A 72089-nucleotide genomic window follows, 5' to 3' on the forward strand; every position below is an offset into this window, starting at 1 on the left:
TTTGGTGTTTTTAAAGTTAGGAAGTTGGGATTTCTTTTGAGTATTAAGAATGCATCATATGAATAATTTTGGAGAATATAATGTACATTATATTCTGCAAGGGTATATCCGTCTGTCCGTCTGTCCGTCCGTCCGTTTCTACGCAAACTAGTCCAAACTAGTCAACTTCGGCTCCGCCCGAAGTTAGCTTTCCTTTCTTGTTTTTTTTATACCCTTGCAGAGGGTATTATAATTTCAGTCAAAAGTTTGCAACGCAGTGAAGGAGACATTTCCGACCCTATAAAGTATATATATTCTTGATCAGCATCACCAGAAGAGTCGATCTAGCCATGTTCGTCTGTCCGTCTGTCCGTCCGTCTGTCCGTCCGTCTGTCCGTCCGTCTGTCCGTCCGTCTGTCCGTCCGTCTGTCCGTCTGTCCGTCCGTCCGTTTCTACGCAAACTAGTCCCTCAGTTTTAAAGCTATCTGCTTGAAACTTTCCCTAAAGTTGTCTTTCTATTGCAGGTAGTATATAAGTCGGAACGAGCCGGATCGGGCCACTATATCATATAGCTGCCATATAACTGAACGATCGGCAATGCCATAACTTTGATGTTTTTAAAGTTAGGAAGTTGGGATTTTTTATGAGTATTAAGAATGCATCATATGAATAACCGATCCGATTTTGGAGAATATAATTTACAAAATATTCTGCAAGGGTATATCAACTTCGGCTCCGCCCGAAGTTAGCTTTCTTTCTTGTTTTTAATACATTCCCTGTATATATTTGAAGTCCAATTCACAAATGTAAATATTTTTCGATACCATAATAATCATTTATAAAATTTGTTGGTATATTTAATAGAAATGTATTTGCCCTCAAATGGTATCCGTTCTTTTCACCAGACAGACGTGACCGGAGCTGCAACTCACTAACAGGCCCGACACTCTTGCGCGGGGCAAAACTGGGCCAAGCCGCAACTTTTTGTTCCGAAAAACAAACAGTATGGCATCCAGATGACGATATGGTGCTAATGATCCCATGGACAAAAGAAACAAGGGCTAAAAATGGGCTACATTAACTTGAACCTCTTTGGATACGTAATAAATATTTGGTATGGATTCATAATTCAACAGCTAGAAACTCTATCCCAATTTGTATACTCTGTAGATGAGTGTATATTTTAATTAATTAAACAAAAGAAAAAAAAAAAGAAACCTTACTTTAAACCATTTAGAGTAGACTGAATACACAATTGACAAATTACAATCCGAATTTCCCGCTCATATATCTAAAATATGGACGGGATTTCACATACAGCCTTTTTCGATTATTTCATTAAGTAGGTATCATTTTAAGTAGGAAAATAGAATGATACCCATAAAAGTTATAATATATATGTATGTATTTAAATTTAACTAATCACGATTCTATAAGTTTCAAGAATATTGAATTGAATTTATCTACTATCAAATTGTATCTAGTGCCTTATTGTGACAAAATAGTTTTGGAAATAATAAAATCATCCCTTCACACACGCAAAAAGCCCAATACAGAATTTGACAGTAGTTAAATATTCTTCAACTCAGTTGTGAGGTAGAATTTTAAAAGTAACCAATGTACTTATTTATTCTTTGTAAGTCTTTGTTCGCCTTTATCGTTTTTGTAACGCAAGTTTGGAACTATAGCTTGCTTACGATAGCTTAGGGGTATCAAAAAAACTGCGAGAGGGGTTCGAACCCGGGGAAGTGATACTATAATCGAACAGAAGCCATAGTTTAGCCGATTGGAGCAATGAGCGTACGCCCTTGATAAGAAATGGTGGTGCCAGTAGCCGACTGACGCCAGATGTAAATCCAATGGGAGTGGGTTGTAATTTTCAATTTGAATTACGCTGCAGATAAGTCTTTCCGACTTAAGGAGGGATTTCCGCCCAGATTCCACAAAAATACCACTTAAAAGACAAAAGTTTTATAAAAACCTATTTGTTTTAAATGTTTTTTTTCGGGGTTTATTTATTTACATTTATGATCATTTTTAGAACGTAAAAAAAGATCAGTAAAGTGCTTACGGAAAACTAAATTTTATATTGAATTTATTTATTTTGTGAGAGGTTTGTATAGCTTTAGTGCCTGCGATACCAAACAAACAAGAAAGGAAAGCTAACTTCGGGCGGAATACTCTGTAAATTGCAGAATACTCTGTAAATTATATTCTCCAAAATTATTCATATAATGCATTCTTAAAACTCATAAAAAATCCCAACTTCCTAACTTTAAAAACACCAAAGTTATGGAATTTCCAATCGTTCAGTTATATGGCAGCTATAGGATATAGTCGGCCGATCCTTATGAAACTTGATAGGTCGGATTGATTGGCTAAAAATAAAACCCATCGAAAATCCCAACTTCCTAACTTAACAAACACCAAAGTTATGGCATTTCCGATCAATCAGTTATATGGCGGCTATAGGATATAGTCGGCCGATCCTTATGAAATTTGGTAGGTCGGATTGATTGGCCAAATATAAAACCGATAGAAAATACCAACTTCCTAACTTTACAAACACCAAAGTTATGGTATTTCCGATCAATCAGTTATATGGCAGCAATAGGATATAGTCGGCCGATCCCGGCCGTTCTGACATATATACTGCGTGCAAAGGAAAGAAGGGTGTGTGCAAAGTTTCAATTCGATAGCTTTAAAACTGAGAGACTAGTTTGCGTAGAAACAGACAGACGGACAGACAGACGGACATGGCTATATCAACTCAGGAGGTGATCCTGATCAAGAATATATATACTTTATATGTCTCCTTCACTGCGTTGCACACTTTGGACCAAAATTATAATACCCTCTGCCAGGGTAAAAAAATTGGAAAAAGTCAACTTTATGTTATCGAACATTTTCGAAAACACTAATGGTGGACAAAAAAAAATAATTTGTGGGCAAAAGTGTGCTTTTCAAATTTAAAAAAATCGATTTTGGTAGACACAAATTCTTTGATCTCCATAGCAAATGTGCGGCAGTGTGCGCGTCACCTAAGTTGGCCACGCAGATAACAAAATGCACTTTAACTGATGGCAAAGCGACTTGTTGGCTTGAAATAAATAAATTTACCGATAAGGAGACAAAGAAAGCTAAATGTCGTACAAACTGAATCAATAAAACCAGACAGAAATAAATTAAACTGTGAAAAGTAAGCACGATTCTCAGTGGGCGGTGGATAAGTGGTATTAACCATTACGTAAGCGCTTTTCTCCATTATTAGCGGACATTTCTTATTGGGAAAACTAAAAAGTGCCGTTAGCCGGTGCGTAACGTTGCCACCTGTCTCAGAAACAAGAAGAATGCTGGCAAAAGAGTGGCTAGTCTGTGCTCTTTTTTTATTTTTGTAGTTTGTTTTTTGTAGCTCCAACGCTTTGTTTCAATTGCAAATTGCGACAAAAACAATGAGCTTTTGCGCCTTAATGAACGATTTCAATTGATATATGCAGATGGAAAATTGTTGCACGTTAAGTGGAGCATGGCGTAAACGAGCGCTGCGCACAAAACAAAACTCAAACATAAACGCAGAGGCGATGGGAGTTGGGTATTTGTTTCAAATGTTTTTAATTTTAGAGGGGACGTTATTATGTAGGACGTTGACATTTTTGATGATAGTTTGATGGAGTTGATTCAAACCTCCCGTCTGAGGAGTTTTTATACCCTTGCAGAGGGTAATATAATTTTGGTCAAAAGTGTGCACTGCAGTGAAGGAGACATCTCCGACCCTATAAAGTTTATATATTCTTGATCAGGATCACCTCCTGAGTTGATATAGCCATGTCCGTCTGTCCGTCTGTCTGTTTCTACGCAAACTAGTCTCTCAGTTTTAAAGCTATCGAGTTGAAACTTTGCACACAGCCTTCTTTCCTTTGCACGCAGTATATAGGTCGGGATCGGCCGACTATATCCTATAGCTGCCATATAACTGATTGATCGGAAATGCCATAACTTTGGTGTTTGTAAAGTTAGGAAGTTGGAATTTTCTATGGGTTTTATATTTGGCCAATCAATCCGACTTACCAAATTTCATAAGGATCGGCCGACTATATCTTATAGCTGCCATATAACTGATTAATCGGAAATGCCATAACTTTGGTGTTTGTTAAGTTAGGAAGTTGGGATTTTCTATGGGTTTTATTTTTGGCCAATCAATCCGACCTACCAAAGTTCATAAGGATCGGCCGACTATATCTTATAGCTGCCATATAACTGAACGATTGGAAATGCCATAACTTTGGTGTTTGTAAACTTAGGAAGTTGGAATTTTCTATGGGTTTTATATTTGGCCAATCAATCCGACTTACCAAATTTCATAAGGATCGGCCGACTATATCTTATAGCTGCCATATAACTGATTGATCGGAAATGCCATAACTTTGGTGTTTGTTAAGTTAGGAAGTTGGGATTTTCTATGGGTTTTATTTTTGGCCAATCAATCCGACCTACCAAAGTTCATAAGGATCGGCCGACTATATCTTATAGCTGCCATATAACTGAACGATTGGAAATCCTATAACTTTGGTGTTTTTAAAGTTAGGAAGTTGGGATTTTTTATGAGTATTAAGAATGCATCATATGAATAATTTTGGAGAATATAATTTACAGAGTATTCTGCAAGGGTATATCTACTTCGGCTCCGCCCGAAGTTGGCTTTCCTTTCTTGTTTTTTTATGAATTCAACACCATAGAATTTAGTTGTGTAAAGTTATCGCTTCCTGGTAGCTCTATATACATAACTAGCTCATATATTCCGCCGTTGTCTTAACTTCCTGATTATTTAAATCACCTTTCCGTTATTAAGTCTGTTGCAAATAAGCTTTCCGATAGGGATCAGTTGGTAGTTCTAGGTGATTTTAATATACCTGGAGTTACTTGGTCCACTGAGGATGGATCGAATGCCTAACTACCTATAGCACAGCATGATTTTATTGACGGCCTGTTTGACATATCTTTATCTCAAGTAAACTATGTTCGAAATTCTTTAGGTCGCATACTTGATTTGTGTTTTGTATCAAATCCTGAAGGTGTGTTTCTGTCCAGAGTAGCACCACTCACGCAACCTGAAGATCCATATCACCCTACAATCGAACTTTCATTTGATACGGGTAGAGTTATAGAAGAAAAATCAGAAAAGTCATCCAAACGAATACATTGCTTTCGCGAGGCAGACTTTCTGAGGCTAAATAATTTTATTTCTGGCTTTAATTGGTCTGATCTTTACTTATGCAATTATATGTCCGATGCAGTTAATGTTTTTTACACTGCAATAAACTCATTATACCCGTTACTCGTAGAGTAAAAGGGTATATTGTATTCGTGCAAAAGTATGTAACAGGTAGAAGGAAGCGTTTCCGACCCTATAAAGTATATATATTCTTGTTTAGGATTACTAGCCGAGTCGAACTAGCCATGTCCGTCTGTCCGTCTGTCTGTCCGTCTGTCTGTCCGTATGAACGCTGAGATCTCGGAAACTATAAAAGCTAGAAGATTGTCATTTTGCATGTAGATTTAAGGGATTTCCTACGCAGCGCAAGTTTGTTTCAAAATGGTGCCACGCCCCCTCTGACGCCCATAAGCCACAAGCTGTGGCCACAGTTTTGATGATATTATGAAAATTTTAATTGATATGTATTTGTTTCGTCAATAAATATCGATTGGCCTAATAAAAGTTTGCCACGCCCACTCTAACGCCCAAAAACCCATTAAACGCTTTACCCTGGCTAGCGCCTACATTTCCGCCTTTTATGGCGCCATCTAACGGATGACTTTGGAACAGCTGACCAAGGAGCTCAAAAGAGTCAACGCTAATTTCATTTGTTTTCATTTGTCAATACCGAACTATATCCCAAGAACTATGCAAATCAAATCAAGTTAGCCAAATTGGCGGTCTGAGTCAAACAATGGCGTATGTGTGTATTTATGTAAGCATATACATATGTATGTATTTACATTGTACACAGTTGCAATTGCCCGGCAAAGATAACTCCTTTTAAAAAAGCTATTCGCTATACCCGTTACTCGTGTTGTGCAAACATTTAGACTTTAATATACATAATACTATTTAAGAATGTATGTGTTTAGCCAATATAAGTATGTATGTTTAATATTTCTAGTCAATTTATTACAAGAAGGCATATTTATATTAAGTTGTTTAGCTGAGTAACGGGTATCTAATAGTCGAGGCACTCGACTATAGCGTTCTCTCTTGTTTTTTAATTCCTGTGTTCCGTGGTACTATCCGTCAATTTCAAATAAATCACCTTGGTTTAGCAAAGCGTTGACACACTTAAAAAATGTAAAGTCCAGACTTTTTAGGAAATATAAAAATACCGGTTCTCAATCTGTTTTTACTAGATATTTAAGAGCTCGGTCAAGATTTACCGTGCTTAACGCTCAGTGTTATAATAGTTACTTAAACCGTTGTAAGGTCCAGTTCTCTCAGGACCCGAAACAGTTTCATAATTTACACCAAGCGTAAATCTAATTCTTTTCCTTCCTCGCTGTCGTTCGAAAACATGACGGCAACCACAGATCAGGCAATAGCCGATTTATTTGCCCTATTTTTTCAAACGACTTACTCTACTTTAGATTATTCATCACAGCCTTATTCTTACACCATGTCCAAGTCAAACCTCATATTCTGTCCCACTTTAACAGAAAGCTCTCTTCTTTTGGATCTTCTTCGTATTAAGCCTTTTTATTCGCCAGGGCCCGATGGTATTCCTGGGTGCGTGCTTAGGTATTGCGCTAAGGCCCTGTGCAAACCTCTTCACAAGTTGTTTACCTTATCTCTAGAAACCTCCCAATTCCCAAATATTTGGAAAGAATCATTTGTTATTCCTCTTTTTAAAAAAGGTAACAAGTTAGAAGCCAGTAACTACAGAGGTATTTCTAAGTTGTCAGCTATTCCTAAGCTTTTTGAAAAAATTATTACTCCTCATTTGCAGCACCTTTGCAGATAAATCATTTCTCCGTGTCAACACGGATTTATTAAACGTAGATCCACAATCACAAACCTTCTAGAGCTCACTACATTTGTGATAAAAGGCTTCAATAGTAGTTTTCAAACAGACGTCATTTACACTGACTTTAGTAAAGCATTTGACTCTGTAAATCACTTACTTCTTATTCAAAAACTTGACCTGTTAGGTTTTCCAGTTGATCTGCTTAAATGGATTTCAAGTTATCTGAATGGCAGGTCACAAAGAGTCCTTTTTAAAAATTCAATTTCTGAAATTCTCCGTGTTACCTCCGGTGTCCCACAAGGGAGCCATCTGGGTCCGTTACTTTTTACATTATTTATTAACGATCTTCCCTCAATTATAAGTCATTCTCGCGTACTTATGTACGCAGCTGATGTTAAGTTGTGCCTGCAGTATAAGGACATTTCCTGCCATTTAAACTTGCAATCCGATCTAGATAATTTTCAAAACTGGTGCCGAGATAATTTACTAAATTTAAACGGTTCCAAGTGCAAGCTGATGACTTTTTATCGGGTCAATCCAAAATACGCGACTTACTCGTTAAGTGGCAGCTCTTTGGATAGAATAACTCTTGTAAACGATCTTGGCGTTCTCTTGGACCCTAAACTAAAATTTTCAAACCACATTTCGTCCATGGTTAATAAAGCCAGAGGAGTGCTTGGATTTATTAAAAGGTGGTCGAAAGAATTCGATGATCCTTATTTAACTAAAACTTTATTTATTTCGTTAGTCCGTCCGATTCTGGAGTAGGGGTCTCCCGTCTGGAGTCCACAATACGGAATACATATTGGTCGTATTGAATCAGTACAAAAAAACTTTCTTCTTTTTGCTTTACGGCGCCTAAACTGGGATGCAAATCTTAACTTACCTTCTTATTCAAGTAGACTTCTGTTGATTTATTTACCCTCCCTAGCCAACCGTAATACTAGCATCATTGGCACAAAATTGATCTTTCTATTACTTTTTTCCTCGGACTTTTGCCTATATTTCCTTATCTCGCGAATCGTGCCGTACGATACACGGCTGCGCCCCTCGGTCGGTTGGGCGGGTAAGTGGGCCGTGGGCCGTGGGAATCCGCGCAAACACAAAAAAAAAAAAAAATTTACAGCCAACACACACACACACATATACACGCACACCAAATGTGGTTAAGACAGTGAAAGAAAAGAGATAATGTTTGGTTTACTCGGATTCACTTTGTTTCACTTACAATCGGCCAAAGTGCTGGGGATGGCCATGTGAAATATGGCTAAAAGGATAGCAATTTGCGCGCACTCACTACCGACACTTTTCGCCATTGATTAACCGTGATTGTAATTTCAGCCACCGTTGTGAAAAATTAAATACTAGCTAGGAGCGGTCAAACATCGATGCTCGAACATCGATCGAGGTTATCGATTTTCTAAGCATCGGTAATATCGATGTTTTCCAAACATCGGTTAGGCATCAACGATGTTATTATGTTATATGTTACGTTATGTTATGTCAGTCAGCTGGGTTTGTCGACAAGCAGTTAAAATTCAAATATCGTATTTGCGGAAATGAGCCTTTAAAAGATATTATCAAATAGACTTAAGTCCTATAGAGCACCTTTGTGGGATAATAAAGAAGAGGATTGGTGGGTTTAAGTTCAAAACAAGAGAGAACGCTATAGTCGGGTGCCCCGACTATCAGATACCCGTTACTCAGGTAAAGGGAGTGCGAGGGAGATGGAGATAGAAACTTTGATCACGCATAACTTTTTAACGAATGGTCCGATTTGAAAAATTTCTTCTACATTTCGATAGGTATTGATAAACACAATAAAACTGCATTTTTACTTTTCCGAAATATTTAAATTTTTAAAATCGTATTTAAGCGATTGTGGGCGTTAAAGGGGGCGTGGCACCTTTTTGAAACAAACTTGCGCTGGGTAGGAACTCCTAGAATCTGCATGCAAAATGCCAATCTTCTAGCTTTTATAGTTTCCGAGATCTCAGCGTTCATACGGACAGACAGACAGACAGACAGACGGACAGACAGACGGACAGACGGACAGACGGACATGGCTATATCGACTCGGCTAGTGATCCTGATCAAGAATATATATACTTTATAGGGTCGGAAACACTTCCTTCTAGCTGTTACATACTTTTGCACGAATACAATATACCCTTTTACTCTACGAGTAACGGGTATAACTAGGGAAGATTTGTGGATGAAAGTGAATTCCGAGTGGTACTCCATTGAACCATCAATTTGTGCTAATTTGGTGGATTCAATGGGACACCTGTGAACCAAAGTCATTAAAAATTGCGGTGGCACAACTATATATTAAAGTTACCATCTATACTAATAGGCTTTGAAGCTACAAAACTGTTTCCATAGAATGAACTCAGTCGTTTCTATTATTTTTTCCAGGCCTAAAAATTTAAAAAATTATTTTTTAGTTCATAACGTTTTTTTAAAATTATTATTTTGGTATATTTTGACACATAATTAATTATTAAACTTAAAAAAAAAACGTGGACGGGAGCTAACTTCGGCAAGCCGAAGTTTTAATACCCTTGCAGACTTTACCGAAATTGCCAAAAATGAAAAAGTAGCGAAAGAATAAGGTATTCATAAATAAACTAGATTTGCATCGTTTGATTTCAATTGCTTTTATACTGCAAAAATGTCATATAAAAATAGAAAAAAAGGGATACTTTCGCAGCCTTCAACAATTTTTCCTACAGAAGCTATAAGATATAGACGTCTGAACGGTAAGCGCTTTTACCTTAATCAAGATATGCGTAAATAAATAAGACTTGGAAAAATTTATGTCAGTAGCTTACACACTGCGCGAAAAATTCTGAAAATCATCAAATTTCGACCGATTTCACCCTATTGTTCCTATGGGAGCTATAGGATATAGACGTCCGATCGTCACGCGGTTAAACCCTAATCAAGGTACGCATAAAGAAATACGATTTGGAAAGATTCATGTCAATAGCTTATATACTGCGCGAAGAATCCTAAAAATCATTAAATTTTAACCGATTTTACCCTATTCTTCCTATGGGAGCTATAGGATATAGACGTCCGATCTTCACGCGCTTTTACCCTGATCAAGGTATGCATAAAAAAATAAGATTTGAAAAGATTTATGTTAATAGCTTTTACACTGCGCGAAATATCTTCCATTCAAGTTATATCCGATTGTTCCTATGGGAGCTATAGGATATAGACATCCGATCGGGGCGGTTTTCAAACTTGATCTGCGTACACATGTTTTAGGACGACTGTGAAAGTTTCAGATCGCTAGCTTTTAAACTGAGCTCGCAAACGGTATTGAAACAGACGGACAGACGGACGGACAGACGGATCATGAATATATATACTTTATGGGGTCGAAAACGTCTCCTTCACTGCGTTAAAAATTATAATACCCTCTGCAAGGGTATAAAAAATTGACTGAAAAAAAGTTTGAAAAATACGAAAAAAAAATTTTCGTTTCTATTATTTTTTCCATGACTGTATCTGAATTGTAAAAATCAAATTGCATAAGTTAAAGGGCAAGATTCCTCAGGTAACGCTGTCGAGTTTTTTTTCGATTTTTTAAGGCACTTGAAAGTCAAAAACACCGATTTTCGCCCAAAACGTCGAGTTATTTTTTGATCTACCTGAGGAATCTGGTAGAGAAATACTGTGCAAAATCTCAAAACGATCCGTCCGAAAGTTATGGCATTTCCGATCAATCAGATATATGACGGCTATAGGATATAGTCGGCCGATCCTTATAAAAGTTGGTAGGTCGAAATGATTGGCCAAAAATAAAACCCATAGAATCACAACTTCCTAACTTTACAAACACCAAGTTTATGTGTAACGGAAATCTATAAACAAAAGATCCAGGCTGGGTGTTACGGACGGGTCAAAGCGCACGCAAATCGGCTTTGGCTCGTCGGCTAGTGGGGTGGATCTTTGCTTTAACCCGTCATTGCCTATTTTATTATTACCAGAACTCAGATTGCGTGCAAGGACAAACCAAACTAAGGCCGGGGAGAGAAAACACTACTACTACTCGGGCTATTGTTGGGCGTAAGGCCCCTTACGTCTGCGATCGAGCCTACCGCTTTTCCACCTCAGCTGTTAAAGAGGCGGCAATCAGCCCACCCTTCCATTGGCCGTTCCCTAACCATTTTCTTTTACCTAGAACGGCCCCTTAACAAATTAAAAGCCTAAACAAATCAATATTGCTGAAAACCCTAACCGAGACTAACATGAAGTATAATGAATAATATAAAAATAATATATAGGTATAAATATCATAAGAAAAAAACAAATGGCGATAATATATAATAAATAGCATAAATATAATAAATATAATAGGTAATTCTTATAAATAGGGATAGGTGCAATAAATAGATTTCAAAAATATATATGTTAAAGACGGCATGCCAATTAGGTTTGCATTTACTTTAAATTTAAAAGAAGGACAAATATAAATGACTTTTCATGGTGTGGTTTTTCAACTTTTAATTACGTTACGTTACGTTGACATGTTACCGTTCCCACTTGCATACTAAATCAAAACGTGAGCGCAAACGCAAAGCGAATTACGATATTGGTGTTGAGTGGGTTTTTGCTGTTCAAATCTACGGTATTGGCACCCAATTTCGCGATTGTCTTTGCCCTCTTATTCTTGGGCCATTACGTAATGCCTGTTATACTTATGGGAAAATTTAAATTCGGGAAATTACTCTCACCACATAATAAAATTTAGAAAAAGAACTTGAAATTGCCGCCCATCACCCAAAATTATATTTTTTTTTATATTTTTAAACGCTTACCAATTTTTTCAGAGGCGTCCTGGAAGAAAGCGCTTTTTTCCAAGTCGGCTGAAAATGCTGCGAAAGGAGAAAAGGGTATTTTTTTTTTGGGGACACATGGGGCTTTCACTCTTTCATTTTCAAATTTCCTTTTTCAATTTTTTTCCAGGGGGTAAGTGGCCATACAATTTTTCCCTTTAAACTTTGATTTTTTTCTCTATGAAAGAGGGAACACAATGCCGGAGTTTTGGCAGCACACCGAGTCTCGAACACTTTAACCAATTCACAAAAAATACACTTTAAAATAACATATGAAACAAATTTGCTTAGGATTAATAATTTAAAAAAACTATTCTATACTGACATCTTTTTTTCAATTACTCTTATTTCTTCGTTCTTTTTTTTTTCTTTCTTCTTTACGGCAAAGGAAATTTGAGGTTAAATGGCGTTTTCGGCTGGTTTTTCGCGATGGGTTTTACTTCCCTTTCGGCCACATTTTAAAGGGTTTTTTTCTTCATACTTCTTTCACACTTTTAACGGGGTCGGGGACTGGGTAAATTTAGACCCTCACGCAAGACGTTTCAGCACTTTTAAGCCCTTTTCCTCCGCGATTCTTTCGTGGTTCCGCATCGATCGTAAGTCTCGCAGCAACTGGTCGCCCTCTCCGAAATAGAACTTCAACGAGAACTTCTGCCTCAGCTGCTTGCAGTTTCAAGTGTTCCCGCCGGTATTGAATATCGTAGATTCTGGTCTTTGATCGCCGAGCCCCCAATAATAGGACTCGGCCGAAATAATTAAATTTGGTTGCCTTATACCTTTGAAAATCTTCCCTATTTAGGCTCGCTCAGCTCAAGACATTTGGCACTGTTGGCACACTGACTTTGACGATTCACTTCTTGATCGGTGGAAGGTTCAAATAGAAAATAACGCTGATGCCGCTTGCCGCTGGCGGCAAGCCCCTTAACAGCCAAAATGGCAAACGCTCTCAGCAGAAATCAACTGAAATTTCGCCCTGTTGACCTATTACGCTTTCTCTTACCTCTAACCCTAGTTCGGCAACCACACCACAGATGACGCCAGCTACGATCCGTTCCCACTTGACTACCAGCGCTACATATGGTATTCCGATCGTTCAGTTATATGGCGGCTATAGTGTATAGTCGGCCGATCCCGGCCGTTCCGATATCTTTAAAACTGAGAGACTAGTTCGCGTATAAACAGACAGACTGAGAGACAGGCGGACAGACAGACGGACAGACGGACATGCTTATATCAACTCAGGACGCGATCCTGATTAAGAAAATATATACCTTATAGGGTCGGAAATGTCTCCTTCACAGCGTTGCACACTTTTGACCAAAATTATAATACCCTCTGCAAGGGTATAACAACAAAGTTATAATTTTTAGTGTGCAACGCAGTGTATATACGACCTACCAAATTTCATAAGGATCGGCCGACTATATCCTATAGCTGCCATATAACTGAACGATTGGAAATGCCATAACTTTGATGTTTTTAAAGTTAGGAAGTTGGGATTTTTTATGAGTATTAAGAATGCATCATTTGAATAATTTTGGAGAATTTACAGAATATTCTGCAAGGGTATATCAACTTCGACAGATTTTAATTACTTCTTCTAGTCTTGAATTTCGAGCTTTTTTTTTAACAATGAATAAAAAAAATCAATAGATTTTTTTACTACCCGTTTTTTATCATTTGTTTATTAAACTTAAAGGAGTACCTAAAATAAATTTCCAAAAAAAAAAAATTGTTTTCATTAAGTTATTCGTACTTGAAGAAGAGGGGAAAAAAGAGGCCGTGTCCTCGTCGCCATGATATCTATGCTTGTCGTTATTTGAAAAATAAAACAACGATAGATTCTTAATGAGTACGAATGTCGCTATGGCATAAGGCACCAAAAAAAAAAAATCATAAAAGTGCGGCTACTTAAAGAAAGAAGTCGATTTTTTCACTAATTTTTCCATTTTGTCGAATTTTTAAAAATCTTATAAACTTATCATTTTTATTTTTTGTTGGTTCCGGCGATAGAGATATATTTAAAGAAGTAAAATATTTCAAGTAAATCGACTGATTAGATCTTGAGATATAGTGGCGACCGCATCAAAAAAAGTAGTTTCGAGAAAAACGCGTTTAAAGTTTTACGTTAAGTTTCGGGCAGCGTAACTGATAGAATATTACGTATAAATTACATTCCCTTATCCCAGCTCCATACAATGATCTTCAAACGATTAGTGTAGTATACTGAAAATAATGATATTGTTATAGAAAGAAGGAGGGAAAGTTATTCATACTAAGGTAGCCCGGGGTTCCAGCCATTTATTGTTCCAGTCGTTCGCTCAATCGGTCTAGTGGCCACGTCAATAAAACGGCTATAACTTTGAAAATAATTTGAGTTTTAAAAAATCCTTTTAGGGAGATATTTTTGAATATCAAAACTATCGAATTATTATTTTTCGATTTTCTCAAATTTCTTTCACTCGTAGAGTGAAAGGGTATATTGTATTCGTGCAAAAGTATGTAACAGCTAGAAGGAAGCGTTTCCGACCCTATAAAGTATATATATTCTTGATCAGGGTCACTAGCCGAGTCGATATAGCCATGTCCGTCTGTCCGTCTGTCCGTCCGTATGAACGCTGAGATCTCGGAAACTATAAAAGCTAGAAGATTGGCATTTTGCATGCAGATTCTAGGAGTTCCTACCCAGCGCAAGTTTGTTTCAAAAAGGTGCCACGCCCCCTTTAACGCCCACAATCGCTTAAATACGATTTTAAAAATTTAAATATTTCGGAAAAGTAAAAATGCAGTTTTATTGTGTTTATCAATACCTATCGAAATGTAGAAGAAATTTTTCAAATCGGACCATTCGTTAAAAAGTTATGCGTGATCAAAGTTTCTATCTCCATCTCCCTCGTACTCCCTTTACCTGAGTAACGGGTATCTGATAGTCGGGGCACCCGACTATAGTGTTCTCTCTTGTTTATAGTGGAGTGTTTTGGCCAAAAACAATTTGGTAATTCCGTTTAATGGGATATATTCGTATTAAAAAAAACTGCACTTATTAAAGGGGGCTCACTGTACTTAAACGCACATTCTATAAGTCAAAGTACTGACTTTTAATAAAATCATTGTATATGTTTTAAAATTTATCACTTGTTTACTTCGTCAAAAAACAGCCGCGCTGCGACCTAAATAAATATGATTCGCCCTTTCACTATCCACTCAAGTTACGTTTGTTGTTTTTTCTAGACACATCAGTAGTTTTGCGTATATGAGTCCGAAATGACACGATCTAAATCGTCGCCATGGTCTATCCACTTACTATTGTCCCTAATGAACGCAGTCGTGTGTCCTTCGCTTTGCCAGAATTATTGTGACCCGGCGCTCTGTCCGAATGGCCGACATGTGGCCTGTCAGAGCAGCGGAGTAAGTTTTAGATCAAGAAAAAATGTATATATTTATACAAGAGAGAGATTTTTTCTTGATTTTTTTTCCGGTATAATAAATAATAAACCCTACAAGAGTGATTCACCCCGAGCGGTTGTAAAACACCCAGCAAAAATACTGACACTTGTCGATATTTCTTCAGTTTTAGAAGAGCCGTAAGACCAGATTCAATGAAAACCTCCTGAGGGGTACCACTCACTTGTCGGTATACAATGTGCATAATAAAATATGTATTTATATTTAAAAAAGTTTAAAGTATGAATCGACGGCAGAGAAACTTATTGTTCAATTTCCAACCTACCAAATTAGCGCTTTGTCAGCGGCTGCAGCGGACAGTTTGTGCAAGTGGACCCACACATCCAGCAGATCCTGCAACTCCACAACGAACGGCGCAACCTGATCGCAGGCGGTGGGGTCAGCGGGTTCCCCAGTGCCGTGCACATGGCCACCATGAGCTGGGATACGACCCTGGCCCAACTGGCTGCCTACAACGCACTCCAGTGCCGAATGGCGCATGATGAGTGTCGGAATACCAATACGTACCGGTATGCTGGACAGAACCTGAGCATCCTCTTCACCAGGAACATTGAAGTGGGGGAGTTTCTGCGCCAGCGTATTGCGGCTTGGTTTGATGAGAACCGCGACGCGACGGCCGCCGACATGGAGAACTACCAGATGCGTGGTGGACCGTTCGTATCTTGCACTCGGAAGCTTGTGGTAACCGATGATTCAGATCTCTTTTGCAGGGCTATCGGTCACTTTACGACCATGGTGAACGAGCGCAATAACAGAGTGGGATGTGCCATCGCCCGATTTACGGACGCAAATAACGTACAGGCGACCCTGCTGGCTTGCAACTACGCGGTCACGAATGTACTAAACAACCCTGTCTATCGAGCGGGATCTGCGGCCACAGAATGTGCAACAGGTCGCATGCCCAACTATCCTAACCTATGCTCCTCCAATGAGGTCTACAACTACAACCAGTGGTCGGGATGACTGAAAGGACTATCAGGGCATGATTAGATGTCTGGTGTTAAGGATATACAATTGTGGATATTAAATGTGCTTGGGCTGAGAAAAGTTTATTGTTGTTAACTGAAACATTTATATTTGTACCTTAGAAAATAAAAACCTTTGAAAACATTTTTATTACAAGTGAATCCCAATTTTGGTAAAAATTTAATTTTTTGAGAAACTTTATGAAATAAATGTTGTTCTTATCAATGTACACACACTAAGCAAATTTATGCCAAAATCTTGAAAAAATAACTGAGGGACTAGTTTGCGTAGAAACGGACGGACGGACAGACGGACATAGCTAAATCGACTTTCCTTGTGATACTGATCAAGAATATATGTATACACTTTATAGGATCGGAAATGTCTCCTTCTCTGCGTTGCAAACTTTTGACTAAAATTACAATACCCTCTGCAAGGGTACAGATTTTTAAAATTTGCGCTCTTATTAACCGCCAAGTCTAAACAAAGTCACCATTACTGATTTACACCGAATCGCCACTTTTAAGTTAATGCATACCCAGCGGAGTCATCACTGTATTTCAATAATATGGTTTTCTTTGTAATAGAAAATCCCTTTTTCACTAAATTTTACTCGTACAAAGGGGCTGATCTGCTCAACTGCCAAGATGGAAAGAAACGTGAAGTTGCCCCGGATCAGGCGGGAACCCTCTGCAAAGACTAAAGGCCACTTCGGTCGTAAGCACTTTCAGCAGAATTCAGCCCAATTCCACACCGATCCCCAGATGTAGAGACCGCTAGCATACAGCTCAAAACTACGGCTACCCACCCATATGTGGCGCCAGCAGTGCATCTTCTACTGAGTGCTGCATAAAGCGCTACACGACCTGCTTTATACTTTAGTGGTTGCAGTTAAAGCAGGCTATAATCTTACAATTCCTTTGGAGTTTAAAATTCGCGGTCGTCATTTAACGGATAGTTTCTCATCCTATCCAAAATCAAAGCAGGCAGTACAATCGATAGTGTATCGCACATATCGATACATCGATTGCCGGCAGCTGCTACAATATACTAACCACTAACTATGACAGGCGCTTAATACCAAAAAAAATATATTATTCGACATCAAAAACGGATGAATTTGGTGGCTTTATGCTATCACCACGACCTGACCCTTGGGTACACATCTGCGGCGGAGATTATGACCGTCCCACATACACAGACACAATTTGCATCTCATAATGTATTAAAAGGTAAACAAATATAAATAACACAATAAACAGTTTAAAGATAATCAATTCTGTTTTTCTTTTGGGTATCTTGACAAGGCAGCAACCTACTTCTAATTCTACTGTAGCTCCAAAAAGCACAATTTAGGGACGAGCATACATATATAAATACAATTATTATTAAATTTGCTCAAATCACCCTCTTTCCTTATTTCAGAGTTTGGCTGCGAGGATTCACAAAGGCAAATGAAGGTATGAAAACATGATACTTATTTATTTTCAGGTATTTGCCAGACGCAGCAACGAGCAATGGCCATGGTAAAATCGCAAAATTCAGCGAGGATACGGGATGAAAGGGATTTGGTCCAGCCCAATGGTTTGGAAAATGATGACGGCGGGCCAGAAAAATTAATTGAGACCAGGTCCACCCATGCTGCAGTCAAACAATGTTGGACGCAGTGCCGCGCAATGGCCTATGATTCTCTACGTTCCCGGAACGGACTCATCAAGGAAACTAATTCGGCCCCAAACTGATGCTGGTCTTGGCAATCCTTGGGCCGTGTTTCATCCCCGGATCTGGGTGGGCTGCATCACCTGGTTGAGGCCGTGGGTTTGCCGATCTTCGTCAGCGGGGATTATCTCCAATGGTCGGAAGGTGGTGTTTAGGTGAGTGTAGCATCGCAAAACGCGAGTATAAATATCCCGGGGCCCCATATCAGAATGGGGTCTCCGCGACCGTAATGAAACCAAATCCTCTTTAGTTCTAAACACCACGAAGAATGTGTACACCCTAATACTTATTAAGGCACAATTTTTTCAGCGTGTTTTCGACTATTCTAACCCTGACCTAGACAAAGGCATATGTCAGGAGTTTACTTGTGCTCAGGTGCCTCTTGTCAGAGCATGAATGTACGAAAAAACACAATAAAAAACTTGGAAAAATCGCCTGTTAGATCTAAGTGCAGCTATAAACTTTAAATTAGCAATTAATTATCAGTAAATTAAAAAAAAAAAACAACTGTTAAATTTAAATTGTATTGTTTTTTAATTTATTTGTACAACGGCAGACTTGTCTTGCCTAGGTATTTGATAATATCTTTTAAAGGCTCTTTCCCGCAAATACGATTTTTGAATTTTAACTGCTTGTCAACAAACCCAGCTGATTGGCAGTACGACCGTAGCACGCTTAAATCTGATGAACTCTCGAAATTTTGGTCACACTGGAAAGATTAAAGTTTTTACGCTAGCATACTCGTTTGTCGATCTGAGTACTAGGCTTAAGCAATAAATATGCTAGAAAGTGATGGGAACTCACTATTGCGATTAGTGTGCCCTGAAAGTCTGTTGGTATTTGTATAGTATTTATATGATTTTTACTTAGCACTTGTGGGAGTTTTTCGGAATTTTGGGCCATGGCATAAACACTCCATATTTAGGCCTCGCCCGGTAAATAAAAATATTGGCATTTGAGAAATCGCAAAAGTTCGAGGTAAAAGCCTAGTACTCAGATCGAAAAACGAGTTCGCTAGCGGAAAAACTTTAATCTTTCCTGTGTGACTGTATTTTCGAGAGTTCATCAGAATTAAGCGTGCAACGGTTGTACTGTCAATCAGCTAGGTTTGTTGACAAGTTAAAATTTAAAAATCGTAATTGCGGGAAGGAGCCTTTAAAAGATATTATCAACTACCTTGGCAAAACTAGTTTGCCGCTGAACTAAGAAATTACAATTTAAATTTAACAGTTTTTTTTTTTATTTACTAATAATTATTTGCTTATTTAAAGTTCATAGTTAGTTCTATCAGGCGATTTTTCTAAGTTTTTTATTGACCTAAGAAACACTTTGCTCTGACAAGAGGCACCCCAAAAGATTAACACCCGTTGGCTTCTCCAGTGGGACTCACCCAGCACTTCCACTCTTCGGTCGCTTGCATTTCAGGTGGTATTTATAGCTGTCCCGCAGCGACATCCACGCCAGCTTGCAATTATTATTTAAGCCTAGAATTCAGATCGACGAAAACCGTACGCCAGTCATGAGAGAGAGTGAGAGGCAAACAGCTGGCGTTCACTTTTCGTCGGGCCTTTTTTCACGTCGGTCCCCTGATCGACGAAAAAAATACCAGAAAATTCCATAGCGTTGCCAGTCTGCGGAAATAAACTTTGGGTTAACCCTAGCGAAAAGATTAAATAATTTAATCTTTTGGCGTGCGCTTCTCACTGAACATTATAAGAAATGGAGGGAAAAACTCAAAAAACTCACAAAAGTCGATTGCAGGTGTTTACATGTGAGGACAAAACAACATTAATACTATCTGGGGTGCCTCTTGTCAGAGCAAAATGTTTTTTAGGTCCAGAATGTACGAAAAAATACAATAAAAGTGCAGCTATGAACTTTAAATTAGCAAATAATTATCAAGAAACTAACAAAAACAACTGTTAAATTTAAATTGTATTGTTTTTCAATTTCTTTGTACAGCGGCAGACTTGTCTTGCCAAGGTATTTGATAATATCTTTTAAAGGCTCTTTCCCGCAAATACGATATTTGAATTTTAACTGCTTGTCAACAAACCCAGCTGATTGACAGTACGACAGTAGCACGCTTAAATCTGATAAACTCTCAAAATTTTGGTCACACTCGAAATATTAAAGTTTTTACGCTAGCGTAATCGTTTGTCGATCTGGATACTAGGCTTAAAGATGGAATAACATCGTTGATGCCTCACCAAACATCGATATTACCGATGTTTGGAAAACATCGATATTACCGATGTTTAGAATATCGATGACCTCGATGTTAGCATCGATGTTTGTCCGCCCCTAGCTAGTATTTAATTTTTCACAACGGTGGCTGAAATTACAATCACGGTTAAACAATGGCGAAAAGTGTCGGTAGTGAGTGCGCGCAAATTGCTATCCTTTTAGCCATATTTCATATGGCCATCCCCAGCACTTTGGCCGATTGTAAGTGAAACCAAGTGAATCCGAGTAAACCAAACATTATCTCTTTCCTTTCACTGCTTAACCACATTTGGTGTGCGTGAATCTGTGTGTGTGTGTGTGTGTTGGCTGTAAATCTGGTTGTTATTTTCTTGTACGCAGTTCCGAAAATTCGAATAAGACGACGGAGAATGACCTGAAAACATATTTGCAAGAAAGGTGTATTTATGGCCTTTTGTTTGTACACAAAGTCCACAAAAGTCACTTCATAATGGTTTCACGGGAGGTGAGGCGGATTAAAAAGGGGACCAGTTAGTACTTTTTCATATGGGGAAATTTACTGCTGCCATGTTGTTTTTTTTTTTTTTTTTGTCGTGTGTTGGCACATCAAAAGCGTTAATTGACAACAACGAAAAGCCAAATGTTTGTGTATGTGTATGTGAGCAGACGACTGTGAAAATAGGCAACGTCCTACATAATAACGTCCCCTCTAAAATTAAAAACATTTGAAACAAATACCCAACTCCCATCGCCTCTGCGTTTATGTTTAAGTTTTGTTTTGTGCGAAGCGCTCGTTTACGCCATGCTCCACTTAACGTGCAACAATTTTCCATCTGCGACGTCGCCACCAGGCGAACAACCTGCATATATCAATTTAAATCGCTGATTAAGGCGCAAAAGCTCATTGTTTTTGTCGCAATTTGCAATTGAAACAAAGCGTTGGAGCTACAAAAAACAAACTACAAAAATAAAAAAGAGCACAGACTAGCCACTCTTTTGCCAGCATTCTTCTTGTTTCTGAGACAGGTGGCAACGTTACGCACCGGCTAACGGCACTTTTTAGTTTTCCCAATAAGAAATTTCCGCTAATAATGGAGAAAAGCGCTTACGTAATTTTTAATACCACCCATCCACCGCCCACTGAGAATCGTGCTTACTTTTCACAGTTTAATTTATTTCTGTCTGGTTTTATTGATTCAGTTTGTACGACATTTAGCTTTCTTTGTCTCCTTATCGGTAAATTTATTTATTTCAAGCCAACAAGTCGCTTTGCCATCAGTTAAAGTGCATTTTGTTATCTGCGTGGCCAACTTAGGTGACGCGCACACTGCCGCACATTTGCTATGGAGATCAAAGAATTTGTGTCTACCAAAATCGATTTTTTTAAATTTGAAAAGCACACTTTTGCCCACAAATTATTTTTTTTTTGTCCACCATTAGTGTTTTCGAAAATGTTCGATATCATAAAAGTTGACTTTTTCCAATTTTTATACCCTGGCAGAGGGTATTATAATTTTGGTCCAAAGTGTGCAACGCAGTGAAGGAGACATATAAAGTATATATATTCTTGATCAGGATCACCTCCTGAGTTGATATAGCCATGTCCGTCTGTCTGTTTCTACGCAAACTAGTCTCTCAGTTTTAAAGCTATCGAATTGAAACTTTGCACACACCCTTCTTTCCTTTGCACGCAGTATATATGTCAGAACGGCTGGGATCGGCCGACTATATCCTATTGCTGCCATATAACTGATTGATCGGAAATACCATAACTTTGGTGTTTGTAAAGTTAGGAAGTTGGTATTTTCTATCGGTTTTATATTTGGCCAATCAATCCGACCTACCAAATTTCATAAGGATCGGCCGACTATATCCTATAGCCGCCATATAACTGATTGATCGGAAATGCCATAACTTTGGTGTTTGTTAAGTTAGGAAGTTGGGATTTTCGATGGGTTTTATTTTTAGCCAATCAATCCGACCTATCAAGTTTCATAAGGATCGGCCGACTATATCCTATAGCTGCCATATAACTGAACGATTGGAAATTCCATAACTTTGGTGTTTTTAAAGTTAGGAAGTTGGGATTTTTTATGAGTTTTAAGAATGCATTATATGAATAATTTTGGAGAATATAATTTACAGAGTATTCTGCAATTTACAGAGTATTCCGCCCGAAAGTTTCCTTTCTTGTTTGTTTGGTATCGCAGGCACTAAAGCTATACAAACCTCTCACAAAATAAATAAATTCAATATAAAATTTAGTTTTCCGTAAGCACTTTACTGATCTTTTTTTACGTTCTAAAAATGATCATAAATGTAAATAAATAAACCCCGAAAAAAAACATTTAAAACAAATAGGTTTTTATAAAACTTTTGTCTTTTAAGTGGTATTTTTGTGGAATCTGGGCGGAAATCCCTCCTTAAGTCGGAAAGACTTATCTGCAGCGTAATTCAAATTGAAAATTACAACCCACTCCCATTGGATTTACATCTGGCGTCAGTCGGCTACTGGCACCACCATTTCTTATCAAGGGCGTACGCTCATTGCTCCAATCGGCTAAACTATGGCTTCTGTTCGATTATAGTATCACTTCCCCGGGTTCGAACCCCTCTCGCAGTTTATTTGATACCCCTAAGCTATCGTAAGCAAGCTATAGTTCCAAACTTGCGTTACAAAAACGATAAAGGCGAACAAAGACTTACAAAGAATAAATAAGTACATTGGTTACTTTTAAAATTCTACCTCACAACTGAGTTGAAGAATATTTAACTACTGTCAAATTCTGTATTGGGCTTTCTGCGTGTGTGAAGGGATGATTTTATTCTTTCCAAAACTATTTTGTCACTATAAGGCACTAGATACAATTTGATAGTAGATCAATTCAATTCAAGATTCTTGAAACTTATAGAATCGTTATTAGTTAAATTTAACTATATACATATATATATTATAAATTTTATGGGGTATTTCCCACCCTGATTTAATCGCTAATTTAAGACGTGTTTTCCCATCTAGGTTATCTTCCAATTTCCGTTTTTTAATCAAAACTGGGTGTCAAAGTGGCAGGTCCAGCACTCTCATGACTACAGCAGACTAATTAATTTTGTCCCATACAAGGAAACTACAAAACCTAGGCTGGGAGAGGTACAAATGTTTATCTTTTGACGGTGCTATTTCTGATATCGTCTGTCTTAATCATAGATGACAACACAGCCAGGCAAACAGGTTCCTATGGTGAGGGCTGTTGGAATATTTCTTTAACGTATCATTCTATTTTCCTACTTAAAATGATACCTACTTAATGAAATAATCGAAAAAGGCTGTATGTTAAATCCCATCCATATTTTAGATATATTAGCGGGAAATTCGGATTGTAATTTGTCAATTGTGTATTCAGTCTACTCTGAAAGGTTTAAAGTAAGGTTTCTTCTTTTTCTTTTGTTTAATAAATTAAAATATACACTCATCTACAGAGTATACAAATTGGGATAGAGTTTCTAGCTGTTGAATTATGAATCCATACCAAATATTTATTACGTATCCAATGATGTTCAAGTTAAGGTAGCCCATTTTTAGCCCTTGTTTCTTTTGTCCATGGGATCATTAGCACCATATCGTCATCTGGATGCCATACTGTTTGTTTCTCGGAACAAAAAGTTGCGGCTTGTCCCAGTTTTGCCCCGCGCAAGAGTGTCGGGCCTGATAGCTTTTCCGTCTAACGGCGACAGTAGAACTGTAGGTGAGTTGCAGCTCCGGTCACGTCTGTCTGGTGCAAAGAACGGATACCATTTGACGGCAAATACATTTCTATTAGATATACCAACAAATTTTATTTATGATTATTATGAAATCGAAAAATATTTACATTTGTGAATCGGGCTTCAAATATATACAGGGAATGTATTAAAAAAAAAATACCTCTTATGTGGCACATACACTGTTTTTGCATTAGTACAACACAGTCTAAATACCACATTAACGTGGCAGTAAACTAGAAAACTAAACAACAAAACTTTTTTAAAGTGGCTCATTGGTAGTTGTAGCTTCTTACCATACGCATTTTATTAATAGCTAGTCATTAATAGTCATAGTCATTGCTTAAGATATGTTAGGTATATACTAATCACAGATTTTAATGACGTTCGATCCTACTGGCCGTCAATTATCCAGATTAGTTTTGCTATAAGTGTGCGGCGCATATTGCCAGTCGAAGCCTCAGCGACTCAACCTCACTGCTGGGTTTTAGAGCATTTCAAAAAGTACAGTGCTTTGGCTTTTAGATCACTACTTGCACATTTGTGTATGTATACCTTATCGGAACAAAAAAAACGCTGCTGCTGGCATATTTAAATTCACAATCTCAAAGTCAACGCAATTTCAGCCGATCGTTAAAATAGAAACAGTAACAAAAAATGTGTACAGTACGGTATATTTGTTTACCAAAAAAAATGATAAATACATATGTATACAAATTATTAAACGTCAAAATGCATTTCTTCATAATAAACAATGAACAATTGATTGTTTTGTTGTCCGATTAACGACTCCTGCACATATATATTTCTAGTAGGTATCAAACATAAAGTGTATTTCTTTTCGTTCTGTCGTTAAGGTATTCCGAACGTCAGCGGAAAGAAAAGTTTACAGAAAGGCAAGAAATGAAGATAAGTGTGTGATAACAAAGTTAAAAAAGTCAATTCCCAAAAAGAAAGTCTTATTTAAATGTATTAATTCAAACTTTTTGAAAACAGTTCGAATTCTACAATTATATTTTGTTAGTCGGTTTGTTTGAAATAATTTCAAAATCTTATACAAATAAAAACTTTACAAAAATTAATTATTTACTTTAAGAGTAAGGAATAAATGCCTTTGCTTAAGTAAAATTTAATAAAAAATTATAACATCTTTAGTTTTGATTATATTTAAGTTTTTATTAAAATTTTCATATATTTCAATCAAATCGAGTTTTTTTTGCTAAATATTGGCAGGAGACGGTTTTACTATTAAAACATTGCTGCACCATAAAGACAGAAGAAATCTAGATACTATTTTATTGTGTATTGATATGATCGACTTTCATTGATTCATTCGTCCTTCACACCTTGTTTTGCATTCAATTTCTTCCAAAGCGACAATTAATGTTGTTCTATGGAGCCTCGAAAGTGGGTCACTGTGCAAATTATGCCCCCACTTCTCGACTTCTTTTGCTTCCATTAGGTCGTTTGCCTGACCACACAGAAGAGAACTACACCGAAAAAAAATATTAACTAAATTAGTTCTAGTTGGTTACAATTATAATATTTATCAAAACCTAAATTATATATTTTAAAAGCAATATATTGATATATTTTTGGATTGGCGTAAACCTATTGACTGCTTTTGTTAGTTTGTTTCCGAGATATTAAAAAACGAATCGGTTTTCAATCAAGTGCCGCGTAAATTTACGCCAATTATTTCAACGACCATAACAAAAACCCTGGGGAAAGACAACAAACCGCCACTTACAGCAATTAACACCGGGTTCAATTGGATCGGCGTCACGCGAACGTGGATCGGTGGTGAGGGGGCGGGATTGGGTGGTGTGCAGGGTGGCAGGTGGCGTCCCCAATAGATGTGCATGTCATATCGCTGGGACACTTAGATTGTGCTGCGCTGAGTCATTTTAAAAGCGATCGCACTAAATAAGTATTTTGAAAATGAGTAAAAAAAAGGGCTTGCGGTTTTGGCCGTTGATACCGAGCTCCTGCCTATCTTGTCTCAGGCCTATTTTTAATTTCATTTATTAAAGTCTAAAACAGGTTTTTTCATTTTTTTAATCTGTGAAAAATAAGAAACATTTGGGACTTGTAGAGACTTGTAAAAATCAAAATAAAAAACCTTTATGTACACAGTCATTGCACAACAATTTTTTGTATACCATCAAATTTTAAATTTTTATACCCTTGCAGAGGGTATTATAATTTTGGTCAAAAGTGTGCAACGCAGTGAAGGAGACATCTCCGACCCTATAAAGTATATATATTCTTGATCAGGATCACCTCCTGAGTTGATATAGCCATGTCCGTCTGTCCGTCTGTCTGTCCGTCTGTCTGTTTCTACGCGAACTAGTCTCTCAGTTTTAAAGATATCGAATTCAAACTTTGCACACACTTTTCTTTCCTTTGCAGTATATAAGTCGGAACGGCCGGGATCGGCCGACTATATCCTATAGCTGCCATATAACTGATTGATCGGAAATGCCATAACTTTGGTGTTTGTAAAGTTAGGAAGTTGGGATTTTCTATGGGTTTTATATTTGGCCAATTAATCCGACCTACCAAATTTCATAAGGATCGGCCGACTATATCTTATAGCTGCTATATAACTGATTGATCGGAAATGCCATAACTTTGGTGTTTGTTAAGTTAGAAAGTTGGGATTTTCTATGGGTTTTATTTTTGCCCAATCAATCCGACATATCAAATTTCATAAGGATCGGCCGACTATATCCTATAGCTGCCATATAACTGATTGATCGGAAATGAAATAACTTTGGTGTTTGTAAAGTTAGAAAGTTGGGATTTCCTATGGGTTTTATTTTTGGCCAATTAATCCGACCTACCAAATTTCATATGGATCGGCCGACTATATCCTGTAACTGCCATATAACTGAACGATTGGAAATGCCATAACTGTGGTGTTTTTAAAGTTAGGAAGTTGGGATTTTTTATGAGTATTAAGAATGCATCATATGAATAATTTTGGAGAATATAATTTGCAGAATATTCTGCAAGGGTATTTGAACTTCGGCTCCGCCCGAAGTTAGCTTTCCTTTCTTGTTTTACTTAAATTTTTTTAAATATTGAGTTGGATTGCCGTTTTTAGAAACCACAAGGATTATGTGTGTGCATTTTAATCTATTTAGTCTTAGTTACACAACACAATGCACAACTCATTTTTAATGTGGTTAAGACTTTATTAAATATTGGTTTTCACACTTTAAATAAACAAAATTATATTATATTTTTAACATATGTTTCACTTTGCAGAATCAGAATAAGGTGTATATATTCATTCTTAAACAAATTATTTATATTCAAGTCCAAAAAATTCATAGAATACATTTTTGTATAATTATATTTTACAGATATCAAAAATTACCTTTTAATATTATATCAATGCCAAGCTAAGAACTTTGTTTTATAATGTCCTCCCAGGTCGATGTAAACGATTTGTAAATCAATCAATCACGGCTCACCCTCTGACAGTCCTAAGTTTTGAACAGTTTTCCTTGCCAGCTTGTAATTGTTAGGCAATTGTAATCGATATCGGTTGTTTATGGGTGCATGTACTTACTTGCCGCCCCCTCAAAACCTCAAAATTACCAAACCTCCATGCTGACCGCATGTTGTAATTGCAATGGGGCTGTCGACGATGGTCTTCAATGTGCCATTGTGGTATTCGTACAAAGTACATGCATATGTGGCAGCACATGTGCGAATAGAAATAGAAAATCAATATCGAGAGCGGCTTCAAATAACAGCTGGGTTGGTTGCAATACAAGAAAATAGAACGCCAATAGCACAAAATGCTGTTGTAATATCCTAACATGACAAGATGTCCAGTCGACATTTTAAATACAAATATAGCTTTAAGTTGATGAGGTCAAATTGTTTTAATATTTCTACATTTCGATTGAATTACATTATTTATTGATTAAACAGTTTGTCTCCACTATACATCCAAGAATATATATATATATATATAATATTTAACTAACAAATAATAATCTGTGTTAAATTGTCAATATATTTTTACTGTCAATGGCTGGGCTGAAAAAGTTTTCTAGGAGTTTTTTTTAACAGCGCAGTGAATCTTTGCAACGCAGTGAAGGAGGCATTTCCGACCGTATAAAGTATATATATTCTTGATCAGCATCACAAGGAGAGCCGATCTGTACGTCTGTCCGTCCGTCCGATTCTCCGCAAAGTATTCCCTAAGTTTTAAAGCTATCTTCTTGAAACTTTCCCAAAAGTTGTCTTTCTATTGCAGGTAGTATATAAGCCGGAACGAGCCGGATCGGGCGACTATATCATAAAGCTCCCATAGAAACAAACGGAAAAAAAATTCAAAAAAATTATGACTTTGTTGTTTTTAATTTTTTGTTGTTGTCCTTTGGAAATTGTTAATATTTAAATATTATGGAATTACGGTTTTAATTAAATTAAAATCGTACAACACTATCATATAGCTGCCATAGAAACGATGGCATAATGCAAAGCAAAATCAACACAGCTTCATTGTTGTTAGTGATATAGGCATATAAATCAAAATTTAGTCGTTCTGTAATAACTGCAAGGATATATAAACTTCGGCTTGCCGAAGTTTGCTTCCTTTCTTGTTTTTTAATTAAGTTAATACTTAAAATGGGATTCCTACGGCGCGCATTATAATAGAGTTAATAAGAAAAATGGTTTCATTATTTTCCCTACTTTAACTGTCCTCCTTATTTGCAGCTTACCGGGATACTTACAGAACTCTCGACACAAAACTGCCATTCTTCAATGCACAAGAAGTGGTGCGACTGACAACGGATCAGCTGCACCGGCAAAGGAGAGCCATTCCTGTGGATACGAAGCCAGACGCGAAGAGCCAGTACCAGAGCGTGAATGTCAACGCTAGTGTGGCAGTGGGAGCTGGAGCCGGGGGAGCGGCTGCGGGGACCACGGTGACCACCGTGGACAGCAAGGCGGCCGGCGGCAGTGTGTCCTACAACGTGCACAACGTCGGAGTCAATGGCACCGGACAACGCAAGGTCTACAGCGTCAGCGAAGATCCGGCCACGGGCGCAGGCTCCAACATCACCACCACCATCAATGTGACTGCAAAGAAGCCAACCCAGCTGTTGGCCCAGTCGGGCTTTCCCAAGAAAGTGGTATCTTCCGCCGGCGCCGTCACCAGCACGGATCGCCCGGCGGCCGAAATTGACGTGGACGTGGCCGGCGTCGATGTGCCCGAGGACGAGATCATCAATAAGGCCAATAACGAGTCGCTGATAAGAAGTGAGGACTTCCACGACTACTACAACAGCGTGCTCTACGTTAACAAGGACGAGGTGGCGTCAATGTGGTCCCACCTGAGGACCACGCCTGAAAACACTCTGCTCTCCTCGTCGCATCGTCGCGCTATGACCGTGGAGCTGAAGTTCGACTTCCCCTTCTACGGACACTATGTGCGCAACATCACGGTGGCCACTGGCGGATTCCTCTACACTGGCGACTACGTCCACTCCTGGCTAGCGGCCACCCAATACATCGCCCCATTGATGGCGAACTTCGACACAAGCATGTCCAACGACTCGTTTGTCCGGGTGCAAGACAACGGTGAGTTTACAGTCCCAATACTCTAATAGGGTTACATTGATACCCAGCGGCGAAAGTTGTGTTATTTTAACTGTAGTAATCGAGAAATAAATGATTAGAGTTTTTATTATTTTGCCGATCTGCATTACTAGTAATGGAATAAGTGTGCGAAGGGCGTATAGTCTAACGGTTTTATCAATTTTAATTTAAAAATGGGTTTAGAAAATTGTTGACACACAAAAATAGATATGCCATTTGCTAAAAGCCAATCTCTATTCTCACAATAACTAAATTCAGCGGTGAAAGTATCGGACAATTGACATAAGTTAATAGTTTCAAAATTAAATATTTTATTTTTCTTAAGATTCTTTTGGTAAAAAGGCAACGGTCACACGTACTTTGAAAAGTTAAATTCAAAGGTTTTACCGCTCCTTTAAATACTAAAGTAATAGTCTTTAATGTTTAATATGGGTTTAAACTGGTGTGTGGTTGTACTGAACACAAAAATTATCGTATTTTATTGTCAGCTCCGGTCAGTTCAGTTTGTTTGCAAAAGAAAAATTAGGCAAGAAAACGGGAAAATTCATAAAATCGGTATAGGTAGTATACATTTGAACTATTTTTCAATACCAAAATCTAAATAGTGTTTTTATTAATTCTTTTAATTTTCTCAATTTACTGCTCAGTGGAATTGCAACGTTTCTGTCTTGATCGGACTAACGCAAAATCGCACAGCCCAACAATGTAGTGTCATAATACCATAAAAGCCGAGGAACTTATTGTTAGGTTTTGACAAATAAATACATTTTAGTAATAACCAGCTCATTTCCTTTTGAGCATTCTAACGAAAATTAAAAAAAATAAGCATTTTATCAAAAATAATAATCTCAAAGTTTTCCCCGGAAAACAACATGATTGTGCCACAGACCCCCTGGAGCATGACTGTTGTTTCGAAGGAAATTTACCCAGAGATTAGAAATTTTATTCAGAGCCTTTATACACAATTTTATTGTTTATTGTATCGGGGACTGTCTTAACATATTATTTATGGTTTTTCAAAGTACATGTGCCATGTAAAAGAAAAAAGATCTGTGTTCCAGGGACCGCCTTTATCGCCGTGTGGGAGAATGTAACACTTCAGGATAAGCCGGATTTCGGCAAGTTCACCTTCAGCGTGACCCTGCTCAAGAGCGGCGACATTGTCTTCGCCTACTTGCAAGTGCCCACGCACATTAACACAATTCAGGACAAGGAACACCCGGTCAAGGTTGGTCTATCCGACGCCTACATCATCGACAAGCACCTTTACTGTGAGTACTCGTCGGTCTAGCACCAAACCAATAAATATCCGTCTGTTCCAACAGTTGCTCGACGAAAGACAATTTACGAGTACCACCGAGTCACCTTCCAGCAGCATGAGATTACCAACTCAACCATCATTAAGCTGGCGGCCCAGACCACCTGCCTTGGCTACAATGACTGCACTTCGTGTATTAACCACAACACTACGTTTACGGTGAGTCCGGTCCTCCGATCCCCGAGTTCACCAGCTCATAGTTCCGATTTTGTTTTTTCAGTGCCTATGGTGCTCGGCGCTTAATCGCTGCTCCACGGGAACCGACCGCAAGAAGCACGAGTGGATCCAGAAGGGTAAGCTATGGCAGAATATAATGTGCGAAAGAAACTAACTTGAAAATGTATTCTAGGATGTGAGACTGCCGCCATCCGTGTCTCCGAGAGCTGCCCAGTGCTCGGTGAAAAGGGCAACAATGCCGCCCAAACAAAGCTCGTTCCCGCGAACAGTGGTGCGAGCAGTGCGACAAGCCCCGCCACGGCGACTACCGGCTCCTCCGCAGTAGTGACGGAGCCCACCGTGATTAGCACGCGGGCTCCGCACGCCACTGCTCAGTCAAAGCCGGAGGCAAAGACCACCATTGGCAGCCATACGGACGGCAAGGTCGGAAACGCCGAGCTTTCGCAGGCGGGAGCGGATAACAAGAGCGTGGGCGTGGCCTTCGGCTTCATGGTGCCCATCTGTTTGGTGTTCGCCGTGACGCTATGGCTCTTCTACGCATACCGCAATCCTCACACCAAAAGCGGCCAGCTGCTCATCCAGGTAAGTCTATTATTTAACCGGGTATGCCATCCTCTTCATTAATACTCAATCGTTATCCTATGTGTTTTCTATAATTACATGCAGTCAAAGCATTTACATCAGGTTTGTTGGTCTACAGTGAACTCTTGCACGCATACCAATTTTATGTTAGGCTTTACAATTTGTGTCCTTTTATCTTATTTTCTTTATAACAACAGGAAATGAATTAATTTTTCCCATCTTTATTTTTAAGAGTCTATTCGTTTGATATACTCACCATTATTTTCATTAAAAGATAAGTTATTCATCTCAGTTTCAAAGGAGATTTCGTACATAAATAGTTTGCATGCATGTCACAAGAAAAGTTCCAAAGTGAAGTTTTCCGCTACTTACTGTTCTATTAGAAAATATTTTGCATATTAAAAAGGCGACTTTGCTTAAAAATTTTAATTATGAAAAATTTTTGAGCTATTTCACACAAAGAGACACCAAGTAACAATAATAAATGTATTTAATGTAAATCTAGTAACCTGCTAATCGTGTTTCCCTTCACAGTTCCGTCCCAGCCAGTGGTCATGGAGGCGTGGAGAGGCCCGCTACACGGCAGCCACGATACACATGTAGGGGGTGCTCGCCGGAGACGTAGAGGGGTATGGAGATCGCGACACGTGGGAGGGAGCTGCAGCTTAACTTTTACAGATGACGAAGAACCAACCAATCGAATCCTGATAAAGAAGTTTCGTGAGCGAGAAACTGAGAGCAATCGACATCAATTACAATTACAACATGGACTAGCTTGTTGGACCAGGCACTGCGCCAAGTTCGCAATCCTACCTTTTTAGACATTTTTACCCCTCTGTAATGTAATGTTCCATGTCCAAGTCAAACAAAAGACACATTTTTAACTGATTGCCGAGATTTAGCTTTGAACGCTGCGGAAACAGAAAATAAAAGCAAAATGGAGGTGTGTAGAGTAGTCGCAAGACCTAAGTCTGAGTCACAGTCACCCGAATTCAACAGCTCATAGAAAAAAGACGACTGGCAACAGCATGAAGTGATCTTTAAATGTATCTTTTTTATCTTTGTACCGTATCGTACCGCCTACCCCAAAATACCCCTTTGTATACCCCCGAAAGCAACTACATAAAACTCTCAGACCAACGGCTCCCACCAGGCCACGCACACACCCGCACCGACACAGTCACAGACACCAATACCTTAAGCAACTTAAACACACACAAACACAGACACAGGGCAAAGTGCTTTCAATTGTTTCATAGTTCAATTTTTTTAGTCTTTTTATCTTACTCTGTTTTCTATCCAGAAGATGGGCTGTATATTTTGTGTGCGTGCGCGTTTTGCTGGACTCTTCGCCAGAAGTTCTTCCTCATTCTGTGTATTTTTTTTTCGTTTTTGATTTAAGTGAGTAGTTTGGCAAGCAATTACGGGATAATTGTATTACTGTGGACACTCGGCGCAGTTTTTCATACTGTATTATACGCGATTTTTATGCAAGTTTTATATGTGTATATTGCGTGCACGGATTTCGCGAGCACGCAAAGCCCTTATATATACTTCATACATATATACTTCTTTATGTGTATGTGAAGTATACATGGATATATCCAACACAACCTCTTCTTTTTGTTAGTATTTTTTTCTATTAATTAATATTAAAAATAAAAAACCAATAAAACAAACTTATATATATATTGATAAATATAAAATTATTACTAAATGCGGTGTGAAAAGCTAAACTAAATCCATAATTAACTAATTAAGGGAGACTGGAACAAGAAGAGGAGATTAAAATATGATTATTAGAAATATCAATAAAATCAAACAGATTAAACGCGAAAGAAATAAACCGTATGCATTCAAGCGACAACAACTAAGAAAATTGTATAACAATGTATTTTGATAAAGAAATTAAACTTGTATTTTAAGCTCTTCTTATGTATACACGATAATTTAAATAAAAAAACATACTCGAAAATGAAGCCTCTATTGTGATGATATAAAATTTTGTCAATTTTGTTTAGCTCGTTGGACGTTCAACAAGGCACTGGACACTGTAACAGATTTTAAGGATGAAGTGGTCCGATTTTGATTGTATTCAAATCTTCTGCAAAAGACTTTAGTTCGAGTCTCATGCAGTTCTAATAAAGACTGTATTTTCCTAAAATAATCCCCCTCCTTACAATATATATTTTTTCTTAGACAATATCAACAAATCCATTTAAAAATAAGGGATTTGACTTACAAGCTTCTATGAAAGCAAATGGTCTGCTTATATAAAAATAAATTTAATTTTTGTCTTTAATTTTGATTCCATCTTAACCCTTATCCAGAATAAAATGAGATATATTGTTCAATTTTACAGTTTAATATTAGGTTTCATTTACTATATCGGTTGGTCTTAAATTTCATTGCATTTTCTTCGCTTAGTTAATGATGCAAATATATCTTGTGTAAGTAATGATGCTAATTGAAAACTTCATCTAAACATTTACAGCTTTTCTATTAGGCGGGGTGTGGACTCCGTTGTAGGTATGCTTGAACGGTTCTGATGGACTAGAGCTGGGGCCAGGTGGAGATGCAAGTGCAGCTGAAGTTGGAGCTCACAGCTTCTGCTGAGCCAGCTCGTCGATGGTTCTGGCGTTGGTGAGGGTTACCCAGAGCGGGGCCTGGATGCTGGCCAGCGAGTAGCTTTCGGCGGCGTCCAAGGAGTGGGATTTTCGCATGGCCGGGGATTCCCCAATTCTAGTTGGTCCTGATTCTGCAGCGCCTTGCCGGCGATCCCGCTTGGACTCCCGCTTGGTAAATGCGGCAGCTGCCTGGCCGCCTCCTCCAGTACTACTAGCAGCCCGGAGCTCCTGGAGGCGACTCCTCCGCTTGGTTAGGGCAGCCGGATCGTCCCGCACACTGGCCGCCTTGCGCAGCTGCGCCGGAGGCACCAGTTGTGTGGATTTGGCCAGTGATGGAACCTTCTCTCCTGGCTCCTGGCACTCGGATTTGGGCTGGCACTGATCGGACGCAGGCGCGTCAGCCCGCTCCAGCTGCTGCTTGGCTAACTGTTAGCTCGAGGAAAAGGACATTTTGTAGGAGGTAGTGTCCATCGGCGACTCCGGGTGGAACATCTCCGTCTGGGTCTGCTCCACGTCACTGCAGCGCTCCTCCAGCACAGTGTCCAGCTCCAGGGAAGTAAAGCCCTGGCTTAGGCTTCGTTCAGGACGTAGACTGATAGCTCGCGACGATCGGTAATCTGTGAAAAACAATTTATTTTACTCAAAGGTTTTCATGCATCATTAGGCGGAGCTAAATGCAAGTGAGTGAGGGGTTTGCTGGGATGTGAGAGATATCGCAGGGTGTTTTAAATTGAATAATGATTTAATAGCACCACATCTGTCGTCTTGAATGAAATTTATATACCCTTTCAGAGGTTTCTAAGAAAATTTGTATTTTAGTTTTAGCGCAAAATGGATGAAACCTTCCCAAAAAAGATTTTTCTATTGCAGGGAGATATAAGTCAGAACGGGCCGAATCGGACGAATTCCAGAATAACGGCACTTACTATATGAAAATCGGACGACTAAATCATTTATCCGCCAAGGAACTAATGTAAAAGTTATCAATATATGGCCATAGCTTCATTATTTTTAAGCAAGTACGCATACAAATCAAAATATATAATATTTAATATTTGAACAGCTGCAAGGGTTCATAAACTTCAGCTTTCAGAAGTTAGCTTTCTTTCTTAAAATTTTTTTTTAATTTTAGTGTTCGTCATATTTTTTTAAGGTTTAATTTATGTAGTTCATGGTGTAAGTTAAGTGTTAAGTTAAGAACAAAAAAGTCAATAACTTTGTAGCAATTATAAATATATTTTAAGCTCATTGAGCTTTGTTAAGTTTCATAAAAAAGAAAGTGGTGTAAACTACTAGTGCTTCATGCTAATAAAATGTAAGGTTAACTAACGAACAAAATTGTAAATACGGGTATGCTAATAGTTTAAGCAAAACAAAAAACCGTCTTTGTATTTAATTTTTGTGGTGAGTACGGAAGGCTTTACTTATTACATTTAAAGTTTTTAAAAACTTTTTAAGTTCCAAATTGAAGTGCAAAGTTCACTTGTCTCGCAAAAATATTTTGTAGGAAAAAATGAATGGACGAAATCAAAGTCGGTGATGCGCTGATTCGTAATCGAAAATGTGTGCCAAAAATCTTATGTCCCTGTGTGGGGTCGCAAAAATATGTGCTGCTTTGGGGCCAAGAAGCGACACAATCGAAAACAAGTGTAGTTTGCGGTTGCCTGGCTTTGTGTTGGACCTGCGGTTGTGTCGACCTCGACTGCCTTGATCATCATTCGTTGTAGAGCTGCACCGCAAATAAATGTCCTCGAATAAATGAATGTTTTGTCGAAAATGTATCATATCTAACCTGACGTTTTTAATACTTAACGGATTGTTGAATACCCTTGAGGAGGGGTTTATTTAATGCAATTTTATCGAAATAGCGGTCACGATTATACAAGGCTGCTAAAGGCGGAAACATATATTTTAAGGTCCAAACGTTTAAGAAAAACTCCGCTTTTAGCTTATTTCTTGATTATCAATCAACATTTTCTAACCAAATACAATTATAGAATTGTATATTGTTCGATTTATTTTAAAAGCTTTTAAGCTGAAAAAAAAATTCAGTCTTGGGGATGTTGATTAGAAATATATAAGGTATTTAGTTATGGAACAAGAGTACCTAATTCCACGTGAAATGTATCAACAAAATTGATGTGGCAATCGCGTAAAAAAATTCAAATACAGCCCTATTTTATTTTTAATGGAATAACATTTGGGAACATTTCTCACAACATGCAAATAAATGGGAGCAATTTAAAAATTGTGTCAGCATTTATTTCGTACATTTTTTCTGAAAAGTGTTAAGTTGCTTGTTATTTTTCATAGTGCTTTTCTGAGAGACCTGGAGTGGCAGTTTCACTTGTCGCCTCTCGTTCTGAATATGAAATTTACAGTTATAAAAATGTTCTGCGTGATATGTATGTATACATATGTAGCACTGACATTTTCGCACGACAGCGCGGTCTAGTGTGCGCTGCTTTTCCGGGGGGCGTCTATACGGAGAGGGTCCTGGCATGCCGTTATTCTTAAAAATCGGGCTACCTACTACCTATTTTTTTTGCGTTTCTTTACCAGCCATGCCCCGCCCCGGCCGGTCCGCTCCTTCCATTTTGGTGTGATATGCAAACAGGACTGCGAGCACCCAAAGGTATGCTATGCAAATTCAAATGCAGGCAGCCATCTGCAGCGCTCTTTCACCGACACTTGTAAAGCAGCTCACACGCATACACAACTGTCGGTGGGGGGTGCCTACTTTCTCCCAGTCTCCAAGTGTTACTTTCTCTCAGGAAAGGTGCACTTCATTCACTCAGCTCACGTTCCCAGAAGTTTGTATTCCTACGACCATATTCCTTTTAGGGGAATAAAGGAGAGCTGAATTATAATAAATTGAATTTTTTTGAGTTCTGTTAAGAGCTACTACATATCTATATATATAAAATTAAAACTGGGAGATTAGACTGCTTAGAAACGGGCAGAAAAACGGACATTGCCGTATCAAATTGACTAGTGATACTGACCAAGAATATATGTATATACTTCTTAGAGTCGAAAATGTGTCCTTCAATGCGAGGCAAATTTGTATCTAAGTTTATAATATAAAGAACATATTAGATTGAACATATGTATTAAACTACCCAACCAAATTGAAAAAACGTTGAAACGATTTGTCACCTTTCTCCTAGCCCCAAAAGACTTTTTTTCAATGTGTAAAGACACATGACACACATGGCTACTGGCGGTCTGATAATGCAGGAGAAATATATGGTACCAATTGTGCACTGGCCATTGCAATGGCCACTGACAATGTCAGTTCAGTTCCTAGGACGAGGTCTTTTAATTTTTTTAATTTTATGAACATCGGACGACTACATCTTATAGCTCCATTGGGACGATAGAAAAATGTATCGGAAAATCGACATAGCTCCATTGTTTTTAAGCATACAGGCATGCAAGTTTAAATATAAAATATTACATATTTGTAAAAGCTGCAAGAGTATATAAACTTCGGCTTGCCGAAGTTGGCTTCCTTTATTGTTGGACATGCGGGCACTCAAAAATAGTGCTTATGATATTGATGATGCGCCGGACTCTTTGTTATCCTTTTGCAAATGTTAACTTCCTTTTATGCAGGCAGACAGAACAATGGCCGTCAGGTGTATATTAATGACTACGGCATGGCACAGACTAAGAGTAAAAGTGTAGGAGGTGTAGCAATACGAGTAAATCAATTTAAAAAGAGCTACGGGTGCAATGCAAGCTTGGTGATCAATGAATTGAGGGACGGCGACGGAAATGTGAAAGTAGAGATGAATGCAGGTGGGCTATGCATTTGACAGTCTTTCGACTCTGTTCGGGAAATGCGGACAAGTCATTCGATCTGCGAGTGGCTGCAAACCAGAGAGAGAGGAAACGAGAAATAGAGCAAAGAAACGTTCGTACACACATTACACGACATTCAAACTCACTAAGCCTATGTATTGGACTAAATCTGACCAGGCTGACGGCATGGTCCTGCATGTCGTAGTTGCGCCTCCTGTCCCTTTCCCGGGCCAGCTTGGCCCGCCTCCGCAGGCAGCAGATCACGATCAGCGCCAGGATCGGGAAGCCGAAGATGCAGGAGACGATCGGAATTACGATCGATTCGGGTGAAACTGCAACGAGAAATCGGGGAACAGGCAGCATATTACATTATTGTGATTATATAAAGTGATTATTAAAGTATAACTTCTTATTGAAATGGAAACAAGCATTTTGGCCTAAATGTATTTGTGAATATCGCATGTATTTATACTGTCTATTGTCAAATTATGTAATTACGCCATTAGGCATTATAGCCAAAATCGACTGCCCCAATTACGGGATATTGTACCATAGGTAACTACGTCTTTCTACGTAATTGTGACCAATACAAAAGGAACAAAATGGACTATGCGATACCCAGTACATGCTGCTTGTTAAAAATGTTGTCTACTTATTTGGGGACTTAGCTCTATTTTAAACATACCAATTTAAATCGGTGTTCCAATGATTTTTAGAAATATTCAGATTAATAGTTAAAGTTAAAGTATAAACATTTTCAAAAACACAAAGCTTGTCTTTTAGAACTCAATTCAAATGATGCCATACGAAAGTTATATAATATGGGTGTGAAAAATGTAACAAATGTATAAAATGGTTATGTTAATCCAATTTTGTTTAACTAATTCGAGTTTGCCTTTCGCTTCTATCAGCGTACCTGACACTAATAGGTGAGCCCATCTTATGGAAATGGTTTTGACCCAAATTTTATTGAAAATTTCTTTCCCTTTTTATGTGCCTTTCACGTAGTCCCCTTAATCTTACTCAACATCGTGCAACCGTACTCATTCTTGACACCGTCGTAACCCAACCGTTTTTGGCTCGACCCCATCTGAATCCGCCTGCTGTGACCTTGCCCAACCCTATTTCGCCCCATTAAGCCCCTGCCCCCACAAGAGGCCTTGCCAAATGATGTACAAATTTTAATCGCCCGACTCTCGGTTGTCAACGCCCAACAGCGGGGAAGGGAACATATTTGCCTAAGTGATGTGGTCAGCCGCAGAAATGCGTTCAACTCGGCAAAGATTATTTATTTATATGTTTATTTTACCACAATAACCAAGTGCGGAATGCTGTGTGGTTTAATGGCCAACGCAAACTCATAATCTCCGGTTCATTTGCATGACCTCAAATTCGAGGGAGAGTAGGCAACATTTTTCTCCCCAGGCTGAGGACGGGGCCTCGGAATAATATAGAAGGAGCCTTTCAGAAGGACGAGAGATGTGAGGCGGGGCGAGGCGGTGGGTTGTTTGTGTATGCCGAACGGCTTTTGGGGCATTCTTTTTGCGCCATTTGCATTTTCCTCCGTTAACGATTCGTATGGCTGTTTAATTTCGGTTTTAGTCATAAACTAAGTCCGTGCGAATCTGCATCTCCTAACTCGGCTTCACATACTTTGCATCTTTTATTGCATTAGGAATAATTAACAAAAAAATGTATCATACTGACTTTAAACAATTTTTATTTTTGCTAAGTAATAAACTGATAAATAATGCACACAATAATTGTGAAAACTATACGCAGAACTCGGAATTTTAACAGATTACAAAAATTTACAAAAATGTAAGCTTTTAAGGCTGGCTTTATTTGTCATTTTGCATATCTCGCCAGAATCCGGGGATCGATATACAGGTTGTACCAATGTCATCCTTTGACTACCTTATTTGCCATCCTTAACCACTCACGCGTCACATCTACCTACATTTACATCCCGTCCTTGCAAAACGGATGCTCAAGTCTAAGCTACAAATCCATGGCCCAAATTTTGTTTGTGAAAAAAGTAGCATAAAATACACAAGCCAAAAAAAGTCGAAATGAAAATGCTCTGAACAGGTAATAAAACAACAAATTTATTTTTGAATGCAGAGATTAAAATAATACCACAAATCTGATCTTTATTTAAGCTGTAGTTTACCTTATAAAATGGATAAATTCGTATTATGCAAAAACTGATACTGTTAATGTTGGGCTGTCCAAAACCAAATACAGTTAAATAAGCTTGTTATTAGTTAATATGGAATTATTGAGTTTCAAGCTGTTTTTTAATTAGATGAGATAAAATGAGATAACCTCTTCTGTTAGGGAATTCTCTATCTTTTAGGGAATACGTTCTAAAAACTTGAAATTAATCAAGCTCAATTTACGGAGATGGGACTTTGAAAGAGATAAATCATTTGCTTATGTATACCATTGAAGTTGAAACTCGTTATCCCCGAAATAACATTTTAACAAGAAAGGAAAGCAAACTTCGGGCGGAGCCGAAGTTGATATACCCTTGCAGAATACTCTGTAAATTATATTCTTCAAACAAATTCATAGGATGCATTCTTAATACTCATAAAAAATCCCAACTTCCTTACTTTAAAAACACCAAAGTTATGGCATTTCCAATCGTCCGTTCCGACATATATACTGCGTGCAAAGGAAAGAAGGGTGTGTGCAAAGTTTCAATTCGATAGCTTTAAAACTGAGAGACTAGTTTGCGTAGAAACAGACAGACGGACATGGCTATATCAACTCAGGAGGTGATCCTGATCAAGAATATATATACTTTATAGGGTCGGAGATGTCTCCTTCACTGCGTTGCCCACTTTTGACCAAAATTATAATACCCTCTGCAAGGGTATATGTATAAAAATGGTAATTTACGAATATTACATATTCCACACATAAAAATGTAAAATGCTTTATTTTCCGATAAAAAGTATTTGTTTTTAACTACCGCTACAGAGTTATTTTATTCTGCCACTGTGGGCTCAGAGCACTTCTTAACTTAATAACCCCGCCCCGTGGTAAACAGAGCACTTGATGTTGGCCTGACATTATTCGATTAAATCCGAGTTCAATCAGGGTCGCAGACTCAAAATGTTTGCTTCGCCGTTATCAGGGCCGCAGCTGGGCTTACTTCATCCTGATCCGGGACCCTCCACCTTGCTCGTCTAAATCCAATTAACGCCTTCAAAGTGACAGTTCAAATTTACACAAATTGATGGCGCAGAGAGGAGGACCTTAGTTCTGTTTAGTTTGCTGCCAAGAACGACTCCTGCGGAGGCGAAAACGCTACTGAAGGAGCCCGTTTTTCAAGCTGAGTCATCAGGCATCGTTTGATGCCTGAAATATTCAATAAACACAATAAAAATAATGCCTCTGCCTCACTCAGACAGACGCGCCCATTGCCCATCAATGCCTTTGAATGGAAATTAAATGTTTGCATATTTGAAGTCGGCGGAGGAATGCGCTACAAAGGCTTCATCGGCAGCATTAACAAGGCCCATCGAATGGGGAGCACAATATATATATTATATAAATATATATATATATGTGGAAAACATGTACCCAAGTATCTATATATAAATATATGTATATATACTTGGCTGCACATACAGACTCCTGGGTACATGTTTTCCATTCCCATATATGTAGCATAAAGTGATTTATTTAGTTCGAACATATTCCCATCAAAGTCACTCGAGCTTGATTGCGCTTCAACTCGAGGCGAGCTTTGTAGGAAGTGGGGAAACTAAAGACAGCCAAAACGTGAGAGGGTCAACAGCGAAGTCCGCAGGCATTCACATAGCATATTTTGCATTACAGTGAGCCCTTAGCTTTATATTGACTCGGAGCTTCTGCTTCCCAACCCGGCACAGTAACTTCCCGTTTCAAAGTCGGAACTCCAACTCCGAAAGCTAAGCAACCAGTAAAATGTGGACTTACAAATCAGGTTTAAAAGCAAATTGTTAAAGAAAGTTCTTTCATTATATTTAACAAAAGACAAGGAACGCGTCTCACTTTAAGTCTTTAAAGAAAATCGTGAAAACATTAACTGAATTACTCACTAGAATGAATAATATTAACAAAAAAGGTAGTTAATAAATTAAATAGTATGATATTGAACAATTCAGGTTTTCTAAGTTTTTAAAAGAATTTTTTTTAAATGCTTTTTTTAAATGGAATCACACCAAGGTCAATTTGATTGTAGTTTGACATATAAATTAACCAAATGGCTTCTTTTCGCTTTTATAAAAAACGCACCATACTACAATCAAATTGACCTTGGTGTGATTGCAGTACAACAAAATAAAACAAGAGAGAATGCTATAGTCGAGTGACTCGACTATTAATCTACTGGCCAAAATAATAAGTACACCCGTGTACGGTTTCTTTAACTTCTCGTAAAACTTATTTAATGATCATAAAGAAAAGCTCAAATTTACTTATAGCTTTTTGATATATATTAGATTATAAACTAGATACCCGTTACTCAGCTAAACAAGTCATCCGTTAGATGGCGCTATTGTATTGTGCCATCTACCCCAAGACATTGGTACCACGGGCCATGAAAGGCGGAAATGTAGGCGCTAGCCAGGCTTAAGCGTTTAATGGGTTTTTGGGTGTTAGAGTGGGCATGGCAAACTTTTATTAGGCCAATCGATAGGTATTGACGAAACAAATACATAACAATTAAAATTTTCATAATAGCATCAAAACTGTGGCCACAGCTTGTGGCTTGTGGGCGTCAGAGGGGGCGTGGCACCATTTTGAAACAAACTTGCGCTGCGTAGGAACTCCTTAAATCTACATGCAAAATGCCAATCTTCTAGCTTTTATAGTTTCCGAGATCTCAGCGTTCATACGGACAGAAAGACAGACGGACAGACGGACATGGCTAGATCGACTCGGCTAGTGATTAATTGGCCAAATACAAAACCCATAGAAAATCCCAACTTCCGTACTTTACAAACACCAAAGTTATGGCATTTCCGATCAATCAGTTATATGGCAGCTATAGGATATTGTCGGCCGATCCCGGCCATTCCGACTAATATACTAGGTGCAAAGGATCGAAGGGTGTGTGCAAAGTTTCAATTCGATATCTTTAAAACTGAGAGACTATTTTGCGTAGAAACAGACAGACGGACAGACGAACATACTTATATCAACTCAGGAGGTGATCCTGATCAAGAATATATATACTTTATAGGGTCGGAGATGTCTCCTTCACTGCTTTGCACACTTTTGACCAAAATTATAATACCCTCTGCAAGGGTATACAATTTGTATGAAAGAAAGAATCTCGGTTTTAGATTTTCGCCGTCATTTTTTTCTGGGTGTAGTGCTTTTTTAATGAGTTAAAAGTAGATATTTATTACGATTTTAAAACCATTTTTTAAATTAATGAAAATGTAACGACTATATCTTAAAACTGTTCTGGGAACGATCAACAAATTTAGCGAAAACAAGAGAGAACGCTATAGTCCGGTGCCCCGACTATCAGATACCCGTTACTCAGGTAAAGGGAGTGCGAGGGAGATGGAGATAGAAACTTTGATCACGCATAACTTTTTAACGAATGGTCCGATTTGAAAAATTTCTTCTACATTTCGATAGGTATTGATAAGCACAATAAAACTGAATTTTTGCTTTTCCGAAATATTTAAATTTTTAAAATCGTATATAAGCGATTGTGGGTGTTAAAGGGGGCGTGGCACCTTTTTGAAACAAACTTGCGCTGCGTAGGAACTCCTAGAATCTGCATGCAAAATGCCAATCTTCTAGCTTTTATAGTTTCCGAGATCTCAGCGTTCATACGGACAGACGGACAGACCGGCAGACGGACATGGCTATATCGACTCGGCTAGTGACCCTGATCAAGAATATATATACTTTATAGGGTCGGAAACGCTTCCTTCTAGCTGTTACATACTTTTGCACGAATACAATATACCCTTTTACTCTACGAGTAACGGGTATAAACATGTCTGCATAAAATCGATATACGACATTAACCAATATTGTACGAGTATTGTATTGTTGTTTAAAGGATCCCCCAGTTTATCTGACAGAAAAACGAGAACTTCTTTATAGTGGAGAACAGTCATTGGAGTGTTGCGCTAAGTGGAAGGCATTGTTAACTTATCAATAGAGCTGAAGGACATAGCATTCCTGTTACACCATTTTATCAGATGAATTTACGCACTTTTTGTTGGGGTAAACTCTGCTATGCTTTTCGTTTTTCTTTTATTTTGTGTCAGCATGGATGAAAAGTTGAATCTTGTGTCGAACTGACAAGGTGGCGGCAACTCGAGTGCCACGCCCACAGGCCATCGATGACGCTGACATTGACGTCCACGCCCCTCGAATTCAATGCTGGAGGTACGTATGTACAACTGCTTATAGTGGGGTTGGGGCAATGAGATGGTTGTGGGCCTACCGGAGGGATGAGCCTGGGACGAGCAAAGTAGTCCAAAATGTTCTCGCCAAATTTGGGTGGGCCGTAAGCCAAGGTAGTGTGAGGAAGGCGCAATTTACTTGATAAAGACGCCAGCTCACTGCGGCCAAAAAAAATTTAAATCAATTTGAAGTGGAAATTCACATTGGCAATACACAAAGGGGAAAAATAGTTGATTTTGTTTACATTTAATAATAGTACCCTTGTACTCTCAATATGAGAACTACCGAGCATACAAATGTATTGAATCAACCAAAAAATGTAATAAGAGTCAGAAGTATTTTCATCGAAAATACGAATTCGAAGTAGAGCAAAATGTTTCTGTTAATATTTAGAAATGGTAAAGGGATAGATAGATATTTTTTTCTTAAAATGAGTAAAAATATGTTGGAATTCTTTCTGTGTACTATCTTGATGCTCTGGTTTGGCTCAGCATTGCTTAACAATTTTTTCTGTGCAGCCTTTAAGATTCTTATTTGTGAGCGACTCGGTGCTCTGCCACATTGGCGCCAACTGTGAAGGCACTCCCATTTTCCACCCATTTAGCTGATGGCGACACTTGACTCAAACAATCAACAGCTATATTCGAGTGCGACTCCTTGCAATTAATGCGACTTAGACTTGTCTAATTGCTGAATGGGGCACGGAAAGGGGCCTTAATCTTGTCCCAGTCTTCGTCATTGGCCCAGTGACTCTTGGGGCAACTTTCGGCTTGGCCTATGCTAGGCCGAAAGCCACGCAAAGTTTGCCATGCCACCGAAACTATAAAAAGTAAGTTAACGCGGCAGCCGGAGCAATCGGATTCAATGGGGATAATGAGGACTCGGTTGTCAGCTCATGCAAATTAACGCCGGCAGCGAGGCAACTAATTGAAGTGGAGACGGAGGCAGAAATTGGGAAGCAGAAGGGCTCCTTCTCCGGTTTTAGGCATGGATCCAAGCCTGGCCCGCGGGATCGAAGGGTGGCTGACTGCACTGATTTGATTACTTCAGGGGAAGGGGGTGGGGGGATGGGAACTGTGGGGGCCGGCAACTCCAGCTTTATGCTGAAATGTATCTAATTAGCTTAAGTCATTTAGGAGTCTTTTAATTTAAGAGATGCGACAAAAAAGTTTTCGGGACTTGGGGATTAACTGATTATTGCCCAAAAAGGTGTCGAATTCGACATAGATTTGTACGAGATTAAATATTAGTTTGAAGCTGAAAAATACTAACCTTTATAACAAAGCTTGTAGCTAAAAAACGAAGAGACTAGTTTGGGTAGAAACTGATTGACGGTTGGAAATGTCTAGCTCAACTGGCCTAGTAATATATAATATATCCCGTTTGTAGGTTAAAAATTTATCTTTTACTGCGTTGCAAGCTTTCGACTGAGATTATAATGCAAAATAAATAATTGCACAGGGACACAAAAGCTTCATTTTGATCCTCATTTGAAGTGCCATAGTATAGCTAAGATTACAAAAGTTTGATGTCTGACAACATTTTGAATTGTCATATAATTGGAATTGCTAATCTGTGCTGTGAATTCAACACCCTACCTTAACAATAAGATACCCGTTACTCAGCTGACCAATTTCAAAATAAATATGCCCCCAACCGATATCGCATTTCCACAAATTAAGGTAGCGCCATCTGCCGAAATGCATCGCCAACACCAGAAGCTGAGAGCAAGCAGCATCCCCGCCCCCGCAATTAACTCTTTCGCTATCTTACGCTTTTTCGAATAGATGCACTCCATTTTAAAAATATGCAGTGACGTCACAATAAATACTTTAAATTGATAAAAAAAAATTCAAAAATAATAGTGCGAAACTGTGTGGTAATAGATATTGACCGAATAATATTTGTTATGCGGGGCCACTTATACCGCCAAATAACTGGCTCCCTACCATGTCTCTACAGAGATCAATAAGATTTCTTGATCAATAATATATATAGCTGCCTTCTTCCGGTTACATACTTTTCAACGAATTCAATTTTCCCGTTTACCCTTCAAGAGTGACGGGTATAAAAATGGTACCCAAACATGAAAAAACGAAAATATATCAAGTATTCAAACTGACGGACTTGCCTATAATTGAATCGGATACTTGTGCAGTTTTAATTATATGAAGTCGTACTTTATTAATTTGGAAATACATTCTAATGCGAGTTACACTTAATAGAACTAGAATAAACGTTAAGTGCGACGACCATTTTCTACCGTTACTCTGTTAACCAATATCAAATAAATATGCAACCAGAAGATGGCACCTTGTGCAATTCTGTTGATGCAGCGTACATTAGCCGCCATGTGAAGAATGTGAGATTGCAGGCACAGACCGTGCTATGTCATTTGACGTTAGGTTCTTAATAACTTCTAAATTGAATGATTTGCGGCTTGCGCCACATAGATACCACCATCATCTTCATGTTAAATCCCAACACTCTCTAGCTCTTATAGTTTCCGAGATATCGAGGGAAACGCTTCCTTCGGAAAGTCGCCATGCGACTAAAAACGAGACAAGTTGAAGTTTATATACCCTTGCAGTTATATAAAGTTTTTAACCGGTATATCTTTATTATTTTAATATCTATCGAAACTCAATAATTTTTCATTATTATTTATTATTTTATAAGTCATTAAGAAATAATACTCTGTGGAAGGGTATAAAAATAAGCAATTCAGTTTAATAGAGTGGCCCAGAAAGATATGTTATAGTCGTCCAATTTTTATAAAAGTAAAACAGTAATTCTGAATCCCGTAAAATGATTATATCTCGCACTATATGTGTATATGTTAATCGGTCCTACTCCGACATATGTATTACCGGCAGAAAACAATATTTTTTTAACGTTCATCCAAAACTGAAGGTTTATTTGCACAGAAACGGATAGGCGGACGGACCGACGGACATTCGAAGTATAGTCGCTACAAAAATGAAATATTCTATCATTAATGAGTTGCAAGGGTATATAAATATTGGCTAGCCGAAGTTTGCTGCCTTTCTTGTTAAATATATAGATATATTTTGTTTCTTGCTTCAAGGGTATATAATTGAGGCCTAGAAGGTCGTGCCCCATTTAATTATTTAAATTACGTAAAGGTATTAACTCACCCGTTGGGTAGACAACGATGGTCGTTGGGCGATTCTTGCTGCCGGAGGCGGCGATAAAGGTGGCCACCGTTTGGGCCTGGAAGGTGGCCATGCTGCTGGTGGGGAGCGAGCTTATCACCGCCGTCGTCGAGGACTCGATGAAACCGCTGAGATTGCCTGCTGGCAGGTACACGTCCGCGCCCCCATTCCCCGCCAGCGGACTACCGGTGGCGTTTTCCGGCAGGAGACCGGGCGGCTGGTCGCCGAGGAGTCCTGGCAGCACATCCGCCGCCGGCCCACGGGTCGGATGATCGATGCGCTGGCCGTGGGCCACGTCCGCCGCGTCAAGGGCCTGGAGCAGAAGGGCGGAAACGGGCAGATTGGACACGTGCTGGGCGGGATTGGCCCGGGCCACTTTGGCCAGGGTGCGTTTAACCAGGCCCCTAAGATTCCCTGTAGATTGGTTGTTAATGGATTCGCCTGCTTTCTCTTTTCCGGATGTTTCCCTGCCTCCTCTTGCGGTCATATTGTTTAATAATTTCGCAGCATAATCGTAAATTTCAATGAGCATTAGGACTATTCCGGTCTGTTTCCCTCCTTAGCCGCCGGCTGTATGCAAGAGAAGTGTTGCTAAATGTTTGTCCTTAGCCGCGATTTCCGGACACATCACTCCAGACCGAGGACTATGGACACAGAGGCCTTAGCCCGCCTGTTAATTGCCTTATTGAATCACATTGGGGGAGGGTGTTGGTAAAAGTGGAAGTTTCCGGTGGCGAAAGTATGGCCAACTTCGATTGATTGCAATTGTGACGTTTGCAATGGCATCGCGCCTGGCTAACGTTAAATGGAAAACTAATCTGAAATTTTGGATTTATTATGCAGCTGCAGTTATTCCAAAATTTCCAAATCGACTTTTTATACCCTTGCAGAGGGTATTATAATTTTGGTCAAAAGTCTGCAACGCAGTGAAGGAGACATCTCCGACCCTATAACGTATATATATTCTTGATCAGGATCACCTCCTGAGTTGATATAGCCATGTCCGTCTGTCCGTCTGACTGTTTCTACGCAAACTAGTCTCTCAGTTTTAAAGCTATCGAGTTGAAACTTTGCACACACCCTTCTTTCCTTTGCACGCAGTATATATGTCGGAACGGACGGGATCGGCCGACTATATCCTATAGCTGCCATATAACTGATTGATCGGAAATGCCATAACTTTGGTGTTTGTAAAGTTAGGAAGTTGGAATTTTCTATGGGTTTTATATTTGGCCAATCAATCCGACCTACCAAATTTCATAAGGATCGGCCGACTATATCTTATAGCTGCCATATAACTGATTGATCGGAAATGCCATAACTTTGGTGTTTGTAAAGTTAGGAAGTTGGGATTTTCTATCGGTTTTATATTTGGCCAATCAATCCGACCTACCAAATTTCATAAGGATCGGCCGACTATATCCTATAGCCGCCATATAACTGATTGATCTGAAATGCCATAACTTTGGTGTTTGTTAAGTTAGGAAGTTGGGATTTTCTATGGGTTTTATTTTTGGCCAATCAATCCGACCTACCAAAGTTCATAAGGATCGGCCGACTATATCTTATAGCTGCCATATAACTGAACGATTGGAAATGCTATAACTTTGGTGTTATTAAAGTTAGGAAGTTGGGATTTTTTATGAGTATTATGAATGCATCATATGAATAATTTTGAAGAATATAATTTACAGAGTATTCTGCAAGGGTATATCAACTTCGGCTCCGCCCGAAGTTAGCTTTCCTTTCTTGTTATTATAGAAGTTACTAAACAATTAATTAAGCATTGTCAATGAGGTCAGCGATAGAATTTAAATATACATTACAGTCTGTTTTGATTGCCTAGCCAATCAATTTTTTAAACTGGTTAACTGAGTAAAGTGTGTTTAGCGTTTTTTCTTCCTAGAATCCCAAGCCATTCGTTTACACAAAACCGTAAAGCCTAATGAGAAAATGTACAGATTACTTTTGAACCAATATTTATTTTCGAGCTGTTCCCATCACCGTCGATTTCTCTGGATTTGTTACCCGCGCAGGGTCGGAGAACATGACATTTAAAGGCCCACAAATCCTTGGCTTCCCAAAATGATGTAAGCAACATTTTCAGGGGGTGGGAAGGGTTCCCAAACCTAAACCAGACTCCCGAATGACCAGCTCTTGACCTCCCAATCCCCACACTTGTTGGGCAAGAGCGCAAACATTGAATCGGGCAACCCACGGCCATCGGAGCCATCAAGTGAGCAATCCAGAGGAGCTTCAGCTCCAATGGCACTTGAAACCGAAACTCTCGAGGGAGCGGGAATATAGATGGGCATGGGAAAACGGATGCGAATGCGAATGTGGATCTGGCGGGGAGGAAACTTTGGCGACAACCGGACATAAAAATATGTTAACTATTGCATGAGGCTTCGCGGACTAGCTTCATTACGACAAATCGAGTTAAATTGAAGGAAGCACCATTATACTTTCACATCCCACACCATCGATTGGTCACCAGAACCCATAATTAAATGAACGAGCACGATTCTTTATACAGAGAGAACAATTTAATACTTCAAAGAAAAAAAACCGATATCCGGTGATCATTATTAATTTAAATCGTCTATATATCAGTCAAAAAGAACATTTAATTATATTCCTTAATGGAACATATATAATATCTCAACATATCTCGATGTGACTCCTTAAAGTGTCTGATAGGACACTTGACTTTAAATCAAATTCTGAAGAAATGCAAGTATATCAAAGCGATACTCTGCTTTATAGCGGGGAAAGTTTTCAAACACTTGCAGCCATTCCTTTTAAAATCTACTTTCAATCAAATTATTTATTTTTCTCCAGGCGAAATTATTTAATTTTTTGATATAAATCAATAATTTGTTTCATACAGATAAGGCTATCGAAACTATTTTGCAGAGGAATCTGAATCAAAACTTTCTGAGAAAGTTATCCAAAACTTATTTTTGGATGATGAAGCTCCAAAAATTTCATAAAAATCTCACAAGCTCTTATCCAAAATTAACGTACAATTAGCTTCAAGGTATCTCCAAAACTGTCAAAAGATTTTTACTTCACTTTGGTTTTTATACCCGTACTTTGCCTTATTTTTGATTGGGCTGTTTTGTCATTCGCTCCTAGTTATTGTACAACGTATTTGTCAGATATCGAATGATATGCAAATAAACAGTTGTACAAATCCTATAGCAATGCTTTGTCGGTTTAAAACGAACAGTTGAGCAAAAATGTCAACGATGGCCGTATTGTGATTATCACTCGATTTTATTTTAAGCTTGAGTTACACATTTTGTATATAAATATTGAATGTTCAACGCTTGAAAGGATGACGGTTACTTGTGCGTTGTTGGATCTTGGAACACAAATGGCATAGTTTTTGAACAGTGTGTTCTGGGGAAAACGCACGTCCCGCAGTCGAAAAACAATCGCAGCGCGGGCTGAAACTGGTGGGGATGGTATTGGATGGGTTTCAGGGGTTCGGTTTGGGTGCCATTGAGGCTGGCACGGGGATGCTGAAAGCGCGCGTCCTTCTGCGCTTCATGTCCCAATGCCCATTCAAATGTGAAGCATACTTTGTCACTTTTGTTTCTGTGAATCAGTCGAAATAAGGGGGCACAGAAAAATAAAGGGACACACACAAAAAAAGGAAAGAGATGCGCGGACGCAACGAACCGTTGGGAAGGATCGCGGGCTTCCCGGAATAGCTGTTACATTCACTTTGGGTCGTTGGCCGTTGACCGTTCACCGTTCACCATTCACCGTTCGTCCTTTTCGACTTTCGTTCTTTTCGTCCTTTCCGCCGTTTACCGTGCTCAACTTGCGTCGGCAGTCCACCTGCCTTTGTGACGCGAGAGCCAAATTGAGCTCCCTTTTATAGACGTCGGTTCGCCGGGGAACTTCCCATAATTTCCCACAGTTTTCCTTAAGAGAAAATACACCCGATGCCACTGGAAAACGATGGGGAATTTATACTCTTATCTCGGCACCCTGGAAATTCAAGAGGAATTCGTTATTTATTGTGCAAGTCGAAAGACAAATAAGCCAATGCCTTTGTTAAGGTCACCGACAATACAGGCAGTTTCTTTAATTCATTTGTATTGTCCGAACACGAATTTGAAATGACTTTGACCCAAATCTTACCTAGGTATAAAAAATTAAAATTACAGTTTTCATTTTATCATCGGAGTTTTTACATTTATGCAAAAGATTAATTTATTAAATTAAAGTCGAACTTTTCAAACTCCTCTTTTCCATTACTTTAAGAATGCATTCAATGCTAAGCAAAATCTCGTAAATACCTTTAATATTTTTATACAATAAAAATAATACCAATTAAAGGCTTAAAGCATAAGAATTGTGAACACAATGAATATAACGAAGGTAGTTTTATTCAAATTTAAATACACAATTTTCAAAAAGAAGTTGGTCATGGAATTAAATTTCCATTTTCTGACGAAGAATTTTTTCTTTTACATACATATTATAAAAAAGTACTGCGAAATAGAAACTTTAAGACCGTCGTCGAAACGGATCAATTAATATAAATTAATTGGGTAAGTGTGTTGTGGTTCCATCTGCCAATGTGGGTCACGTTTGTGGTCGGCTGATTTATTTCACACTTCTCGACGCAAACAACAGCAAACGCGAACGGAAATGGTTTGATTCGATTCAATGCAGTTGGCCATAAAAATACGTGCCACTCGATGAGTTTCAAGCTGTTCAATACCCCGGTGGTCGATTGAATCCGGCTAAATTCTAGAAAAACGGCAAACTAAATTCGATTCTTTCATGCGATGAATGATGTGTCGCTCTCGTTGTTCTTGTATTTTACCTTCATCGGTATATGTTTTCGTATAAACGTTAATAAATGCAAAGTTTTCGCAATTTTTACTTTTTGAAACCCACGCTGAGGGTATAATGATTTTTCGGTAACGCTTGCTATAGAGTGTATATATAGTTGCTCAGTCATGATCCTTGATATATCCATGTCCGTCTGACCATTCCTTTCTACACAAACTAGTCCCACAGTTTAAGGGTATCTGAAATAAACATTTCCAGAAGTTTTTCTTTAAGCCGAAACGGGCAAAAATTTGATTTACCTGCCATAGGTACAATTGAAACATAATTAAAGCTTCGTTGTTTTTAAATATATACCAACATTCTCCAAGATAAAGTCATTTTTAAAAATCCGCCATTCAAAGATCTTCCTTTTTTTTGACTATACGCATACAGATAAAGATAAAGATATGGATATTTTAATACCCTTGCAGAGGGTTTTATAATTTCAGTCAAAAGTTGCAACGCAGTTAAGGAGACATTTCCGACCCTATAAAGTATATATATTCTTGATCAGCATCACCAGGAGAGTCGATTTAGCCATGTTCGACGGACAGACGGACATGGCTATATCGACTCGGCTAGTGACCCTGATCAAGAATATATATTCTTTATAGGGTCGGAAACGCTTCCTTCTAGCTGTTACATACTTTTGCACGAATACAATATACCCTTTTACTCTACGAGTAACGGGTATAATAAGCACGAATTTTGTCGATTCTGCGCGCTTGGTTAAGAAAGTCTTGTAAAGCATTTTATACAAAAATATGTTTGCCCACATGGGCAATTTATTATTTTTTCCAAATAACGATTTTTATGGGGTAAACGTTTTTTTGTCAAAATTAACTATATTTAAGAGGTGGACAAACGATTTTTTTTAATTCTTAAATTTCAAGAGATGTGCCAACAAGGGCATCTTATATTTTTTCAAAAAAACGATTTTTAAGGGTTGGGAAAACGATTTTTTGTTAAACAAGAAAGGGAAGCTAACTTCGTGCGGAGCCGAAGTTGAAATACCCTTGCAGAATATTCTGTAAATTATATTCTCCAAAATTATATCATCATGATGCATTCTAACACTCATAACAAGAAAGGAAAGCTAACTTCGGGCGGAGCCGAAGTTGCTATACCCTTGCAGAATATTATGTACATTATATTCTCCAAAATTATTTATAGGATGCATTCTTAATACTCATAAAAAGTCCCAACTTCCTAACTTTACAAACACCCAAGTTATGGCATTTCCGATCAATCAGTTATATGGCGGCTATAGGATATAGTCGGCCGATCCTTATGAAATTTGGTAGGTCGGATTGAATAACCAAATATAAAACCCATAGAAAATCCCAGCTTCCTAACTTTACAAACACCAAAGTTATAGTATTTCCAATCGTTCAGTTAAATGGCAGCTATAGGATATAGTCGGCCGATGAAATTTGGTAGGTCGGATTGAATAACCAAATATAAAACCCATAGAAAATCCCAGCTTCCTAACTTTACAAACACCAAAGTTATAGCATTTCCGATCAATCAGTTATATGGCAGCTATAGGATATAGTCGGCCGATCCTTATGAAATTTGGTAGGTCGGATTGTTTGGCCAAATATAACACGCATAGAAAATCCCAACTTCCTAACTTTACAAACACCAAAGTTATGGCATTTCCGATCAATCAGTTATATGGCAGCTATAGGATATAGTCGTTCCGACTTATATACTGCGTGCAAAGAAAAGAAGGGTGTGTGCAAAGTTTCAATTCGATAGCTTTAAAACTGAGAGACTAGTTCGCGTAGAAACAGACAGACGGACAGACAGACGGACAGACGGACATGGCTATATCAACTCAGGAGGTGATCCTGATCAAGAATATATATACTTTATAGGGTCGGAGATGTCTCCTTCACTGCGTTGCACACTTTTGACCAAAATTATAATACCCTCTGCAAGGGTATAAAAATCCAAAATTCCTAACTTTAAAACAAGAGAGAACGCTATAGTCGAGTGCCTCGACTATTAGATAGCCGTTACTCAGCTAAACAGCTGTTCCAAAGTCATCCGTTAGATGGCTCTATTGTATTGCGCCATCTATCCCAAGACATTGGTACCACGGGCCATGAAAGGCGGAAATGTAGGCGCCAGCCAGGCTTAAGCGTTTAATTGGTTTTTGGGCGTTAGAGTGGGCGTGGTAAACTTTTATTAGGCCAATCGATAGGTATTGACGAAACAAATACATATAAATTAAAATTTTCATAATAGCACCAAAACTGTGGCCACAGCTTGTGGCTTGTGGGCGTCAGAGGGGGCGTGGCACCATTTTTAAACAAACTTGCGCTGCGTAGGAACTCCTAAAATCCACATGCAAAATGCCAATCTTCTAGCTTTTATAGTTTCCGAGATCTCAGCGTTCATACGGACAGACAGACAGACTGACAGACGGACATGGCCAGATCGACTCGGCTAGTGATCCTGAACAAGAATATATATACTTTATAGGGTCGGAAACGCTTCTTCAACCTGTTACATACTTTTGCACAAATACAATATACCCTTTTACTCTACGAATAACGGGTATAAACACCAAAGTTATGGCATTTACAATCGTTCAGTTATACGGCCGATCCTTATGAAATTTGATATGTCGGATTGATTGGCCAAATATAAAACCCATAGAAAATCTCAACTTCCTAACTTAACAAACACCAAAGTTATGGCATTTTCGATCAATCAGTTAATCAATGGGCAGCTATAGGATATAGTCGGCCGATCCTTATGAAATTTAGTAGGTCGGATTGATTAACCAAATATAAAACCCATAGAAAATCCCAGCTTCCTAACTTTAAAAACACTTAAGTTATGGCATTTCCGATCAATCAGTTATATGGTAGCTATAGGATATAGTCGGCCGATCCCGGCCGTTCCGACTTATATACTGCGTGCAAAGAAAAGAAGGGTGTATGCAAAGTTTCAATTCGAAATCTTTAAAACTGAGAGACTAGTTCGCGTAGAAACAGACAGACGGTCAGACAGACGGACAGACAGACGGACATGGCTATATCAACTCAGGAGATGCTCCTGATCAAGAATATATATACTCCATAGGGTCGGAGATGTCTCCTTCACTGCATTGGACACTTTTGACCAAAATTATAATACTCTCTGTAAGGGTATAAAAATGCCTGTTTTAAGAGGTAGGCAAATCTTTTTTTGTCAAAATTAAACATGGGCATCTTTTATTTATTCAAAATAACGAATTTTAAAGGGTGGGTAAATTTTTAAAACTTAAGGTGGGCAAATAAATTAAAAAGTGGCCAAAAAAGGGGTTAACGGAGCTATTCAAATTTCAAAAATTTTAGTCGATCCAGCTTCTTTGAGCTCATTGGTTTTAGTAATATCTATGCCTATATCACTAACACTAAAATCAAATGTCGTCGTTTTGTAATAACTGCGAGGGTATATAAACTTCCGCTTGCCGAAGTTTGCTTTCTTTCTTATGTTGGAAAAAAAATGTATTTTGAATTTTATAAAAATCCTACGACTTTATCATTTAGCTGCAATAGGAACAATGTTGAAATGTATCGGAAAATCAATATAACTTCTTCGTTTTAAAAAATAGTTTTTTGTTCTTTTATTACACCCTTGCAGAGGGTATTATAATTTCAGTCAAAAGTTTGCAACGCAGTGAAGGAGACATTTCCGACCCTATAAAGTATATATATTCTTGATCAGCATCACCAGGAGAGTCGATTTAGCCATGTCCGTCTGTCCGTCCGTCCGTCCGTTTCTACGCAAACTAGTCCCTCAGTTTAAAAGCTATCTGCTTGAAACTTTCCCAAAAGTTGTCTTTTTATTGCAGGTAGTATATAAGTCGGAACGAGCCGGATCGGGCGACTATATCATATAGCTGCCATATAACTGAACGATCGGAAAAGCCATAAGGTTGGTGTTTTTATACCCTTGCAAGGCCTTGCAGAGGGTATTATAATTTTGGTCAAAAGTGTGCAACGCAGTGAAGTAGACATCTCCGACCCTATAAAGTATATATATTCTTGATCAGGATCACCTCCTGAGTTTATATAGCCATGTCCGTCTGTCCGTCTGTCTGTCCGTCTGTCCGTCAGTCTGTTTCTACGCAAACTAGTCTCTCAGTTTTAAAGCTATCGAATTGAAACTTTGCACACACCCTTCTTTCCTTTGCACGCAGTATATATGTCGGAACGGCCGGGATCGGCCGACTATATCCTATAGCTGCCATATAACTGATTGATCGGAAATGCCATAACTTTGATGTTTGTAAAGTTAGGAAGTTGAAATTTTTTATGGGTGTTATATTTGGCCAATCAATCCGACCTACCAAATTTCATAAGGATCGGCCGACTATATCCTATAGCCGCCATATAACTGATTGATCGGAAATGCCATAACTTTGGTGTTTGTTAAGTTAGGATGTTGGGCTTTTCTATGGGTTTTATATTTGGCCAATCAATCCGACCTACCAAATTTCATAAGGATCGGCCGACTATATCCTATAGCTGCCATATAACTGAACGATTGGAAATGCCATAACTTTGGTGTTTTTAAAGGTAGGAAGTTGGGATTTTTATGAGTATTAAGAATGCATCATATGAATAATTTTGGAGAATATAATTTACAGAGTATTCTGCAAAGGGTATATCAACTTCGGCTCCGCCCGAAGTTAGCTTTCCTTTCTTGTTAAAGTTAGGACCTACCGAATTTCATAAGGATCGCCCGACTATATCCTATAGCTGCCATATAACTGAAAGATTGGAAATGCCATAACTTTGGTGTTTTTAAAGTTAGGAAGTTGAGACTTTTTATGAGTATTAAGAATACATCATATGAATAATTTTGAAGAATATAATTTCCAGAATATTCTGCAAGGGTATATCAACTTCGGCTCCGTCCGAAGTTAGCTTTCCTTTCTTGTTATAATATTTGGTTCTAGCTGCAAGGATAGATCAACTTGAACTTGCAAAAGATTATATCCTTTTTATACACTTGCAGAGGTTATTATAATTTCAGTCAAAAGATTGCAATGCAGCGAAGGTCTCATTTCCGACCCCATAAGGTATATATTCATGATCAGCATCACCAGACGAATCGAGATAGCCATGTTCGCCGGTCCGTCTGTACGTCCGTCCATCTGTCTGTTTCTACACAAGCTAGGCCCTCAGTTTAAAAGCTATTTGGAGGAATCATTGCAACATGTATTGGTTCTGTTGCAGGTAGTATATACAGTGGCGTGCAAGTCTGAGTACATGTTTGCAACTATTGACTTTGGGCCCGCATAAAAAAGTTAATAGTAAAGTAAATGAATCCAAATTTTTTGTGTTTTTTCTTTGAATATTTATTAACAAATCCTTATACAAAAGATAACAAAATAAACTAATTGGTTTCCTTAAGAAATAAAAAACAAAATAAACTTTGGATTCATTTACTTAACTATTAACTTTTTTATGCGGACCCAAAGTCAATAGTTGCAAACATGTACTCAGACTTGCACGCCACTGTAAGTCGGAACGGGTATGATCGGCATAGATCGGCTCCCATAGAAACAGTTGGGGAAAAAATTAAAATATCTTACAACTTCGTCGTTTCATAACATATATCTATAAAAAACAAGAGAGAACGCTATAGTCGGGTGCCCCGACTATCAGATACCCGTTACTCAGGTAAAGAGAGTGCGAGGGAGATGGAGATAGAAACTTTGATCACGCATAACTTTTTAACGAATGGTCCGATTTGAAAAATTTCTTCTACATTTCGATAGGTATTGATAAACACAATAAAACTGCATTTTTACTTTTCCGAAATATTTAAATTTTTAAAATCGTATATAAGCGATTGTGGGCGTTAAATGGGGCGTGACACCTTTTTGTAACAAACTTGCGCTGCGTAGGAACTCTTAGAATCTGCATGCAAAATGCCAATCTTCTAGCTTTTATAGTTTCCGAGATCTCAGCGTTCATACGGACAGATAGACGGAGAGACAGACGGACAGACGGACATGGCTATATCGACTCGGCTAGTGACCCTGATCAAGAATATATATACTTTATAGGGTCGGAAACGCTTCTTTCTACCTGTTACATACTTTTGCACGAATATACCCTTTTACTCTACGAGTAACGGGTAGAAAAATCGAAAGAGTGTATCATGTAGCTCCCATTGAAATAATCGAGAAAACGGAAAATAAAATTATAACTTCGTTGTTACTCAACATATACCCATATACCCTGAGATATAGTTTTATATGTAAATATGTTCTACTTTTACAAAAATCGATATAGAACAGCTGCAAGGGTATATCAACTTCGGCTTGCCGAACTTAATTGATTTGGTATAAAATATTTTTAGTTAGTTAGACCTTTTCGTTCGCTCCTTTTTCAAAATCGTATAACAGTTTCGATATCGTAGTCAACAAATTGAATAATAAATCCAATTTAAGGACTTCCATAAGCTAATTCCTTGAAGATAATAACAGTCTGAATGTAGAGTTTTGACTTTCTTGTAATATGCCATTTCTCTGCTATTGTCATTCTTATGGCAATAATATGTAATTAAATTGAACGTTAGTCTCTAGTCATTCCAACAATTTGTAAAAGTTGGTTTTGTCATTAATATAAAGCGTCCACTGTCAAAATCTGATATGTCGAGTGGATCTGAAATCCAATTTCTATGCTGAATGCAATCAATTTTAAATTTAAACAGGCCATCTGCAAAAACAGCATCTGGCTAACCAATAAGGACACACGTACGCACATGTGGCGCCAGGTTGCACATTTCACTTGGGTATCGTTGCGGAATTTTACAAATCTAATTGCATTTGCTTATGGTTCGTATGGGAAATGGGCTTTGGAGAAGGTGCATATTTCTGGAATTGGAAACAAAGGGGGTAAACAATTGGAACGTTTTAGTGAATCTCCTTCCGAATTTAGAATATTTGCGCAATTTAATTGCTCCATGACTATTCTGACATTTGCACACAATGGCAATGAAATGTCCGTTTTAGGATATGCTTTTGTTCATATTTTTCGAGCATCTCAGTACTTAAATTGCCCACAAGGGGAAGCCCAAACCATCCGGGACTGCAAACCAATTCCATTTCCGTAATCCTTGTGCAGCTTTTGGGCAACATTTGCTGAAAATGATTATTGGATTTCAGTTATTATTGACTGCTGGTTTTACAACGATTAAAAATATGTTATATTACAATTTTATATGCTGTTGTATTAACAACATACGACAACAAATTAAATATTTGAAGGGATTTTCTTAAATTTGTATTACTATTTTAAATCAAGAATAAACTCTTAATGATTTTTTATATATTTGTTTAAATTTCGATCGCAAAACAGCTGTTTTTATTTCTACCCCAAAATACAATCGTCATTAGGGTATGCAAGCACCATCCGCTCGCAGAACAACAACCAAAGCTTATTTGGTTTGAAGTTTTCTCAACCACTTAAGGGGGGTATGGTTAATTCGGCCAAAAAAAGGACTATTTTCAAGAATTTATTTTATTTTAAAGTCAAATTAATTAATTTAATAGCATATTAAAGTACAACACTTAAACTAAGTTTTTACAAATTTTCATCGAAAAAAAAAAATAAATGTGCCGTTCGCAGCGAAACTCCGTAGGCGCCTCCAAAAAAAAGGGTTTGCGGTGAACAGCACACACCCCTACTGGATCATTTGGAAAAAATTGTGTTTATTATATAATATGTTTCTAGAGGTCACTGACGTTTTTATACCCTTGCAGAGGGTATTATAATTTTGGTCAAAAGTGTGCAACGCAGTGAAGGAGACATCTCCGACCCTATAAAGTATATATATTCTTGATCAGGATCACCTCCTGAGTTGATATAGCCATGTCCGTCTGTCCGTCTGTCCGTCTGTCTGTCCGTCTGTCTGTCCGTCTGTCTGTTTCTACGCGAACTAGTCTCTCAGTTTTAAAGATATCGAGTTGAAACTTTGCACACAGCCTTCTTTCCTTTGCACGCAGTATATAAGTCGGAACGGCCGGGATCGGCCGACTATATCCTATAGCTGCCATATAACTGATTGATCGGAAATGCCATAACTTTGGTGTTTGCAAAGCTAGGAAGCTGGGATTTCCTATGGGTTTTATATTTGGCCAATCAATCCGACCTACCAAATTTCATAAGGATCGGCCGACTATATCCTATAGCTGCCATATAACTGATTGATCGGAAATGCCATAACTTTGGTGTTTGTAAAGTTAGAAAATTGGGATTTTCTATGGGTTTTATATTTGGCCAATCAATCCGACCTACCAAATTTCATAAGGATCTGCCGACTATATCCTATAGCTGCCATATAACTGATTGATCGGAAATGCCATAACTTTGGTGTTTGTTAAGTTAGGAAGCTGGGATTTTCTATGGGTTTTATTTTTGACCAATCAATCCGACCTATCAAATTTCATAAGGATCGGCCGACTATATCCTATAGCTGCCATATAACTGAACGATTGGAAATGCCATAACTTCGGTGTTTTTAAAGTTAGGAAGTTGGGATTTTTTATGAGTATTAAGAATGCATCATATGCATAATTTTGGAGAGTATAATGTACATAATATTCTGCAAGGGTATATCAACTTCGGTTCCGCCCGAAGTTAGCTTTCCTTTCTTGTTTTTTTATTCAATTTTTGGATTTTTGGTAATACTCAGAAGTCAAAAACCGTGATTTTAGCCTAAAAATTCGATATATTAATTATTATAAAATAAAAAATAATCAGTAAAAAAAAAATACTCGACGTCAGTATCCGCAGACTTAGGTACATTAATTGTGTGCAAAATTTCAAAACGATTCGTCCAGTAGATTTTGCAGGATCGTGTTCACCGACTTGGAAATTGCAACTTTTCAGGAGAGCGTTTTAAAGTTTTGGACACCGAAAAATCGCATACAAAACGAGCTAACTTACCTACGTTCAACCATAACACTATGGGGCCAACGACCACTTTTGTTGGCCAAAATTAATAACTCGCTCAATTTTAGAGATATCGAGATAAAACTTTACCAATCGCTTTTTGGTATCCTTAGGCAACATATATGTTAAAAAGAATAGGATCGAACGAATATATCCCATAGCTGCCATCGATTTATTCAACTTTGTTGTTTTTTAAGATAATTGAAAAAATAATTTTTTTTTATTATATACTTTATAAATACATTTATTTTATATTTTTTTATATTTTTTATATCTCTTTCTGAATAGAATTCAAAATGCAAAACAAAATGTTCTTCGTTCCACAAAGGTGCAATGTAAATGCTCAAAAATCGGATTAAACAAATTATATTAATAAGTAAAACAAGAAAGAAAAGCTAACTTCGGGCGGAGCCGAAGTTGATATACCCTTGCAGAATATTCTGTAAATTATATTCTCCAAAATTATTCATATGATGCAATCTTAATACTCATAAAAAATCCCAACTTCCTAACTTTAAAAACACCAAAGTTATGGCATTTCCAATCGTTCAGTTATATGGCAGCTATAGGATATAGTCGGCCGATCCTTATGAAATTTGTTAGGTTGGATTGATTGGTTAAAAATAGAACCCATAGAAAATCCCAACTTCCTAACTTAACAAAAACCAAAGTTGTGGCATTTCCGATCAATCAGTTATATGGTGGCTATAGGATATAGTCGGCCGATCCTTATGAAATTTGGTAGTTCGGATTGATAGGCCAAATATAACACCCATAGAAAATCCCAACTTCCTAACTTCACAAACACCAAAGTTATGGCATTTCCGATCAATCAGTTATATGGCAGCTATAGGATATAGTCGGCCGATCTTTATGAAATTTGGTAGGTCGGATTGATTGGCCAAATATAAAACCCATATAAAATTCCAACTTCCTAACTTAACAAACAGCAGAGTTATGGCATTTCCGATCAATCAGTTATATGGCAGCTATAGGATATAGTCGGCCGATCCCGGCCGTTCCGACTTATATACTGCGTGCAAAGGAAAGAAGGGTGTGTGCAAAGTTTCAATTCGATATCTTTAAAACTGAGAGACTAGTTCGCGTAGAAACAGACAGACGGACAGACAGACGGACAGACAGACGGACAGACAGACGGACAGACGGACAGACGGACAGACGGACAGACGGACAGACGGACATGGCTATATCAACTCAGGAGGTGATCCTGATCAAGAATATATATACTTTATAGGGTCGGAGATGTCTCCTTCACTGCGTTGCACACTTTTGACCAAAATTATAATACCCTCTGCAAGGGTATAAAAATGGAACCTGCAATTTAACATCATGCTCTTCGGATTTCAGTTCAATATTTCATTGAAAATCAAAAGGATTCTATTTTTCAATACAACTACTGTTAAGGTTGCAAATCTTGAGGTTATGTGCTTAAAAATTAAATTTCAGAAAAAGTGGCAATAAGTGGCGATTGTAACCATATACATTTTAAAAAGAATTTAATACTCTACAAATCTCAATAGGTTTCAGAAGTGCACTCCGCTGGACTCACTTTGTTGCTCTACTTAAAAATTAGTTTTGTATTTAAAAAACGCGTTTTAGACAACTCACTTTAACACTTAAGTACAAAGACAGCACGATAGATTTCAACCGTTTAAACACACAAACACTTAGTATACACCACCATTCATCGAATTCATATCACAAACATTTTTTGGAACGCTTATAAACTGCTTTTTGAAACACTTTAAAAATGCAATTTAAAAGTCGAATTTCCAAATGATGAATCTAAAATTTTAACGCAATATTTTTCAAACGTTGTGCATTCAGAAAAAAAATTTAAAAAAAGGGACAACAAAAAATTTAAATACCATACCCCCCTTGAGAGCAGTCGGTGTTTTAAGTAACACCGACTGCGATATGAGATAGGCACAGTCTCAATAGATTGATTTCTATTAATTGGAATCCATACCTATATATAAAACATTTTACTGCTACCACTGAAATATTAAAACATATATTATAACACATAATATTCTTATTTTTATCATTAACCTAATAGTGAATACGCTCATATTGTTAGGGTACACATTGTACTCGACGTAAAAAAAAGGCCCGACGAAAAGTTAACGCCAGCTGTTTGCCTCTCGCTCTCTCTCTTATGACTGGCGTACGGTTTTCGTCGATCTGGATACTAGGCTTAAGGACGGACGGACGGACGAACGGACAGGCGGACGAACAGACGGACGGACAGACGGACATGGCTAGATTGACTCTCCTGGTGATGCTGATCACCCTATATACTTTATAGGGTCAGAAATGCCTCCTTCACTGCGTTGCAAACTTTTGACTGAAATTATAATACCCTCTGCAAGGGTATAATAATGTTGCCAAAATTCGATCCTGATAGTGCGGGCGCTGATGCAAGTGCGTGGTGCAACACGGTCGATTTAATTTTCACTGAGCACATGCTTACAGGAAGTGCACTTGTGATGACCCTGCGTCAGTGCTGGGCGCAAATTCCAGGATTTGGTCGTGCAACGATTTGTCGGAATTGAAACTCCGGCTGCAACTTTAATGAACATTTTTAATGGGCGTCCGAATCCCGGAGAGAATATTCCCGAATACGGTAGCCGTCTTTTGACGTTTATCATAGCTAAATTTAAATCTATTGAATTGGAAGAACTCGTCCATCGTCTTTACACACCTTTCCAACTTGGATTCTCGCCTTTTAAAAGCCATCTTTAGGGGTACCGTTAAAACCCGTAACCCATAACTTGGTGAGTCCATTCCATTAATTTTTTAATTCAGACGGTGAATATTCTCTTGTAAAGAAAAGCGTAGCGGGGAAGTTACAAGGAAAACGTCTGTTTAGCTCAGTGGTCTTAATGGGTATTCGGAGTGATCCTGTTAATATTAACGAACATTTTCTAGAAATAATGCTTCATGTTATAATGGATAGGTTTCTTAATTATCCATTTAATCATTAAATGGGGTGACGGGGTACTTGGTTAATGGGTATTACAGGTATAATAGGTTTATGGGTATAACAGTGTGAGAGTGTATTTCGGATCAAACATCAGCCCTAGTGGAGGTCCAAAGGGTGGGTCCTTAGCAATCTCCTGGTCCGCTTGCTGTTGTCTTACAGGTTGATAGTAGGGTTGTCGAAAATTTTACAAATATCGTATCGATGATTTTTTTTTATCAAAATAAAAATGATAATATTTAAAATATCACATAAAAATGTCGATATATTTGATATTTTTTGTGTTAAATGAAAAAATTGACCGCCCACAATAAAAAGACAATAAGTTTCTTTTTAAAAACAATAGTATTTTATTATACATATTTTATGACCAGTATGCAGGGTTTAGGGATTTTAATAACACCCTTTGCGTTATGTGAGCGTCAGTCATCCTGCTTCTTGAGTCGCACACAACACATTTGATGGCGGACGCGCCTGAATTCTTTCAGTCGATGGAATTCCGAATGACCAAAGACAAAAATATCAAAAAAATATCGGAATTCCGATATTTGGGCAAATAAAAAATCACGATATAAATATATAATTTTTAGGAAAAAATATCGATATATTGATATTTTTATATATATCAACAACCCTAGTTGATAGCCAAGTTGTTGCAGTGGTCATGGACCTCTTCACCCACGGGAAACTGAGGCCCTCTTGAATGGTGGTGTTGTCATGGGCGTTCGTGGCATTGCGTAGAATTTTATTTTCCAGCACCTGGCGACGCATCTTGAGTAAGTGTGGTCTCCATGTCAGCCTTCTGTCGAGGAATAAGTCCAGTTAGCTTTTCGTATCCACCTGTGGAATTGGAACGTCGTTCAGGAACACAGGTGGGCAGTTGCCCCTTTGGGTGGAGAAGGTGGTAGCAGTGGACGTGTCTCCATTTACAACGTTGTTCCACTTCCGGGAGGCTTCAGTTAGGGAGTCCACTACAGCCAGAAAGGAGGTATCGTCAGCGTAGGTGGCAGCCAATATGTCCGGTCTGCGCAGCATCGGGAGATCAGCCGTTTACGCGTTGTACATCTTCGGACCGAGGACGCTTCCTTGGGGAACACCAGCACGGACAACTTTGATGGCGGAGCGCACCTGACAGCAAACTTTCGGTCCTCCAGAAATGACCTGAGGAATATAAAGAACGGCTGGGGCAGGCCGGTTTCCAGCTTTGGAAGGAGGCCGGGGTGCCAGACCCGATCGAAGGCCTGCTTGACATCCAACATCACAGCTAAACAATACTTTTTGGTTTCAAAGGCCTCACAGGTATTAACCTGTGACATTGTTCTGGAGTCCCATGGCAGCGCCTGAAGCCAAACTGGTGATCGGGGATCAGACCAGCCTCGTCCATTACCGGCAGTACTTTACTCAAAAATACTCTTTCGAGTATCTTGGAAAGCACTGTCAGTAGACTGATTGGACTATAAGAGGCGAGATAAGCTTCAGCTTCGCCAGACTTAGGTATCATGACCACTTCAGCACGCTTCCATGGTGATGGAAAGTGTCCCATTTGCAAGCACTTATTAAGAATAAGCGTGATGAGCTTCTTGCTGTTGGGAGGGAGAAGTTTTAATGCAGTTGCATTGATGCCATCATCACCTGGTACCTTGCTGTTGGCCATTGCAGATTTCAGCTCGGCGGTCTCCTCTTCCGACTTGGGGGATGTGCTCAGCACGCTCTAGAGGTTCAGCCAGTAGCCTGGTCGTTTCCTCTGCTTCATCGGTAGTGTATCGGTAGATAGGCGTAAAAACCTCTTCCAGGTGATCGGCGAAAGCGTTGGGCCTCTCAGTCTCGGTTCTGCACCAAGAGTCATCCGCTCTCCTAACAGGTGGAATCCTCCTGAGTGGCCGCTTGAAGCGCCTGGTCACGTTTCACAGGTTGTGATGAGGGTCACCCGGTGAAACCTGTCCTAGGAAAGTGACGAGGAACTCTCTTCGCAGCCGTGTCAAGTTCTCCTTCAGCTCCTTCGTTACTCTGTTGAGAGCAGTCTTGTCCCGGGGATTTCTGGAAAGGAACCATAACCGTCGTAAGCGCCGCATCTCCGTCTTCAGCTCAATCACCTGCGGGTTCCAAAAGTGAAGATCCCTGCTGTTGCCTTTCGACTGGCTTGAGAGCCTGGGCGCGGCATGTGCCGCTGCCTCCTGAATGCGGTAAAGGTTCGCTACGGCCGCCTCGATATCTTCGATATATAGTTGGGATTTTCTATTTTTAATATTTTTACATTTAACTGTTTTTGATTACGTGCCTAAATAGCGAGAAAGGGTATATTAAAAACACTACCTAAGTATAATTAATAGTAGACACATATTTGTCATATAAGGTTTTTTTTATACCCTTGCAGAGGGTATTATAATTTTGGTCAAAAGTGTGCAACGCAGTGAAGGAGACATCTCCGACCCTATAAAGTATATATATTCTTGATCAGGATCACCTCCTGAGTTGATATAGCCATGTCCGTCTGTCCGTCTGTCCGTCTGTCCGTCTGTCCGTCTGTCCGTCTGTCTGTCCGTCTGTCTGTCCGTCTGTCTGTTTCTACGCGAACTAGTCTCTCAGTTTTAAAGATATCGAATTGAAACTTTGCACACACCCTTCTTTCCTTTGCACGCAGTATATAAGTCGGAACGGCCGGGATCGGCCGACTATATCCTATAGCTGCCATATAACTGATTGATCGGAAATGCCATAACTTTGGTGTTTGTAAAGTAAGGAAGCTGGGATTTCCTATGGGTTTTATATTTGGCCAATCAATCCGACCTACCAAATTTCATAAGGATCGGCCGACTATATCTTATAGCTGCCATATAACTGATTGATCGGAAATGCCATAACTTTGGTGTTTGTAAAGTTAGGAAGCTGGGATTTTCTATGGGTTTTATATTTGGTTAATCAATCCGACCTACCAAATTTCATAAGGATCGGCCGACTATATTCTATAGCTGCCATATAACTGAACGATTAGAAATGCCATAACTTTGGTGTTTTTACAGTTCGGAAGTTGGGATTTTTTATGAGTATTAAGAATGCATCATATGAATAATTTTGGAGAATATAATTTACAGAGTATTCTGCAAGGGTATATCAACTTCGGCTCCGCCCGAAGTTAGCTTTCCTTTCTTGTTTTTTTTTATAAAAGTAAAAAAATTGTATATTTATTGCAAAACTTAACAGGTATACTGCTACCTATGTGGCAGCTTGAGCAGGTTGTAAATTACAGGGGAATAACAAAATTTAGGTATACAAGATTATACATTAATTCTATATTATTTACATTTTAATTTTTAAGCTTCAAACGGTTATATAGATCTTAAAGGAAGGTCATGTGGGTGATATCTTTCCAGTCTTCTTTTTCTAGGTCTCCATATAAGCCTCTTCGCTAGGGAGTTAGGATGAGAACCAAGTCGTGTATAGTACTTTTCTGCATGCGTACGTATTACATCGCCTATCTTTGGGATTTTGAGATCTCTTTCTATGTCTCTAGTTCTCATGAACCAGGGGGCGGTACAAATTGATCTGACAATCTTACTTTGCGCTACTCGAATTTTGTTAAGGTTTTTCTTAGACGCAATGCCGTAGACTTGTAATGCATATTTCCAGATTGGGCTGAGGATAGATTTATAGATTCTTACTTTGTTGGACAGTGAGAGCTTATTTCTTGGCGATAATAGCCAGGACATACTTGCTGCCTTGGAAAGTACAGCCTGCTTGATCATCGTTGTGTGTCTCTGGAAAGTGAGCCCTCTATCCAAAATCACACCAAGGTACTTGTAGTAGGCCTCGTCGAAGTACAGAGCCAAGCATGGAGATGCCTGGACAGTCTTTTGGCCTTGTGGAGAAAGTGACACAAGCACATTTGTTGCAGTTGATACCTATGTTCCATTCTGTAGTCCATTTTTCGAAACGTGTCACGTACTCTTGCAGGCCCAAGGTTGCGATGTCTATGCTTAAACTTCTGACCATAACAGCCGTGTCGTCGGCGTAAGTTGCGATCAGCATATTATCGTTGTCGCCTCAGTACAGCCCCAGGAATCTGGTATATCTGATGTGTATAGAGAGTACAGAGTCGGACCTAGCACACTGCCTTGGGGTACACCGGCTGAAATTGGGCGTTTTGACGACTTTTCTCCATAGACGACCACACTGAATTTTCTTTCAGATAAGAAGCTCTGAATGAGGAGAAAAAGCTGAGGCGTTAGAAGGTTCTTCAGCTTGCTTAGAAGACCGTCGTGCCATACCCTATCAAAGGCTTGTTGAATGTCCATGAATACAGCCACTGAATACATTTTGTTTTCCATGGCTTCCAGAGCGAAATTGACTACGCGATGTAGCTGTTCAGGTGTGCCATGACTTTTTCGAAATCCAAACTGCCACTTTGGAATAGCTCTGCTTACTCTCTTTTGTCCAAGGATCCGGTCCAGTATGACCCTTTCCATCATTTTGCCCAATGCAGGTAAGAGACTAATTGGCCTGTATGCATCAACTTCTGTGGGTTGCTTACCAGGCGTGGGTATCATCGTGATGATAGCATTCTTCCATGCACTTGGGTAATGACTCAGCCTTAGGACGCTGTTAAACAACAGAACTATAAATAGCAGTGCCTTGATGGGAAGAATCTTCAGCGTTTTGTTGTCTAGAAGATCCTCTCCTGGTGCTTTTTTGTTTTTGAGCTTTGCGATCTGTGCCTTGACTTCTTCCAGGGTTACAGGCTTACAGGGAAGAGCCATTTGAAAAGGTCTTTCAAGGCGCATTTGGACTAGGGTTCGGTTTTCTATCGGCGTTAGATTTAACGGCTTAAATCTGTCCTCTAAGTTGTCAGCAAATATATCGGCTTTCTGTTGACTGGAGCTACACCATCCACCAGCCGGATTTCTAATAGGAGCCTTCGGGATGACCTGTCTTTTAAAACGATTCGTAAGCTTCCATAACGAGTAGTTGGTGGACGCCTCTGGACTTGCATTTTCTAACATTTGGTCAAACTGATCTTGCTTGTTCTTCGTCAGTACTTTGCTTAGACGATTTGATAGTCTTTTATAGATATTGTAGACACGTACATCTCCTGTTCTTGTATATTCCCGAAGAACCCTTCTTTTTAGTTGAATGAGAACTAAAGCGTTTTGTGGAAGCAGGTTGCTTCTACTTTGGTTTGGAGAATGTCTGTTGTTGGCTGAAGCAAATGTCGCAGCCGAATAAATTTTTTGCATGAAAATCTTCAAGATCATCTGGATGGTTTATTTCAAAGTTGAGGTTAACGCTTCTGTCCAAGGCTTCCTTGAATTGTTCAACGGAGGAGCCAGGCGGTAGTATAAATTTCCTTCTGGTCTTGTACTGCGGTATGTGACTCAATGTTGCAACAACAGGCAAATGATCTGAGGACAGCTCGTATTTTGTTTCAATCGACAGTTTATTCAGAGGGACTCCATTTACAATAAAAAAGTCTAGAGCTGTTGGCGTAAGTCTGGTGTTAGAAGAAAAAAAGGTGGGCTCACCAGTAGCTAGAATTTGACTAGAGCAAGATACAATGGCAGCATGACCTTAAATTGCCCCACCATTGGTGTTTAGCATTAAAATCCCCTCCACCCAAGAATTTTGGGCCCAGAGAGGCCAATAACTGGTCGAAGTCATTTTTTGTCCTGGGCTCGCTAGGAGGAAGATACATTGAAGCTATTTTAAGGACACCACCATTTGTTTTAACATCAATGCTAGCTAGCTGTAAATCAGTTCGTGTTGTAGGCTCATTTTGAGTATGGAGAATGTTAGCCTTGATGAGGATACCAGAACCTCCTTTAGCAGTGTTACTAGGGTGATTTGCATAGTATTGGTCATAACCAGGTAGGTATACTTTTAGACCGGGACGCATATGGGTCTCTGTAATGAGCATAATGTCTATTGAGTTGCCAATAAGAAAAATTCGAAGTTCTTCATTTTTCTTTACAAGCCCTCTTGCATTCCATAATCCGATTTTTATTGTTGAGGCTGTCATTTCCTTGAAATCAGAACCTGTACTAGGTCACGAAAAGCCTTGTTCGACTAAATCGTTTCCATGATTAATTTGTAAAGTTGATCCAATCTTGCGTTGATATCAAGAATTGCCTTCTCTATAGAGGACAGATTTCTGTTGGGATTGTAGTTTTCCCCGGGTATCTGTGAAAAGTTCTGCCCAGCTGTAGTGCTGTTGCTGCTCCGAGAGTTCTTTCTTGCCATATCTGCATAAGAGACGCCATCTCTAATGGCTGACATGGAAGTTAGCTGTCCGTGCTGGCTTTCCTTTGATTTAATGTAGCTTGTGTTGCCTAGTTTTTCTCCTGGTTTGAATTTTTTACTTAATTGCATTCTGACCTTGCATCCTTTAAAACTGGCAGGGTGATTTTCTCCACAGTTTGCACACATAAATTGGTTGCTGAGCAGAGACTCACACAATTCGGAGTTTGTACGGTGATCTCCTGCACAGTTCCCACAAACAGCCTTAACAAAGCAAAAATTTTGAGTGTGCCCAAAATTTTGGCATTTAAAGCATTGAACAAGATCCTGATTACGAGTAGCCTTCTCCACTGTGACCCTGTGCCTTCCACTTTGTTTAATTTTTAGTGACTCAGCGACATTCGGAGTCAGTTTGAGATTGACATAGAAAAGATTTTGCCTAGCAGTATCGTTAGTAGCTTCTTCGTCATCATTAGCAACAGCTGAGTTACCGCGCCATCCAGGCTTCCTTGGGCAGTAAATGCTCGATACGATAAAGCCCTTGTCCGAAAAGCAACGCTCTATTTCCTCTTTAGGGACTATTGAGTGTATATTCCTCAGTACCAGCTTGAATGGTTTGTCCTCACGGAGCTGATGATGCCAGAACTCGCAATTTAAGGCAGTTAAGCTACGAACCACCTTCCGGAATGCCTCAGCACTGTCAGTATATATACGGGTAATTCCGAATTTAGATGTACGTATGTCATAACTATCTGCAGATATGATTTCATCAAGTGTTCTTTCCAGAGTGAGTATATTATTTACCTTCGGTAAATAAGCATTAGTTCCGGAGCTGTGTTCTTCGCGTTCGAATGTCTCCTCGTTTACATCCATCTCCTCAGCTAAAGGTGCGAAGCGGTTTTTGCGCAGTCCATTTGGCGTAGAATTTTGGTTTACCTTACCATTTGTTCCGTTGATAACATTTTCTTTAATTTTCTTTATTTTTGCTGGCTCCTTACTCAGATCGGAAGGTGTCCGTTTCCTGCGACGAGAGGGTGATTGAAAGGAGCACCCCAAAACAGGTGCTTCTGGAATATTCTCAGTTCCTGGATATGTAGAAATTACTGCAGAGGTAACTGGAATGTTACTTGTAGTAACGGCAACGGTGTAGGTGGTTGCACAACAAGCCTGTGAAACTGTAACTGTGTTAGTTACGGGTGTAGAAGAGCTAGTTTTAACTGCTTCTGCTGTTTTTAGTTGAAGGGCCAAATCGCTTTGAAGTTTGGCTCGTATTTGCGCTGGGCCTGCACCAGCGATTTGTCTCAACCTCCCAAGTCCAGACAGCTCTTTGGGGAGCG

The 72089-nt window shown here is 38.7% G+C and overlaps 3 protein-coding genes across 6 annotated transcripts; 2 read left to right on the forward strand and 1 right to left on the reverse strand.

Annotated features, from left to right (window-relative positions):
- The first annotated feature begins 15157 nt into the window (after window positions 1-15157).
- On the forward strand, window positions 15158-16270 carry LOC108043060 (antigen 5 like allergen Cul n 1). The gene is made up of 3 exons (XM_017121599.2): window positions 15158-15250; window positions 15581-15960; window positions 16018-16270. The coding sequence occupies exons 1-3, from the start codon at window positions 15158-15160 to the stop codon at window positions 16268-16270; spliced, it is 726 nt and encodes a 241-aa protein (XP_016977088.1).
- Window positions 16271-17973: 1703 nt separating this feature from the next.
- LOC108043062 (plexin domain-containing protein 2) lies at window positions 17974-33637 on the forward strand. 4 transcript variants are annotated; one of them, XM_017121603.2, is made up of 8 exons: window positions 17974-18147; window positions 28697-29563; window positions 30643-30852; window positions 30907-31058; window positions 31120-31192; window positions 31249-31658; window positions 31743-31760; window positions 32193-33637. In XM_017121603.2, exons 1-8 carry the CDS (start codon window positions 18126-18128, stop codon window positions 32259-32261), a joined length of 1821 nt encoding a protein of 606 aa, XP_016977092.1. In that variant the 5' UTR covers window positions 17974-18125; the 3' UTR covers window positions 32262-33637. The 4 variants fall into 4 exon arrangements, with proteins under 4 accessions (XP_016977092.1, XP_016977089.1, XP_016977090.2 ...); XM_017121600.2 differs by lacking the exon at window positions 17974-18147 and adding an exon at window positions 20300-20440; XM_017121601.2 differs by lacking the exons at window positions 17974-18147; window positions 32193-33637 and adding exons at window positions 20300-20440; window positions 32042-32119.
- Window positions 33638-34029: 392 nt separating this feature from the next.
- On the reverse strand, window positions 34030-51539 carry LOC108043063. Its single transcript, XM_044461283.1, is given in 4 exon segments — window positions 34030-34902; window positions 38239-38424; window positions 47680-48267; window positions 51520-51539. Coding segments are annotated over 3 exon segments (1380 nt in total). The 5' UTR covers window positions 48230-48267; window positions 51520-51539; the 3' UTR covers window positions 34030-34258.
- Between the last annotated feature and the right edge of the window lie 20550 nt (window positions 51540-72089).

The sequence above is a fragment of the Drosophila rhopaloa genome, unplaced genomic scaffold, assembly GCF_018152115.1.
Source record: "Drosophila rhopaloa isolate 14029-0021.01 unplaced genomic scaffold, ASM1815211v1 contig_3, whole genome shotgun sequence".
In the NCBI taxonomy this organism is placed as follows: domain Eukaryota; kingdom Metazoa; phylum Arthropoda; class Insecta; order Diptera; family Drosophilidae; genus Drosophila; species Drosophila rhopaloa.

Excerpts from the sequence above, each read along its gene's own strand:
- LOC108043060 (XM_017121599.2), top strand. The coding sequence starts at position 15,158 with ATGAACGCAGTCGTGTGTCCTTCGCTTTGCCAGAATTATTGTGACCCG. Across the intron at positions 15,251-15,580 it reads TGGCCTGTCAGAGCAGCGGA|CGCTTTGTCAGCGGCTGCAG; the intron begins GTAAGTTTTAGA and ends CTACCAAATTAG. Across the intron at positions 15,961-16,017 it reads TACCAGATGCGTGGTGGACC|GGCTATCGGTCACTTTACGA; the intron begins GTTCGTATCTTG and ends TCTCTTTTGCAG.
- LOC108043062 (XM_017121600.2), top strand. The coding sequence starts at position 20,353 with ATGGCGAAAAGTGTCGGTAGTGAGTGCGCGCAAATTGCTATCCTTTTA. Across the intron at positions 20,441-28,696 it reads CCCCAGCACTTTGGCCGATT|CTTACCGGGATACTTACAGA; the intron begins GTAAGTGAAACC and ends CCTTATTTGCAG. Across the intron at positions 31,059-31,119 it reads ACCACAACACTACGTTTACG|TGCCTATGGTGCTCGGCGCT; the intron begins GTGAGTCCGGTC and ends TTGTTTTTTCAG.